Consider the following 60,948-nt stretch of genomic DNA (forward strand, 5'->3'; position numbering starts at 1 on the left):
TTATTAATTGTTTAACCTTATTAAATTTTTTACTCATTTGATCTCCTAACTTTTTTATTTGTTTGATGTTTTCTTCATTAAAATTATTAATTTATAATATTTTGTTTACTTTTTCTATATCATTTATAAATAAATTTGGGTTTCTTAATTTATTTAATAAATATAGTGAAATTCAATTTAATTGATTATTTTCCCGCATGTACAAATCATTGATCAAATTAGAGGATTAAAATCTTTCGTAAGAAAATCCTCTTTGTATATAGCTACAATGTGGTGTCGTTTGCTTTTTCTAAATCATTTATAAATAAACTTGAGTTTCCTAATTTATTTAATAAATATAGTGAAAATCAATTTAATTGATTATTTTCCCACATATCTGAATCATTGATCGGATCAAAGAATTAAAATCTTTTATAAGAAAATCCTCTTCGTATGCAGTTAGAATGTGGTAACTCAATAATTTATATATTTTGTAAAATTATTAGAGATTCTAATGATTTATTCATTGTAACATCTTTCTAGTAATTTATTAGAGTCATAACATATTTATGACATATAATATCTCTTATAATCGAAGATGCTAAATATAAATTTTATATACATACATACATATGATCTAGTTTATTCTTAGGAGAGATAAGAAATTATAAATGCAGATACAAATATATATTCAAAATTTGTAAATATTTATGAATATGATAATTATTTAGATCTTTATAAAAATATAGTAAAAACTTTAAAAAATTTTAAGAATAAATGTAGAAGAGATGGTTAACAAAGTCATTTAGTTATACAAAATTAATGAGGACTTACTTAAAAAAAAAAAAAAACAAATATGTGATTCAAAATAAAAATTTTTGTAAAAAGCTATTACAGCCATACCTCGTTTTAGGTTAAAGTTATTTTCATTCATTGGATTGAAAAATATTAGAATCCAACCACCCAAATGTACTGACTGTTTGTTACAGCAAATGTAACATAAGCTTTGCCCATTTAATTATCTGATGATGCCCAGTCTGTGTGGTACGGTATTCCCCATAAATCATAGAAAGGTTCCAACTTTAAAGAGTTAAAAACCAAATAATCGATAAATGTCTTGTTATCACAAGTTTACCTGCGACATATAAAAAAAAAAAACCTAAAACGAGATGGAATGGAGAAGAAGTTGAGGAAAATGACAGTGGCCAAATTCTAAAACAAATTGAGTGATAAACTTTTAAATATTATTTTGTCAGTTTTGTAAAATATAACAGTGGTAACTAGTTTCGTAAATACTGCATATTAATTTTGTGAACAAACATCAGCACTATATAATAAAAAATAAAAAAACTAAAAAATTTTGTCAAATTTTGCCTAGACTATATAGCCCAGCTCTGCCCCCTTAATAGCTTTACCCTTGTGTATGGGCTACGTATGAGAGTAGTAAGGGCTCCTCTAATATTTATGTCATCATAAACTTAATTTAAGTTGCGCGCTAAATATTTCATTTGCTAATATTTGCTGATTTCTGGTTGCAACGTACAGATATTGTGAAAGAAAAGTGTTAAAACTTAATAGTATCGACTCAGCCCGACCCATTCAAACCGAATGAATAACCAAATTCATAATATTTATTGGGCTTTGTAGCTAAAGACTGGGGCCTGCCCAAGTTGGTTTGGGCTTCCGTTGGGTCAGCTCTACTCAGTCTCGCGTGGTCCTCGTGTCAATACCGACGGAGATATGTTTTTTTTAATTGGATCCATTGGTACCTAGGGATAGCAAACAACGGGCTTGGGTCGGGTTTTTTCAAGCCCAGATTCAGGCCCACAGTCAGTTAAGCGTGTGGGCCTGGGTCGGGCTCTGCAGGACTTAGGCTTTATTTATTTTTTTAAAATTTTTTAAATTATTATAAATTTAAAATAAATTAATCATCAATAAATTATTACAATCATAGATAAATTAAAGAAAATAAATATTTTAAATTAAAATAATAAATAAAATAAATAACTTTAATTTTCTTGAATACTGAATTTTCTAATTCAAACACTCTCTTAATTAATTTATACAAAAGAGAGAATTTAGTATTATAATTTTAGTTTTTTTGAATCATAATTGATTTATAAGTTAAGAATTTAAGTTTTCTTTTTTATTTTTAAATTACTTTTCAATTTTGATTATATTATTCTAATTTATAAAATTATTTTTTTAAAAAGTAGTGGGCCTGGACTTTGTCCGGGCTTTTTTCTTGGGTCATTGTCCAGTCCCTCATGTGTGAGGACCGGGCCTTAACCCGCAGGCCCGAACTGGACCGGCCCATGCTTTTTTGCCACCCCTATTGGTACCCCTCTATTATCCTCGTAATTAAAACTCATTTTCCATACAAAGTAAAACATATATATATATATTAAACGCCCTCTTTTATTTCACAAATACCTTTATTACTCTTTCTCCTAACAAAGCCCATTTAAGTTCTCTTTCTTTAACTTCTTCAGGTAATTTTTTTTGCAGTATCCTCCTCCTTAAATCCATTTATCGAGGGATTTAAGAATATACAATACAAACAATATAATAACTACTTATCTTATTGATTATTTTTATCTATCATAGTTTGTCTATTTATTCAACTTTTCATAATTTTATACTATGAAAATGAATAATTTGAAGTTTGGTTGGCTGAATGCAGCTAATTCTGGAAGTTGAATCACGTGGGTATTAAAAGATTTACAAACAAACTATATGAGAGTGAGTGCTTTCATGTGTAAAATTATTTCTTTCTAAGGAAATCATTTTTTATAATGTTTACATTAATTGGCTTTACAATGTGTCTTCATGTACAATTTATGTGTGTGGACGTCGAGAAGAAATTTCAATTAGAGATAAAAAAGTGTGGGTGTCGAGAATAAATTTCAATTAGAGATAAAATTGTAAGTAAAATTAAGTGAGGTTGTAAGAGAATGTTGGGGATGCGCCAATAGCACCACTCATTTTTTTTTTTAACTTTTTTTTTTACCATTATCGCACAAAAAGACAATACAAAAAGTTCTAAGCACCGGATCCTACTATAATGCAGGCTTATTGGTTACCCTTTTTGTAAAAAATAGGGGGGAAAGAAAGAAAAAAACAAAAAGAAAGAAAGAATGCTTTTACCCTTTAATTTCTACATTATCTCCTCCCTTTATTCTCTTTATCAAAACTTTTGACTTCTATGATTTCCAGCTTTCGTAATACTACGTGCGTTTTACTCAATTGTTTAAAGGGACAAAAAAAAAAGTAATTAGTTAAAGATTTTAATCAGCCTCACATCGACCGTCGGGTCCAATTCCCACATTGCAAGCAATAGGAATTATTAATTGGCAAAAATGTTTGGTGTGTGTGATCACGTGACGGTGACCCCGCTTAAGTGTAAGACAAAATTCAAAAAGGAAAAGTAATTTAATAATAATAATAATAAAGAGAGGAAGATATTAAAAATGGTAATTTTTAAAAATTTCCCCTGAGGTTTGGACTTATTGTAAATAGATGGCGAGAATTTATTTATTTATAAAAAATTTTCTACCGTCAATTAAGTTTAATATTGACCGTTAGTTGACTGTACAAAGATAATATTACCCTTAACAACAGTTTGTAGACGGACATAACTAAATAAAATTAAAATTGTTAGTTATTTTACCCTCTTTAAATTATTGATATTTCCTTAAAGTTCATACAAGAAAGATAAAATTAAAAACTTAAAAAATTCTCTTTAAATTATTGATACTTTCTTAAAATTCCTACAAGAAAGATAAAATTAAAAACTTAAAAATGAAATAGTCATAATCTTTACCTATAATATTGTAAATCTTTGGAATTGATAAGGATAAAATTATCAAAAAATAAGATTTGTGATTTTCGCGCCAATAATTTTAATTTTTTTTAGTTATGTCATTCTACAAATTGTTATTAAGGGCAATATTATCTTTGCACAGTCAACTAACGGTCAATATTAAAATTAACTGACGGTAGAAAATTTTTTATAAATAAATAAATTCTCGCTATCTACTTGCAACAAGCTCAAACCTCAGGGATGTTTTTAAAAATTATCGTTATCAACTGTCGATGTCGGTCGTTTGCCCCAATGCCCAGCTTCGTTTTGGCGTATTCTCTTATTATTATTATTATTTTTTTGTTTTTTTTTTAAAGAACAACATGCACATGCTCTCTTTCTTACACACTTTTGTCATGTTTCCTTTGCGTGCGTTCATAACATGCCAAGTGATGATTAACTTGTGACAGATGCAAGGAATCTAAGAATCGGTTCTCACATTTGTGTCATTGGTTTTGTTATTACAAAAAAAAATATGAGGGTTTCAATTGAAAAAAAATGTCGTCCATTTTATGAAAATTTTAACTTATTGCATTCCCTTTCAAACATGCTTTAAATTTGGACACAATTGAATGTATTTTTGCTTATAAAAAGTATTGTTCTATTTTTGAAACCAAAAATAAGTTATTTATGTAAAATTGCAAGTGAAATAAATGTTTTCTTTCTTTCCTCTTTTTTTTTTTTCCCAAGCATTGTTCAAATTATGTGGATTTTTCCCCTTTTTTTTTTTATAAACGAATGATACACTTGAATGAAGATTACTCTTTCACACAATAAGCCTTGGTCTTCCCTTTAGTTCAAGAGAAAATAAAATAAAAATTGCATAAAATTAGAAGCAACCGTTTATGTCGTCTGGCGTGATCTGTTGCACACCTCAAAACAATTGTCGAGCTTGATTATCAAAAAAAAAAAAAAAAAAACAATAACAATGAAAATTGCATGTTTGTCAATCTAACACGTGCATTGCATGTGACCATTTTCTGAAATCGAATTAAAGACTTCTGAGGCATGATCTTCTCCTTCATTAAATTGATGCTTAAATGTAAAGTAGAATATCAATCAATAAGCTATAAGTTCGGTACGTGAACAAAACATCAATTACATATATCTCGAAATTTTATCATAAATTTTATTTCAAATGATGTGATATGTGATGTATCGAATTATTCATTTTTAGGATGTATAACAGTACTCTTATAAAGTTATCGTGATCTATCTACATGTAAATTAAGATAATAAAAATTTATTAATTTTTTTAATAATTTAACATGTTTAGGCGATGTATCAGTGAGCGTCTTTAAATACTGAGTGCCGTAGTATGACCCCAGTGAATAGAGACATAAAAAATGATGATATTCAAATTTCATAATATTTATTCAAATTTTATAAATTAAAAAAAAAATATCATAAAGTTTTTTCAAACAGTGAAACAAAAAATGCCAAATTGGCGATCAAATTTGCAATTGCGCAATTCATGCCGTAAAGTATATAATTCTAATCTTCAAATACATAATTCTGACCACACAAATAATAATTGAGTTGTGGAAAATTGGAGATCGTTTCCCTGCACTTGTATTTTGTACTTGACTTTAACGTTGGGTCGTTGACCACATATTTGATTTTTGTTTTTTTTTTTTGTTTTACTAAAAATTGTTTTAAATATTAGGGTACTCTTTAATTATACTCATCTTGTGAGATTAAACCTATTAAAGACAAACTTTAATATTTCTTAAAAACACATTTTGTTTATTAAATTATGAACACTCACTTGCTTGATGTTGACTTTCAAATCGTCCCAATGTGCCACGGTGTAGTCTCGTTTGACCGATTACTGTAATGGTAATTAGCAGCTAAATTGTTGATTTCAATAAACAAAATGTTTCTAATCAATAGAATCGGCAAGGGACAACATCAAGTCATCAATCCTTTTTTAAGTAAATTCGACGAAGCTTCATATTCTCAAGCATCAGGCCGACAATAAAATATGCAAGCTGGGGCATTCTTTCATGCACCCGATTCGATTGGAACAATGACGTGTCCAACAATTTTATTTATTTATTTTGGCAGTTTGTAGCCGATTTATTATTGGCTGATATCAATTATTATTATAATATAAGGTTTATTTCAATTGGATTTGAAAGGCAAAAAGCGATGCCTTATTTGATACTCCATGCAAAAACCGTAAGATATTAATTTTTTTCCTGTTGAGTTATTGAATAGCATATTTTTTCGACAATGATTACTTATATATAATCACAATCATCATGAATAAACAATACTTAACATCATTTTTATTTTTATTTTGGTGTAGCTCAATCGTGAATATGTTATGTACCAACAATCAACTGAGCACTTAATTTAAATGATAAAAAAGGCAAGTGTTGAAATAGTTGGCTAGATTAATTTCTACCCAAATCTTTTTCAAAAAAAAAATTGTTTAAAACAAGTAATTTAATGTTGCTATCAAAATTTTAATAAAATAAAATAAGTCATGTCATAATCACTCTTTGAGGACAAGGTTTTGGAGACTCCTAAGAAACTTAATATCTTCCTTTTATAAATAAGTGAGTATATAAAATTAAAATAATACCAAGAATCTCAATAATTGAGTTATAATTTGAGTCACAACTAATGTGATATTCATTTAATGAATGGTAGAATCATAATTTCACCAGTTAAGAGATTTTCTATCTAATAAATTAATGTCAAATAACAATTAAGACTCAAATATAGATATTCTAACAATTATTATATAAATTTATGTTTGTGGTATTTCATAATTGTAATATGCCAGTTGATTGTATAATATTTTAAAGGGTTAATACCATATGGGTGATACATGTTTCAACAAATATTGAAAGGCAATATGATTTAAAAAATAGACAGATAAGTGACAATTCAGAAACTTTTACCGTTAATTGTAACGACGCAAGGGTAAAATGGGAATAATAGATACAATAATAGAAAACAAAAGGGGTAATGTCACTTGGGTGACACATGTTTTAGCATATATCACATAGGTGACAATTGTTTAGAAAATACTCTTACAGATAACAAATCGTTAAGTTTTACCGTTAACTCTAACGATACAAAGGTGTTGTAATTGATAGAGACATGAGAAAAAGATATTGATTGAGCTTTGTTGAAAAAATATATTAGATACCTTTGTTACTACTGGACTTGTAGATAGATTGATTGCTATGAAAGAACAAATGTTTACTAACCCATTATATTGGATTCTTGAATATTTGAGTCATTTGCTTCTTCTTTTATGTTAAAAAATTAGTTTGATTCAACGAGAATTTTGTTTGAAATATTAGTTTGATTTAACCTTAAAAAAACTCAGATTTAGATTTAACTTATATTTTTCATAAAAGAAAAATTAAAAATCAATGAGTAAGGGTAGAAATATCGTTTTCGAATTGGTGGTGCCTTTAGTGCTAAACAAAGTCACGTGGCAAAAATGTCATTTCTCTAAAAGGTAACCAATTTCATTAAAGTTAACAGAAAAGTTAATAATTTGTCGCTTGTCTGCCTATTTTTAAAAATTATATCACTTTTTTTTAAAAAAATTCTTTGAAACATGTATCACCAAAATAATATTAATCCTATAGTAAAAAGAAGAAAAAAAATCACAATATTGCTTAAATAATGTCATTTTATACAAATAATATAAATGCTTGAGATCACAAAATTCACTTCTTCTTTTTTCCTCTGCAGACTTTTTGGTTAATATTGTCCTTTCAAATTTTACTTACTTTTCAGCAGATTATTCAGAATAATTTACTTATAACTCATATTTAGTTGGATGAAATAGTAAGAGAGCAAAGGAATAGAAAAAAAAAATAAGTGAAAAAAAAATTAATCTCATTTTCATTATTTAGTTAAATATATAATTTATCTTTCTGCCTTCATTTCTTTCTACTTTCCCCCTTTCCTCACCTATTTTCTTTTGTTTCTTGACACCAAACATGCAAGCAGTGCTATTTTCTTTCTAGTTGACAAAATGTTTGGAATTTACACTAAAAACAAGAGCAGGGGTAGCAAAGTAATTTTGCGTCCATTAACCTAATTTCGAATAAAAATGGGTTACTAACGTACGAGACCTTGTATTTTATGTTTTCTCAAACAAATACATTAGCATTTTCTTTTATAATAGATAGGTCCCATATGCTTACTAAATGTCGAAATTATCCTTAAACCATTGATGGGGCATCATGGATTGAAATTGAATTGACTTGAGGCAAACCAAACACGAAATTCACTCTGAATTTTAGATCGGTTTGAGTTGGAACTTTGAAACCAATTAGGTTCAAAACTCAAAATTGATTGAGTTATATTTCAATTTAGATTTAACTAAAACTAAGTAGTCAACTTGACTAAATTAACAAAGAAGATTAAAATAAAAAATTTGAAAAATTTTTAAACACACACTATCCACTGTAATCTTGAAAAAAAAAAGTTATCTTTAAAACACCCACTGCCTCCTCCTCATCTTTTCTTCTTTCCATCATTGTCAATTCCTTCTTTTTCTAGTTATTGTCGTTGCCAATTTCTTATTCTTTCTGCTACTAGTACCAATTCCTTCTTCTTCTTCTTCTTCACTAGCCACAATTTTCATTTTTAGTCAATTTTTTTGTCAATTGCTATCTCTTTTTGTATTAATTATTAAATACAAAATTATTTACATATTAACTAGTTAATTTTTGGATGGATTGTGAGAAAGAATAATTTTTTTTTTGTTAATTAGTTAATTTATAGATGAGATTTGAGGAAAAAAAATTGTAATGCTAAGTTTTTTATTCTAAATTAAGCCCGAATTTATATTTGGAACCGAATCCAATAATGAGGGTTAGATATATAATCGGTGTTTAGTAATTTCGGTAGAAATTGTGGACCAATTTGATATAAGTGGAGAAATTTGTCCTACGTAAAGAATGCATTACAAATTAGGGATTTCGTAGATATTATTACCTTGTTAAAATATGAAAAAAAAAAATCAAAAAGGGAAGACGTCTAATTTGGGTTTGTTGTTGCTTCTGGTTGCGAGGGAGGACTCTCCATCTATAACTCTTATCTTGCAGAGAAAATTAAAAACTAAAAAAGAAGAAGAAAGCTTTCCATTAGGAGATCTTCTTCTCGCAAGCTGAGTAATCACTTTTCTTCTGTCTTTCTTAGATCTGCGAAATTTTTGCTCCCTAATTCAAATAATTTTTGGTTCAAATTCCAGCAATTAATTAATCAATTCATATTTGACAGCTTTTATAAAACAGAAATAAAAATAGTAAAATTTTTTGATTCTTTTAAGGATAAACACAGAGAAAGAGAGAGAGAGAGAGAGAGTATGAGTTTTGTGTGATGGGGTCTGGTAAAGGAGCGACGTCGTCTTCCCAAGATATGGCCATGTCGATCTCAGGCAAGCTTCTTCTCCTTTTTTTTTTTTTTTTGAATTTCAATTATTTTCATTCATTCTGAGTTATTTGAAATTTTTAATTTCTTAGAAATTTTTTAATTCAATGTAATCTAGAAGAATCTAAGGGAGTTCGATACACAACATTAATTTGTAAATATTTTTTAATTGAAAAATATAGTATTAATTTTTAAATATTCATAAAAATGAAAACTTGTATATAGTCGCTTGTGTATATAGATTTTTTTAGAGCTAGTATAATGTTGATTCTGGATTGGACTAATCGCTTTAATTTTATTTATCAATTTATTTACTTAAGTCCGATTTGAATGAAATAATTAGTAGTCTGTTTTGTGTTGGTTCTAAGGTTGCAATTTTTGAAACGCACCCTAATGTTGGCTGATAAGATGGTTTTTATGGCAGACCTCCGTGAGAAGCATCAACAGGAATTAGAAAACCTTACACTAACCACACAACCTTTTAAGACAATAAAGCTTTTCATTTTGGGAGTTATTCAATATCTTAAGCGATCGGTGCTGTATCTTTTGGCCAAAGGAGGATGGCTTATGCTTTCTTGTACTGTGGTGGCGGCACTTGGAATTTTGCTTGTAACTATTGATGGCCCTCATGAAAAGGTAGTCTTGTTTGTTTATTAGACTTCTGCAATGAGATGTCATGTTTCTGTATCATTGTTGTCGACGTACCATAACCGCTATCTTATAGAGGAATTTGTAGATTGAAGCGAATTAAGATGACCCATATTTGTTGTTAAGGTTATGCTGGTTAATGTAAACTCTTCACTAACTTTCGTAAGTTCTTTTCACTGTATATTATGCAGATGGTGATTTTTTTAACAAACTTTTGTTAGAATTGGTTGTTTCATTTCCTGTTCTTAGTGGTCTGTTGATTTGATTCTGACCAGTTAATTCTTTCAATGGCTTGTTTTTGCAGCATTTAGAGGAACTTTCAGAATATTTCCGGTTTGGGTTGTGGTGGGTAGCCCTTGGTGTTGCCTCTTCAATTGGTCTTGGTGAGAACTTTAATGCTGCTGCAATCTATGTCTCTGGGAGAGTATTGCTTATGTTTAGTTGGAGGCCTTTTTTTCTGAATGTCGTAACATTTTACAAAATAAAAACAGAAAAGTTGTCCAGAAGTTGCCTGTTGACTAACTATTAAATTGTGTTGTCCGAAAAATATAAGATATGCTGTATTAGAGGATGGATACAGACAACCTGTTATATTTTTAAGTAGTCAAATTTGGAAGAGGCAGATTTCTAAGTTGGCACTCTTCATTTCTGTCTATTTTGAATAAACTGTGAATCTACGAGTGTGTGCGTCGGCGTTTATGTCTTAGGAGCAGTGGATCTTGTGTTCCTATTATTTTTGGGGAGAGAATTGATTAAACATTCTTACTTCAGCTATTCTTTTGTTGATAAATTCTGGCTAGTCACAGAGAGAGGAGAATAGCACTGAAGTTGTGATTTATATATTTTTTCTTTAATAATTTCAGGTTCTGGTTTGCACACTTTTGTCCTTTATCTGGGCCCTCACATTGCGCTGTTCACAATAAAGGCCATGCAATGTGGCCGAGTTGATTTGAAAAGTGCTCCATATGATACAATACAGCTGAAAAGAGGTCCATCATGGCTTGATAAGGATTGTGATGAATTTGGACCTCCATTATTCTCATCATCGGAAGGGTCACGGGTTCCCCTTAGCAGCATATTGCCGCAGGTTCAGCTTGAAGCTATTCTGTGGGGTGTTGGTACTGCACTAGGGGAGCTTCCTCCATATTTCATCTCAAGGGCAGGTATTTTCCCAAGTTATATGCTGTACCTATTAGTAGAAGAAACTTATTGAAAGCAAGCCATTGACGACTTTCAAGAGAAGAGTAATATCTTCTTATAATAGATATCTTCCAACCTCATCAGCATCAAGTTATTCTGATAGATGCTTTTCTACCACGTGATACTCTGGCTTCTAACTCTGCTTTGTGTCACAGACTTTGCCTAGGATAATTCACTCCCATTAGTTCTGGTATCTTGTAAAGCTGAGCCTAAGTGAAACTAAATCCCATAACTATTATGCTTAATATTTTGTATAGTTGAAGTTTGATAATGTCCTTTAGCATAGTCCTGGAATGGACCTTTTTACATGGTTACTTATGATAATTGAACCATAAACATAGCACTCGGATTGCTGGTATACATTCACACCCAGTGTATACGACAGGCATGTCCTGTGGGATAAAAGAAAGGGATAAGAAGGAAAAATGAAAATTTACCATTTTAGATGAATTTACTTGGATGGTTAAGTTTTTCTTTGTTTACTAGACTAATGAACAGCTTCATCATTCAATAAACAATTATATCATAAGCTAAATACTTCTCATAATGTCACATCTTAAAAAGTAATTGACAGTGGATTGAACAAATTGATTTATCCTGCGCTTTTCTTCTGTGCTAACATTCAGAGGTTCAGTAAATCTGGGGTCTGGGCTTCTGTACACCCCAGGTGTTGTCTGTTCATGTATCCTTAAACATAAAATGATCTATCTAATTAGAAGGCTATGTAATTACCTAATCTATCTAATCATGTAATCATGTCTGTAAAGCTATTGTCAGTTTGCCATAATCTTACATGATTTCTTGAACTATATGTCGAACTTGAAAAATTTACACGAATAAACACAGGGAAGTTATAGATCATGTCAATGTTCTATTCCCTGTGTCAGTAAGAAACAAGGCATAGTGAAGTCGGGATGTTATTTTTGAAGGATGATAACTTTGTTCTATGGTTATTCACATTTTAATGTTTGCTTGAAAAATCTGTAAGGCATCAAGGAATCTGGAGAGAGATCTTCATTTTTGATTTGATGATAATAGGACTTTATTAGAGCTTCCTTACCATGTTGCTTTCCAGAAAATTTCCTACATAATATCGGGCTAATTTTGTAAGGCTTTTGTAAATACATGAGAGGCGAGAATGTGGTAACTAGGATGTGCACATTGTCTGCATTGTGCATGCATCATTGTTTATGTCTCAATTTCAATGTATTTGGTATTTAGTAAATAAGAATCTTTGTTATTGTTCAAGTATATTTGTTTCTACTTGTATATTTGTTTCTACTTTCTATTGCATGAGGGTGATGTGTTATTAGTTTTGCTTTTCAAGTTCAGATTGCCGTCATAACACAAATTTATTATTTTCTCAAAATATGCAGCAAGTATATCAGGTAGCAGATTAGATGCAATGGATGAATTTGATGATTCGTCAACAGAGAGTGATGGGGTCGTAGCTGCCCGACTGAAAAAAATCAAACGCTGGTTCTTTACACACTCCCAACACTTGAACTTCCTGACGATTTTAGTGCTTGCTTCGGTTAGTCTGGATTTCCAACTATGAAATTTTCTGTCACTAACTTATGTGAAGATTGCTCTAATGAGGTTTCTTCAATAAATGATATTTCTCTTATCATTTTTTCTAATTTCTCCTCTGTGTGTGTATGTGTGTGTATCCCAACAACTTCCCAGTTTTTGGTAAAAATTTCCATTAAGAAAGAAAAGTGGTATAAGAAAAAGATTCAGAAGTTTTGCAATGTTTTATATGTTGCCTTGAAAGTATCATATGCTTTAGATTGAACTCTTGTTTTCACTAAATTACAAATTTGAAGGGATATCGGCTAATGAAGGTCATTTGAAATATTTAGATCTTCCAAGTTTACATTAGATTACAATTGCTTTTCTTTTTCAAACTTATGTTTCATTTGATATTTTATCTTTATGCTTGTTGAAGTGTGATTCAGCGTGCACCATAAATTCGATTTCAAGTCCATTTCAAATATTCAAATTTTTCATTAGTTTTCAATAATATGCAATTCTCAACTTGACTAATTGTCTTTTTCTTTTTTCTTTCTTTCACCTATAGGTGCCAAATCCTCTCTTTGATCTTGCTGGCATTATGTGTGGACAGTTTGGGGTTCCATTTTGGAAGTTTTTTCTTGCTACATTGATTGGAAAGGCAATTATTAAAACTCACATACAGGTTGGTGATGCCTCTTTCTCATAGTCTCCATGTTTTGGACTGGTTGGGAGTCAATATTAACTTTTGGTTCTCTTGCTCCATGGATCCTTTATTTTGTATTTGCTGTTTGGTTCGCTTTTGCAAATTTTTTGCACCCGGTTATGTCAGAAACTGGTCATGAGTTTTAATCTTCTAGCCCTAACATTTTTTCCCCCTTTCCTTCTCTGCAGACAGTTTTTATCATCTCTGTATGCAACAATCAGCTGCTTGACTGGATAGAGAATGAGTTGATTTGGGTGCTCAGCCTTGTACCCGGTTTTGCTCCTGTCTTGCCCAGCCTCGTAGCTAAGCTTCATACAATGAGAGCAAAGTATCTGAAACCCCAGCAGCCTTCCTCGCATATCAAGGTACACCCTTAAGCTGCAGAAGGAATTCATCTAGTTTGTGCATGGTCAGTTTTCTTCTTTCGCACTGATTTGTTTCTTCTAAATCCTTCTCAGGTGAAGAAGTGGGATTTCTCGTTTGCTTCAGTCTGGAACACCATCGTGTGGCTTATGCTCATGAACTTCTTCGTAAAGATCGTGACTGATACTGCTCAAAGATATCTGAAGAAACAGCAGGATAAGGAGATAGCGGCATTGACTAACAATTCGTCTGCTTCAAGACAATCAAGTTAGGCATTTCACCGAGTGCCTTGATATACATTCGACATTATATCGTCTTTTTCTACTTTTCCTTTTAGTTGTTATAAAGTAGGTATTGAGGTTCAAAGTGATGGCTTCACGTCATTCAGCCACCACCGGTCACCCGAAAATCGCATCCTTCAGCAAGTCCTTATTCAGAAGCTTGTATAGAAATAGGAGGATCACGGTGCTAACAAAAGGATACGGGTTTATTTATCCCGTGTTATGTTGGGGTAAAGCATATGATTTAGACTAGATTTTTCCCCATTGTTAAGTGCTTCTGAAATCGGGAAATTGCGTTATTATTAACTACTGTTGAAAAAATTAAAACCTTATTATTCTTTTGCAATGAAAGACACGTTGTTGCTCCTCCTAGGGCGGCGTATTTATCCCTTCCTCTGATCATAATATTGGGTCAGTCTACAGTGCAACGGGTGGTACCGTGCCACAGTTTCACCAGCCGTTGGATCTACTCAAATGTGTGGGGCCCACTTAAATAAATGGGAATTCAACGGTTGGATGCAACTGTGGCACGGTACCACAGTTGCACCACAGTTTAATCCCATAATATTATATTGCACTGTTGTATCACGACTGTAACATCTGAGACGTTTCCTTTCTAATAATAACGTGTTTCCGTAAAGGATGACGTGAGGATGCTATTAGGGTTTATCATACTCTAAATTTCTATACAATAGAATTTCAATAAATTAATATTTGGATTTATCATTAGATAATAACTTAATTTATTGAGGGTAATATGTTAAATTAATAATTTTGATGATAAATTTATAAAAGAATAAAATTTAATACATTTATTTCTCTGTACAAGATAGGATAAACCGGTTGGAGCTTGTGTCCACGTGGTCTAGTACAATTAACAAATTACATTAATTATGGTAACCCGTCGTCATGCCATTATTAAAACACGAATCTTAAGCAAATGAAACTGAGAATATTTTCTGTATCAATCATTCAATCTAGAAAAATGCATTACGTATTTCGGTTTGTCTTTTAGCGATTCATTGGGTTTGAGAGATATTAAATTGATTTTGCTTCTGACCATCAAAACCGATGATGACTCAAATCTCTTACTTTAATAATCCGTAATTATTAACCTGTTAAGAAATGTTTTGGCCCCACGATTATAAAACAATGAACTTTATATTACAAATGAGTTGATGGGTTCTCCGCAGTTGCTATGTGAATGATACAAAGAGCATTGGGTGACTTACATTGTCACAAGGCACTAATAATATTTTAATTCGGGGCAGATCCGAGGTCCATGTCTATTCAGATAAATTAATTCTTAGTTCAAATTGTTAATTTTTTTTAAGCAAAAATCTTGCCATTAACTTCAACGAAATTTGAGCTCTAGGAAGATAAACACCCTACCATTAATAATATATTTTATTAATCTTGAGGTGAATACCTCACACGATTAAGGAAATTAAAGACTTTCATTGTGTTTGAAGACCATACAATCAAATAAATTGAGCTCCGTTTTATAATATTTATTCTATTTTAGAACTTGGGTGTGACCAAAATATTCAAGATAACTGAGGGCGGTGCGATTGCAGAAATATTCTAAATTTCAAACAAATGTGAGAGGAGAAATATGATTTGTTAAACTAAATGGAATATATAGAAAATATTTATTAATGACGTGGCTACTAGTTCTGATCTCTAGATCAGACCAAATATTGTATGGGTTTCTCAAGAATCTTTTAAATAGAATAATCAAAACTTTAATTTAATGTATCAAATGCTTAGGGGTGTGAAGAGCATGATAAGATTATGATATCAAACTTAGTTTATTCACACGCAATATGATAATTGAATTTTTTATTATTCCTCTTTTCATATCTTATTAAGTAATGTTATAATATTAGTGAATTTTTAAATTATTATCCAGATGCAAGATCTTGAATGGACCACATTCAATGGAAGTTTACTAGTAAATTCCTCTTCCCCTTTTGGTTTTTTTTTTTTTTATTATTTTATCCTTTTGGTGTTATTAGAATATTCGTTACACTTTGAAATGGACCCATAAGTGACATAAATTTACTTATTTAAAAACAAAAAGAAAGAAAAAAGATATATGCTAGTCTGGCACAAAAGCGTTTTGGTTCATATAAGAGCTTCTTCTCCTATAAAGTAATGTAATAAGAGCACGTATAAATAAAGCTTACATTTACCATTGACAAAGCAGAAACATTTGCTCTACACACATGCACGTTCACTATAAGAATATATTTTCATGTAACAATTTTTAATATTTACAATTACTATAAGGAATGTTATTACAGCATAACATAAATTTTACTATTAGCCTAAGTTACAATTTGTGTAAGTTACCACCCATGATTTTAACCAGTCTAACTTGTTACTTTTTTTAAAAAAAAAAAAATTCAACGTCATCTGTTGAATTGGGCAACTGTAAGTTACATGAAACGTAACTTAGCAATTGCCTTACTACTAATGTTATATATTAATAAGTTTTTACTGCATATGTTTGCATGGGAAAAAAAAAATTTAATCATGAAAACTAATATATAATGATGTAATTTAATGGTTATAATTCAATATGTATTTTGAAAATTTTTGGATATTCACAAGCACGTTTAAGAAAAATTCAATATAAAAAAAGTCTTGACAATTAATATATATATTTTTTATCATTTAATGCATTAATATGTATTTTTTAAATCTTTTTACTTATTCTTTAATTTATTGTATATGGAAAATATGATTGTAGGGCTTAACCAACATAACTGTGACATCCATTAAAGTCAACTCCATATACTTTTATAAAGTACTTTTTTTTTATTAATAAAAAATACCTTTTCAAAGTGGTCCTTAATTTAAAAAAAAAAAACAAAAAGCAAAAATAAAAGTGGTCCATTAGGTAATAATATATATCCGATACCGATGAGATGGCGTAACAAAATCCGATACTCTTACGAGAATACCCTCTTAAACCTACTCTAGGTCAAGGACAAGTATGTTGCCGGAGCCAATCGCATCCAATCAAATAATGAAAAAAAAAAAAAAAAAAGTGTAATGAAATGAGAAGGCGCATAATCCCCCGTTTGATTTTTCTGCCTCTCAATCTTTCAACTTTGAATTGAACGCTTCGGATCAGAGTTCAGACACAGACAAAATAACTGTTACGGCCCCTGCCCGCTGCTATCATTTTGTGGGGAGTGTAAATTCGCTCTGCCTACGTGGCTACTCAGTCAGAGGCCGTCACGTGAACCGGGGAGACCTAGATTCATTCCGCTGGGGCCCATCGCGCTGAGATTGAGGACCCACCGCACTTTCTGTATGGTCCCTCTCTGTTCCATTCTCAACACAGCTTCCGGAGTTGATGTACAAATTGTAAAGTATTTCCTTAAATTTTTTTTTAAGTATAATCCAACAAAAAATTAATCTTTTTTTATCCATGTAAATGAAAATCAAATATTAAATATCTCTATATTTGTCATAAATTTATTTCTGAAATTGTAGATTTATTTTGTTGAGAAAATCAAACTTACATAGATTACGTTATATGTGCCTGGTGGAAAAATCAAATGTGACATTATTATTATTATTATTTTTTCAAAAAAAAAAAGAGCCCCGAGCCCCAATGCAGTACAGCAGTAGTATTGTGTGAGAGGATAATACTAGGGCTAGTGGGAGTGGGTCCACGTGGGCAGACTTAAGGTTTTAATCTGACAGGCTGTGTCGGAGCGTGTGCCACCGGCAGCGGCAGGTTCAGCGAGACCGCCGGGTTTTGGGAAAACTGTCATTTTGATATTCACATTTGATTCGATGTCCACATTTTTTTGCGTGGAGAGTACTAGGGCATGGCCCGATCTGTCCACGTGGGACCCGCTAAAGTTAAAGTTCCAACTGCCGACTAAGGATTCAAACTAAAGATTTTGATCGGTAAAATTTTTTATTTAACGATGGTGCATGTAGAGTATGAATTGAAATCTAAAATTTTATTTTAAATATTATGACATGTGATGTACCATTTATTTATTGAATTATTGATTTTTTCTGGTTTTAAATAAATAAATTATATTATTTTATCACCTAATAAATGGATACTAATAAAATTTATGGGTATATAATACTACTTTATACTGTCTTTTTTTTATTAATATATGTATTTTTTTTTATAAATCTTATAATAATATATTTTAAAAATAAAACGACCAAGCTTGATGGTTTTATAAATGTACCATTGCAAAAAAAAAAAAAAAAAGTATGATCTCTTGGGCTTTCAAGCGTGTGTTGAAGTAGACAAACAACAAATTACAATGGAAAAAAATATTAGAGAACTTAAATCAAATTTTTTACTAGTGCAGATTAAGAATCCTTATCATACTTGAATTAGTTTTCATATTATCTAAAGTTTAATACTTTATTTTTCTTTCTACCTTAGAACTTTGTTTTCCTCTTACTTCTTAGTTTAGGATAATTAATATTAATATAAATAGCTCTCTCTTCTAACTCTTAAAAGCACATTTGAGCTCAATAATATTTTCAATAATCAAGCTGTGTGTGATTTCTTGAGTTTAGTTAATGCTCGATATTTTATGAAATCAACGAGTCTTAACACATACATTCATGGTATTATCTCGAATTAACATGAATTTAAATAGTTATTTTATTTCGTTATTCTCTAGAATTAATAAGATATTAGAACTTTAAATTTATGGTGAATCACTTATCATGATACTTGTTGAAAATAAGTTATAATGAGCTAGGGCTACAAGAGAAGAGTATGGATTAAACGTCTTATCACAATTATGATTTGCCAAGTGAAATGAAAACTAAATGATCACCTTAAACTAAATGTATGCTAAGCTCATAGCACTTCATACGTGATACGACCACCCGAGCTAGCACTTAGCAGTTTCAATGTTTCAAAAGCTAGCAGTGTAAAGTCCCTGGCTTTCGAGATTTTGTACGCCCAAATTAGGTAGATTGGGGTCCCCACATATCTTCTTCTAATGTGGTGGGTTTCAGTTGAAAATTTCAGTCCAGTCTACTCAATTTGATTAATTTAACTGGAGTGGCTGTTCTTTTCATTTCCCTTTCAATTTTTCCTTTTAAAATACAAGTCAATGTTGAATGAGTTCTTATAATTATCTGTGTATCTCCCTTCTTCTTTTGGTCAATCATCACCTTATTTGAAAAAAATCCGTATTCAAGTCTTATTTGTATTATATTTTCAAGAGTCATCTTATAGCATCTGTAAGGTAGTATTCTCCTTTGAAGAGATGTTACAATTAAACAAACTATTATTTTCGACTATTTAAGTTAAAAAAATAAAAAGAAAAAAAAAATACCCCAATGAAACCACATATATATCGAGTGAGTTGTGTTAATTACTTACAAGTCCTTTTATCTTTCTCCACGTAATTTTATAATTCAAACATAAAACATTCATTTTTAATATATATATTCAACAAACTAATGTAACGTTTCATGTTATAACATTCTACAAATATGAAATTTCTGTTGATTTATCTCTTTTTAAAAAAGTTAATAATTAAATATACACGCACGCTATAAGAGACTCGAAATCTAAGACTTCTTGTGAACACTATTCACTAAATAGTAGCACTCGATCTCAAATTCTTGTCGGCATTAATTATCTCCAATATTGGGACACATCAATTCTATAATTTGAAAAAGTCTTGAGATTTATTTTTTATAAATAAAAAGTATTGTCATTATCAACATACCTATTCCCTAAACTACACGTTTAGTAGGTATTTTTCCACGTGAAGGGCAAAAATAATCCATCAAATTCCAAAGAATTTGCCTACAAAATCTTTTGAAATCTCAAACTCAAATAAAAATAATTAAAACAAGAAGTTTAAAAAGAAAAAGAAAAAAGAAAAAAAGAAAGCTGTACGTCAATCAACATTGACACATTTCCACTCATAAGCCTGCCTTTGCTTTGGCTGGATAAGCAATCACTTTCAATTTTAAAACACTCTTTGTCGATCATTGATGAATCTGCACTGTTGTCACAGGTGAAAGAATGGTTCTGCTAAAGTTGACGTGGGCTTAAATTAATTAATTTATATAAATATCAAAAGAGGGTTAACTGAATGGGCAAAGCCGAAAAGGGACCTTCCAATTAGGTCACCAACTATAATTGTTGTTGGTGTTGGCCACATCGATCCTGGCAATTCATAGCATGCATGCTCTTTCCCTTTCCCATTCTGTGTGAAAATTTTTTTGGCATTTGCGTAACAGAGGAATGATTTGATGCCCAGTTGATGACAACAAACTAACACTACTATATATTTACTTACATGAAAGTATTTGATATTTTCTTCATCCATTTTTTTTAACACCCAAAACAAATGGATATTTCTTCGGGTTGAAGCTATGTACCCTTATAATTTTTTTTTTATAAAACTATATTTCACATCAAATGAGAAAAGGGAAATGTGACCTTTTAGCACATTAATTTAATTTGTACATTTCATATTTTGATTGCGAAACCAAATAAAAATAAACATAATCCCAAACATTTAAGTCTCAGTTTGAGTTGCAATTAACGTGGCATTCATCTATTAAATGAGATTTAAATAATTTTATAAATTATAAAATCTATAATCGAATAAATGAGCGACACATGGTATAGAGAATTAAGTTGGGACTTAAATGTTGGGTTCTACAACATTATTGAAGAAAATTTAATGGAAGACAAGGTGCCATTCGCCCTATTCTAAGTGGGAATAGATAATTATTCAAAGAGGTAATTATGAGGTACGATGTATCAGTAAAGAATTCCATAAACCTGAACTTTGCATGATTAACAGGCTAATATTAGTGCCGTTTATCCACAAGAAGAAATTCGAAGTGGAAACGGAAGAACTACAAATTTCAGCCAATCAAAGATTGACAATTAGGCAGTGATTGTTTATGGGGTCAGTAAAGGGCGTGACAACCCAATCTTGTGTTTGTTGATAACGTAATCTCGCAATATTCTAAAATATTACCAGCGACGCATAGGCTATAGAGAGCAGGAGCGTGGGCCCTCTCTCTCTCTCTCTCTCTCTCACTCTTTTTTAATTGATTCCTTTTGTAGGTCCCTTCTTTTGCCAAAATGAAAAATGGAAGGAAGGAACAATACGTTGTCTTTCCTTAGGTTGTCAAAAGAAAAAAAGGGAGAAAGAGAACGATCGAGTGAAACGTCTGTGCCTCACAACCGTCCAAAATATTCTGATTTACGATCCATAATCCCATCACGTTTTTGCATGGTTTAGATGTTGTTTCCACTTTTCTCTTCCCCCGCAGTACCCTGTTTAATTCATATCACAGCTTCATTTTTCTTTCTTCCTTTTACCCACATTATGTAAATTACAGCACATAATAGCCAATTAAAAAAAAAAAAAAAAAAGCTGTCTACTTAACCATTTTTTATGTATTTCATTAACTAAAAGTTAGCATTTTGAATCCGAGTTCTGATTGCTTGGGAGTTCCATAGATTTTTCTCACACACACACACACACACACACAAAAAAGGACAATTCTTTCAAAAAAAGGGAAAATAGGAGAAACACGTGTGTTGTGTAAACTTCGCTTTTAGAGTTCTGAAAGAGAATCGGGGACCACAGCAAGGGGTAAATTTGGCAACTGAAAAAGCGACAACAGTAATATGATTTTAAATTATAATCAAAAGAATAGAGGGGTAAATTTGGCAACTGAAAAAGCCACAACAGCGATGTAATATATTATTATAATCAAAAGAATAGATAAAGTTATCATATCTTTAAAAAACAGACAGAGGACACGTGTAAGATGCAGACAACAAAAAAGGGACGCGCTCTTTTCAACAACCCTACTTTCGTGATTTGTCAATAAGAGAGATTATTATTAAATACATAAAAAAATAATATAATATAATATAATAATATAGACAGGACAACAACACTCGTACACTACTAAAGTGGGGAGATAAGGGCCCCACGCAGCCCCATCACTCACCACACGGAGACAAACATGAGTCCCCAATAACAAGTGCCTGTACGATTCGAACTTCTCTAGGCTCGAGTTTAACCAACTCACCTTTTCTCTGCACACAATATCTGGTCTTATCTCGTCCCTCTCTCCACCCAAAAACAGTAAACCCGCGGGGTCACCACTCTCACTCGCCCTGCCTTCACAGCACCTTCTTCTCGGTGAAAGAAAATTTTGATTCATTGAACGGTGACATTGGCTGATGAAATAGTGTTCCAAAGGCCAAATAATTAAAGACAGTGACTTCATCAGATTCACCACCAAACAAGGCAATAAAATTGATAGGGACATCGAAATTTAACTAATCTAAAACATTTTTGAGAGTGAGAAATCTTTTATTATGTGCCAGACATTGAGACAGCGTGACTTCACACACATATATTTATAAATGTCGAAAAAATAAAAGATGCTACTATTTTACTACTACTATTTCTGAAAAATATAAAAATTCTAAAACAACAGAGGAGAAGAAAATTTGATGAACATAAAAATTTAACCCAAATAAAAAAATGAGGAACCTCCATCACAACCGCCAAAAGAAGGAAAGGGTATATCTTTCTTCTTTCATTTTTGCCCCTCTTTCCTCCTTTGCCCTACAAAAAAAATTTATCGAGACCACCTTCTCTTTCATTGCTTATCCTTTCCCACCACCGAAACCAATAAAATATTAATTAGACTTCAAGATCAACTTTGTCAGATTATAAACACAAGTGTACAAAGCTGAATACACATTTCAAGAACATTTCACAAAGAATCATTTTCCCCCACTGTTTCAAACTTCCTTTCCAAAATTGTGGGTCCGCAACCCAAATGCTGAGTCTTCGGATTGTGCTTTCATCAATGGATCCTCATTTATCCTTTCCATGCGGCCAGAGAGCATGCAGATTCTGTAATTTACTTGGGCAATAAAATCTATTCTCCCTTCAAAATTTATACATCCGCAATCTAATTCATCTCACTAGGCACTATGTATTTTTTTGTTCCCTATATGAGTGTTGCAGCTTAAGGCACCAGGGCACAATTCTTACTCACCAGCGGGTTGTTTCTGCTCCGCTGGTTTCACCTGGACCGCAGTGGGAACTGCATGAACATATGGGAAGCCAGGAGGAACAAGCTGATGTTGCTTCCCAGAAGACTGTGTAGTAGCAAATTGACCAGCATGGACAAGACCCTGTGAAGGCAAGCCACCACCTTTCATATTGCTAACTGCAGCTACAGCCTTGGCCGGATCAGAAGTGCCCGAATTAGAATGAGTAACTGGCGTACATAATGACAGCATCCCAGAAGAGGAAGTTGCCGAGGAGCCAGGCTGCTGCTGCAGCTGTTGATCACGATGCCTTTGGATGAAAAACCCACCTCCAGCTGAGGCTGATGAAGATGTACTCGTGCCATGTTGACCTTGAGGTTGCAAGTAAGCAGCAGCATTGGAGAATAACAGTTGTGCTTGTTGAAATGCATGTTTTGACATTTGTTGCTGCTGCTGCTGCTGCTTAGCTCCAGTACTACTTGAAGACGAGATATTGGGGTTCCCAAGCATTGATGGAACTGGAGATGACTTCCGGCCAGGCATTGATGGTGAATTCTTGGCTTGCTGAGATGTTAATGAGGCTTGGCCACCTTTGTTGCTGGTGGAAGTGGTGACTGTTGTCCTCGGGCTTCCACCTGCACTAGTCTTGGACATTGAAGTTGTGGGTGAACCTACCATCATTGGAGGAGAAGCACATTGGTTATTGTTTGGTGGTTGCCCCTGTGCGGATGATGATTTGGGGTTAGCTGCAAATGATATTTGTGTGTGGCTTTGCTGTGCTCTGCCTTGGTGTTGGGGAAGATTTTTAAGAGATGATGTGGAAGATGGGCCAAGAGATTGTGAAGCAACTTGAGAAGTGCTTGTCCTCCCAGAATTCTTCCACTGCGGAGATTGAGATGGGGGGCTGCTACTTTGGACAAGGTTTTGTGGAAATACAGACAAGGCATTAGGGAACTTTGCAGCCATAGATGATGCAGGTAGATGGTCAGAGTAAACAGTTCCATTACTTGTTGCTGGGGTTTTGCTTCGTTGGGGGGCAGCAGCAAACTGCTGGTGCTTCTGAAGATGCATCATTTGTTGCTGACTCCGCTGCAGTTGCTGCTGCGCAGCAGAAGCATTGGCATTGCTCATAGAAGCAGGCATAACTGAAACATTACTCCGGGCAGGCACAGAAACAAGGTTAAGGGTTCGTGTTGAACTATCAAGTACAGTGTTGCTTGTCATTGCAGAAACCTGTGCATCAGTTAAATCCTGCCTTGAGAAAGCAATGGACTGCCCAACAGTTGCAGGTGGTTTTCCAGTCATCGACTTTCTTTCTTCTTCCGCATTAGAAGCATCATTACCTCCATTTTTGCTTTCTTCAGAAACACGGTAATTCTTTTTCTGCTGTGCTGCCTGGGCAGCAGCCACAATCTGGTAGTTATGCCTAAAAGCCTCTGGAAGGCTCTGAAGAAGAGCAGGATTATGTGCAATGGAAGAAATGTCAAACCCAGGAGCTGTAGCAGCACCATTAATAGGAGCAAATGTCATTGCAAAAGTTTGAGGTGACACAGAATCAACTCCAGCCTTGGAGCTCTGCTGTTGCTGCGGCTTCTTTTCAGATGTACTAGTGGCACCACTCATTGATGCAGTAGTCATAAAAGCAAAGTTTGGTGGGGGTAAAGTCATTGCAAAATTTTGGCCATAAATGTTCATATTTGCACGAGATACACGACTATCCGCAGTTGATGGGCTCTCTTCGCCACCCATTTCACTCTCAGGCTGGCGAGCTTGATGAGGAGCTTGTTGGTTCTGTTGTTGTTGCCGCTGCTGCATCTGTAGTTGAGGTTGGTTCTTTGGGGTTGGAAAACCTTGCAAAGTACTACTGGTACCATTGATGCCACTGCCATGTGGCCTCTGCTGCTGATTCTGTAAATGTTTATGGGACGAAGAGGAGCCACTGGAAATGCTTGCGTTTTGATGACCTTGTTGACTTTGCTGTGACTGAGTTGGTAAAGGTTGCTGTAGTTGCTGCTGCTGCTGAAGCTGTGAAGGATGAAGCATTTGAGAAGAATAGAAAGTAGACCCATTAAAGAATGGCATAGGTTGAGTATGAGTTCCTCTATAAGGAGGCGGTGCTCCTACATGTGCAGAAATTGGGAATGGGTACCCACTGTTCTGCAAAATTGCCAGGTACTGGGTCTCATTGGCCGGCATATTTGGGTAGTTGAAGCTCATTGCTGTGGCTGGAGCTCCAGCTGTTGCAGTAGCACTAACTGTGGCAGAATTTAATGCACTGGATGACACAGCACTACTAGCGGCCGGAGGAGACTTAACAGATCCAGGTCGAACAGCAGCAGCAGCTGCTGCCTGTTGCTGGCTCAAAGGAAAGATAAAAGCTGGCGCGTGCTGAAATTGACAGAACCAAAGAATGCATTGTTTAAAGAAAATCCAAGAACAAAAACCAAGAATTATAAATTGCAGAAAAGACCTATTACCAATATGTTACTAGGAGCTCCTGGTGGTAGAGCTTGCTGAAGTAAAACCTGCTTTCTTTGTGCAGCATCCATAATGGTGGCAGGCTGAGAACTTTTGCCATCTTTCCCAGAATGACTAGGAAAGATTGCCAGACCCTGCCCCTTATCTGGCACAGTATTCACACCTCTTCCTGAAAAGCTTCCTTGCAATTCTGTGGGAGGCACAACATTGAGATTGCACGCTGCCTTGGCGCCATAAAGTGAAGCAGAACCAGCTGCCGCTGGCCAGAAAGGATTCATTTTTGTAAATTGCTGGTGGTAGTGTATATTCCGAGCAATGTAGCAATGCGTTGCACACCTTTTTGGTCTAGGTTGAGAAAACAACACATGTGGAGGCTGCACACAAGAAGTTTTAACTTCTATGAGGAGAAATGAATCTAAAAACATTTGTAGTTAAACACCCAGTTTTTAGTAGTTAAACAACACCGCCCCCCCCAAAAACAAAAAAAAAGAAAAGAACCAAAAAAGAAAGAAAGAAACCACATGTCGTACAGCAGCAGAAGAGACAGCAGTTCCATCCATGGATACAACTCCTTGTAAAGGTGCCATGTATCTGCACATAAAACTAAGAGTCATCTCCCCAATAAAGAGCAAGCAGAACATGAACACAGATTCCCAATCATCAAGAGCATTTAATAGAATCTCAATAATCCGTACCCCATCGGAGGAAGGGCACCAGGCCAACTAGCCATTGAGAGTGGAAGAGGCAAAGAATTTGATTGAGCTGAAATACAAAATGAGTATATTAACAAACCAACCAAGACAAATTTCAAGAGAACAAAATGTTCACAAAGATCATTGTTATTATTTTTTAAAAAGAAGACCCATTTACTTTACCAGTTTTCTCAGGGACTGGAGGTTGCTGCTGCTGCTGCTTTTGGTTTTGGACATGCTGCTGCAGCTTGTTGCCAGCTACGCTACCACTACCGCTACCACTATCCCTATCACTCTTTTCCAAATCAAAGTGAAGATCCACATTCTTCTCTTTACCCACAGCTGGCTTCTGCGGTTCACTTTCTTCAGCTACAGTCTTTGCCTTCTTTTGTTCTGCTTCAACACTCGCATCATCTTTGACAATTTTCACTTCCTTCTCATCAACCTTTCCCACAGGCTTCTGTTCCTGAAAGCGTCCAAATCAACATATTAATTTTTCCGAAACTTGAGATGGGGAAGAGAGAACAAATTGTTGACCTCTCACCGGTTTCATATCTGCAGCCACAAAGTCAACCTCACCGTCCCTTTCTGGTGACGATCTCAATGGAGGAGCCTATGACCCCGGGGGGGTAAAAAACTCATCAATCCCTTTAAAATTTCAGACAAGGAAAAATTAACCATGTTCTTTAAAGAAAAGATCCTCACCATCAGATCTATGTGGAACTTTTCCTCACGCTGGATTTCAACCTCAGATGGCGCTGAATTCCTAAACAACGAAGCATAAAAAATCAAGAAAGAGATCAGAAAAAGCAATTTCTAAACCAAACAAAAGGTTCGGGGGAAAAAAAGACAACTCACGCTTTGTTCACAGCCATATTGTCTCGACGATCATCATCTGATCTGAGACCACCGTTGGATTCCTTCTTGGGGGACTTAGGCTCCTCCTTTGCGACACACAAACCTCCTCCACTCTCCAATTCTTCAGTCAAACCCTTTGAATCAGCTAACAAAGCCTTACTCTCTGGCTTCGCAGACTCCAGCTGTGGCTCAGAGGCTTGTGAGCTCCCCAAATCGTAAGAAATTGAACCATTCTCCGCAGCTGCAGTGGCCGAATTCTTCTCCAAATTCGGTGAAGCTTCGGCCTTGGCAGATTGATCCGTCTCAACCTTTGTGCTAGGCGAAATGGGACTGCTACGCACCGAAAACATCGAAGTATTCTCGTCATCATACTTGACAGGCCGCGGCCTCTTCCTCTTTGGAGCTGCAAATCCAATAAAAACAGAAAAACTCCATCACTTCTTCAAAACAAACCATGAAAAAAATCGAAACCCAAGCTTTATGAGCTGAAAAAATAAGCGCACCAATAACAGACATGGGAGCAGTGGAAGAGCTAGAATTTGTGGGCAAAATTGAAGAAGAGTGAGGAAGTGTAGATGGAGAGTTGGAGATCGGAGAAGAAACTCTGGATTTTGCATCACCGCTGGGCTTGTTGTTGTTGTTGTTATTACTAATTTCCCTTGAAGCCGAATCGGCACCCCCAATTTCTTGCTTCGACGGACCCTGTGGCTGCCTCATCATCCCGTATAAAACTTCAGCGATCTCGATCTCAATCTCATCCTGAGCTGATGACGATGACTTGTTGGTCGTTGATTTTGGTGGCCTTTGCTTCGGTCCGTTGGGCTTCTAAAAACACAAACAAAAAAAAAATCAATACTCAATTCAAGTAATCTCAAAATAGATATTGAAGTAAATAGTAGCCAGCAACTGAAACTGAACTGACCATCTTTTTCCTAACTGAAACATTAGAAGACGAGGGCGAAGCCGGAGCTGGAGTGGCCATCACTGTCGGAACACTAGGCCTCACCGGTGACGTAGACGGTTGCCGGTGAATATGTTCTCCACTAACTCCACCGGCACCGCCACTTGAAGCCCATTCATGCGACCTCTTAGTAGATGCTGAAATTAAAAAAAAAATTAGAACACCAAACAAAACAAAAATCGAAAAAACGCACATGATATATTTAAGAATAAATCTCTTCCACCTCTGTACCTGACCGGGCTTTTCTAGGTACCGACACGCCAATCATCTCATCCGGGGCCTTCCAGGTACCGATGGTGGTTGCAGTGGTGGATGAAACCGTCGGCGGCGTCGCTCTAACAACTTTCGCCGGCGGCGGAAAACTCTTACGACTATGATTATTATTATTACTATTACTATTGTGATTATTACTACTATGATGGTGGTGATGGTGGTGATGATTGTTATGATGATTCAACATCGACGATGATGACGTGGATGGATTCGGTGGGAGCATCCGCATAGAAGAAGAATTTCCTCCACCTCCGTCGTCTTCATCGTCATCTTCATCATCGTTCACACTCTCCTCTGAAGTTTCATCACCTCCATCTTCTCTCATACTCCCGTGCATAAACTTATCGCTTCTCCGCCTCTTACTACTCCTGCTCAGCCGATCTCTCTCTCTTTCCCTGTCACGCTCACGCTCTCTGTCACGGTCACGTTCACGCTCACGCTCACGCTCGCGGTCTTTCTTCCGATCTCTTAGCCTCGCCGTTTCTTGTAACTCCAATATTCCGTCTTCTTCTGCCAAAAAAAAAAAAAATTAACACAAATCAGAATCGATGAAACGACATGGGTTAGTTTGAATAGAAAATAACGAGATTAGATCTGGTGAGAATTGAGACCTGGAGAGTCCCTAAGACTATTACTACGGTGTCGTCTTCTCGACAAGCCATTTGACGCGGCCAAAGTAACTCCTCTTCGTGCTTCTCTGTTTCTGTCCATCTCTGTTTCGTAGTGGAAAATCAGGTTGGCTTTTGATTCTAATCTCGTCTCTCATCAATGGAAAAGTGACATGACTGCGCCGGAAACAGAGTTACTAGTCATCGGAATTTGGAGTTTTCACGGTGGTTTCGGTTTAAAAAACAAAACCGAATAAATTATTCAAAGATCTTCTTCTATACAAGGCGATTCACTAGCCTTGAAAGATCTCAGCTTTCGCTTATCTCTCTCTCTCTCTCTATACTCGTTTCCGCCTCTCTCTCCCTTGTCCTCTTTTTCTGTTGTGCTCGCATCTCATCGACTCATCCTCTTTTCAGCTATTTCACTCTACTCACAAGCCCTTTGAACGGCCACGATTCGTGGCTTTATCACAAGATATAATCTTAACCGTTGATATCTCGACAGATCTAACGATGCATATTGAACGAAACCAACATGGCAAATTCTGGACCGTAGATTAGTATGTTGTCAGTAGGTTTATTAAATTTTTTCCCGGACATTATCACCACGTGTCAAGCCCTTTTCTTCTCCCTCAAGCTTCCGAGTTTACACTTACTATCGATTTGGTATATTACTATATTATTCTAACAAACAAATAATTTTTTTTTAAAAAAAAAACTATGATTTGTACTGTAGTCTCTCTCTACCCCCTGAGAAGGAGTGAGAAATTTGTTGCCCACGAATCACGATCAAATTGAGCCCTTGAATTTCCCAAAGTGATGTCGTTACTGGCTATATCCGGTTCTCCGGTTGCCATACACCTTGGTAAAAGCAAACATGACGATCAAAACTTCAAAAGGAATCTAGGTGACCGCAGAAAATATCGTTCCAACCGGTCAAATTCATTATTTCAGTTCCCACGTTTTCATTTTCCTTTTTAAATATTACAGTGAGAGATTAAATTACAATTTATTTCCAAAATGGCCGCTATCTGGCCCCACAAGAAACAGCTAAATTGGTAAATCCACGGATAAGATCTACCATAACTAGCAAAAGAGAAGATCTACGCCGTTGAACATTGTCTGATGTGGCGATAACGACCTTTAAACAATCCCCAAAGCCAGATTCCAAGACACAAACAAGTCCAAGCTGGCACCGAACCAAGAGGCCCGTGGATGTCGATCAGCGTGCTGGATCAAGACCGTTGGATGTACACAATCGACGGCCACGATTCACTTCGCAGCGGGTGAAAGGACCTCTGAGTCACGGTCACGGAACTTCCGAGAACTGTGGACCCCACATTAGCTGCCGGTGTAGAAATTATTTCCTCGCGTTGGCCTATTGTCACGTTCTGTGGGATGCGGCAGCTTCTGGTGACGTGTACTGGGCCCCACTCGTAAAATTATAAAAAAGCGACCAACGAATCGAAGTATCAAACCTTGAAACCAATTCGCTCGGTCAAATTTCACCGCGCAGTAAGAAAGAAATAAATAAAAAAAGGATTCAAAAGATGAAAAAGTGATAACCGAAAAAATAAACACCAAAACAGAAACCCCACTGCGTTCCCCCGCTTTACTCCACGCGCTTTTGGCGGCGTTCAAATTACGTACGTACTGAAAGCAGAAAGTTGTCCAGCGTGGAAATGTCGTTTTCGTTGCGTGGCAGCAAAAAACACGACACGTGTCAAGGGGCTGGTTCAGCCTTGGATCTTTGTTGCAGAGTTCCCATCGCGGATAAATATCTGTTGTCAATATAGGAAATGATAACTTCACAAGGCGGTGTTGACAATAACTGACGTGGCAGTTGGATAACATTATAATTCTCCATAAATAAAGATATTTATTGTCCGCACTGACAAGTTGGGTTGTGTGAACTTTTATAAAACAATGCTGTCATTTTATTTTACCCAACAAATTTAAAAAAAAAAAAAAACAATTTTTTTTGTGGGGTGACTAAAATGTGGCCACGTCAGAATCGGGGCATACCGAAAATGGTTGACCCACCATTATGGATCCCTTTCTCCTCCGCACTTTTGTCGCTTTATGAATTTTTCATTCCCTCGCAATCGTGAAATCCCCAAGAACTGCCACGTGTACAGTCATGTGCTCTCTCATTAGGCCTCCGTGGCTTCCTTCGTGACCGTACACATAACCCTAGCCGTCAGCCCGTCGCCAGCTCCACTTTGCTTAGTGCTGCGCTCAACACCCATCAGTTGCCGACTCACTGATTATTATTAAATATTATTTAAATCAAAACATATCCTATCTAGTCGTTAGCAAATAACGAATTATATAATAAAAATATGTTTAATAATTATAATCCGCCTTAGTTTAACCAGGCTTGCCCATATCGCCCACTAATTACTTTTTTTTTTTTTCAATTTTAAATTATAGTACAATATATCGATTTATCACAAGAAGATAATTCGCCGTTTATGGGATTTAAAATAGGATGCACGGTGCATATATTGCGTATCTTGGTATAATATTTTTTTTTTCGCTAAAAATATGAAATAAAATATATAATTAATTTATTGGAAAACAAATTTGACCGTGCTGTTTCCAATAACATGTTTTTGATCAACTAATGTAAAATCTGAAATTTCAAATTCTATCGCACTTGGAGAAAATAATATCCTCATTGGCCATCCAGCCAAAGCTTCCTTGATTATTTTCTTATAATTAATTATATAAATACTTGATTATATCTAATGGTATTGGAAAATAATTAGCATGCTCAAGTTAGATCGTAAATCTGACCTCAAATATAAAATATGAAATTAAAATTTATCGATTTGGTCACTAGTGCCGTTTATAGTGGGCATTAAATTAATTTTGCCAGAGATTAAGACAAACAAATGAAACAGAATTCAACATATAATGAATTTTTATTTATTTATTTGGAAAAGTATGAATGTTTAATGTTTAGGCCGTGTTTAATTTAATGTAAATGGAAGAACATGTCATCGTGGCATCTTTTACTTCTTTCTTGTTAGACTCACCACTAGGGATGGCAATGGGCACCGCCCGCAGCGGGTTTGCCATTACCAAACCCAAACCCGCACAAAATTTAAATTACCAAACCCACCCGCAACCCGCAGCGGGTTTTAATTTTTTTACAAAAACCCACCCGCAGCGGGTTTTAACAATTACCAAACCCGCAATGGTATCCGGCGGATTTTTTGCGGGTTTCCGTATTTAAAATCACAAATGTTTAATATATAAATTTATAATAATAACCTCAAATTCCATATAACATACTCAATTTTATATTTAAATAATGTAAATGAAAAATTAAAATTTCCACATCAATTCAACACAAATTCTCAAATTTAAGTATAAATTACACAAATCTATTTAAAAAACACAAACTAGTATCTAAAAATAATAATTACATTTCATATTATTATTTAAAACAAGCTCCAAGAGAAGATATTCATTTCATTCACCACCATAAGCACCCATCCAACACAATGCCTATAATAATAATTAAGATTAATATTTTTAAATACTAATTCGAAGAAAAATGCCTTTAGTTTTCTTTAGATTATGACTTTAGAATAGGATATAGGCCATATACACACATACACAACTTTGAGCCTTTAGCTATTTGGTAATTTAATTAATGACATTATTTTCTTTATACATTTTTATATTAAAATTAAATTAAAAATATTTGAAAAAAATATTGCGGGTTTGGTGGATATCCATGCGGGTATCCACCAGATATGAGGTTAATACCAAACCCACCCGCATCCATGTGCGGGTTTTAATTTATAATACTAAACCCGCCCGCAACGGATAAAATTACCCGCAACGGGCGGGTTTTGGCGGGTGGGTTTGGGCGGGTTTGCGGGTTTGCGGGTTTGCGGGTACAATTGCCATCCCTACTCACCACCCATCAATTAAATAATGAATTAGAAAGTACAACTGTTTTATTATATCTATATGTGCATACACAATCAACAAGTCCTATTATACACACATCACTATTAAAAAATATATATATTCTTGATTTGAATTTGTCTGCAAATTTTAAACGACAAGGCAATCGATTATTATAATAACTATGAAATCTTAAGGTATGATCTCGTATCAGCCATGTAATATACAAAATAGTAAAATGTACCATACATTTAAAAAATCATGTCAAAAAGAAAAAAAAAAAAAGAGCATACATTTAAAACATGAATACGGTTGGTTTCAAAGGTTACCGTCTAATAAAAACATTACATATTATGTCTTATTTTATTATTGTAATATTTGTTGAAGAAACCACTAAATTGAAAAAGTTTAAACTGTTAGCATTAAAAAATATGTTTTAGTAAGACTCCTTATTTGAAATGTGGATAAAGTCGAGAACATGAAAGTGCTAAAAGAAATTGAACAAGCTCCCTCACATGAAATGTGAGTAAAGACCATAGTTTAAAAATAATTCAAGAAATTAAAATAAAATTTATACGTGAGAGAAATCGAACACGAGACTTTAGTCTTAATACGATATTAAAAAAAAAATCATCATTTTGAACAAAAAAAAAAGGAAGAAAAAGAAGAAGGCCATTAAACAAGAAAATTAAGAAAAGATTATGGTATTAAAGATGAGTTTGGACTCTGTTATTAAGCTTTTAGTCGAGATAATGCATCATCTATACAGCATAATTTAGCATTAGCGAAGCTAATTTTCGTAGGCCCCCTAAGCTCTTTCTGGCGGTGAGGGGTCCACGAAGATGAAATATTGAAAATATTTTGTAGACCCAAAAATTATATTAGTCATTCACTTTAAAATAATTTGACGGGAGGAACAAAATGTTCATGTGAAAAAGTCCACAGAGTGGGACAAAGCGTGTGGGTATAACATACAGTGACTTTTACACCACTATGAGCTCTAGAGTATCACTTTTCTTTTACACTTTTTTTCTTTTATTTTCTGTTTATCCACAAGAATCTTTTTATCATTTTATATATATTTATCAAAGCGAATTAACTCAAAATATGCAGAACATTTATGAATTAGATAGAAACTATTTAAATATATGATAAGATGTTATATTCTTTCTTTATCATTGGATCCCTATTTGGAATTTTTTTTTTTTAATTTGTAACTAACAATACAAAACAAATTCTTCGAGAGAGTCTCGAATTTTTAATTTATGTAATATAATATAATATAATATGAAATATAATAATGTTGAGGGTTTATTTTATTTTTTATGTTGGAATTTGGATCATTTTGACCTAACCTCGCCGTGATTAATATTTTTTATTCGGAAAAAATAAATTAATGACAGTAGTGGCTTACGACAAGCTCCCTTGTGCTCTATATTACTAAAGGGCCAAAAAAAAAAAAAAAAGGCAGAGAGACAGAATTATCCTTTTTATTTAAATCACAAGATCCGAGCTCATGTTATGGACAAAAAGGATTGAAGGACCCAATCGAGTTGCCAAGGGGGATGCACGTGTGATCGCCACGTGGATGATACCCCACGTGCGACACCAGGGAAAGTGCCGGAAGGGCGGTGCGAAATGTGTGAATGGTGGTGATTTTTTGTGAATGGTTATCTTGTCACCTTTTGGTGTTGGTGACGTAGTGGGGAGATTGTTGGTGTGCTTTGGCTTTTACAGGTGTCGATCAATCAATGGTCTGTGATTTTGCTTTGTTATTAACATTCGACCTTTTTGGTGGGAGAAACTAGGGAACGGCGTTTTGTTTGGCTTAGAGCCCAAGCCATTTCCCGTAACCGTATGGGTTACCATCAATAAGTAACACAATCAAATGGGTCATTGAGTCAAATATTTCATGGTTTCAAAAGTAATATGAGAACGACGCCCCCCCTAATCCTTTACATATCAGTAAAATCCTCCTAATAGGAACAAAAAAATTTGACTTGTTACCGTCACTGTCGTAGAGTCGTAAGTTGAATTCTTAATCAAAACAAGTTGCAAAGACATTTAACACCGTTTTATCGATTTGGAATCACTCTTAATACAAATCAATGCATTTCTCATACGTTAAACCAAAAACCTCTTAACGTTGAAGTATAAATCTAAGTTGTGCTCATCATCGATGCAAAGTTGGTGAGCTGATATTTTTTTATTAAAACAATTTCCATCTCATGTTTAATAGCACTATATTGAGTTCGAATATCTCACAATTGGAATTGACACTTCCCTTGACATCAAAGCAAATTTCTCTTACTTAATATAAAGCGTAAATTTGAGTTGTGTTTATCACCTAGACAAATTTGGCAAGTTGATATTTTTAGTCAAAAGAAGTTTTGACATATGTTTAATAGCATATCAACATTCAAAATCAACTATTATTTGGATATTGTTAATTGAATTATGTGCACGACGTAACATTATCATTAAGTTGTCATTTATTACGTGTTGTAGTTGTTTTTATCATCTCTCTATTACATTTTTGTCACATCAATTTGAATGTAAAATTTGTATCTTTGTGTAAATCTAGCACAACGCCTCACATTTCCTAACCCAAAACATTAGATAAAGTCAGTAGATGAGAGAAGTGACAAGAAGAAGATACAATTTCCTTTTTCCCCCTTTAAAGGAGAAGAAGATACACGGCAATATAGCAATTCCAATGCTAGGTTATGAATTGCCATGCGTGAGAATAAATTTTTACCTTTAATTTGTCAATGGGCTTTTGGAAAAAGAATATGGACCGATGGCCCTTTCATAATTTCCCATCTTTGGGGCCTCTAGGCTACTGCTACTCAGTTTATTCATTAATATTTTACTCATTTTCCTTAATTAATTTATTTTTTTGAGAGATTCCTTAATTGTATTGTGATTACAGATATTACACTGCTGATTTGAAAAAAAAAAAGTGGTAATCTTATGATATAAGATATGTCTAATATTTTATGAAACTCGTGAAGATCTTTGACAATATTTAAGATGTTTTTTTGTTAATTTACAGGTGCGCTTTCTGTAACTTTTCACGTGGATTTCGTCTAATAAATGTTTTGTAAATAGAGATTTAACAAGAATATTTTGGTTATTTGATCATCAATCTTCTTTTTGAGAAAATTATAAAATTACATTAATTTACAAGTTTTTTTTAATGATTATGCTATTTCAAAATTAAAAATTATGAATAAATATATATATTAATTTAGATAAACGAACACCGTAAAAGACTCCACCACATAGGTCTGTTTCAATTCTATAAAAAAATCTTTATCCATTAATTTGGGATAAATAAAGTACTTTGGTTTTAGTTGAGAAATATAGATTTCATAGAATAAGAACAGATCAAATTTGGTATTAGAAAAGCTCTTTTAATGGGGGGAATCATATCAAATTACTTTATTTATCTTTTTTTTTTTTGGGTAAATATCATATCTTGATAATATATAATATCTCAATTAAGAGCTATTCCGAATTGGAAAGTTAGAGATAAGGTCATCTGATTATAAATTCTTCAATCTATGCAAGGTATCAATAGTCGATTCTAAAAAATATTTTAGGCAAGATTCTGTTACGTAAAAATAAAAAGGTAGCTGATTAAGTGAAACAATTTGGTCCAAGTTTCTTTTAGATTTTGCAATTATTATTATATGGTACAATAAGATAAGAACATAGAACAAAAACGTGTCTAACTTAGGGGGTGTTTGATATATATATACTTTTAATCAAAATGAGATCAAGTTTCATATAGCAGTAATAATTTCGAAAAATCCTCTCATATTTTATTAAGTTTAGGAAATTAAAACAAAATAAAAAAATTAAATAATATATGTAGAATTAATTAGCATAGAACAAAATAAAATTTTGTACTACAATTATATTTATTATAGGCATTTAAGTAATTCATTTGTACTAATTATATTTTACAACCCAAAATATAAAGAACAAAAAAAAAAAGTACTTTTATCCTATTACAAAGAGAGATAGGGTTGTTGAGTAGTTACATTAATGGTGCGTTTACTTCATGGGAATGAGAATGTGGTGGAATGGGAATGTGGTGGAATGAGAATGGAATGGGAATGAGAATGAGCTGGAATGTAAATGAGAAATGGGAATGAGAATCAATTTACCAAAATACCCATAGTATTAATAATTAAAAAAATTAATTTATCAATATTAACAGTATTATCATTATTAACATTTATTATTATTATTATTATTAAATTTTATTAACTTTATTATTTTAGTTATTATTAATTATTGTTATTATTATTTTTATTAATATTATCATTATTAACAATAAAAATAATGATAATAATAAATGATATTAATAAAAATAATATTAATAAAAAATGTTAATAATGATAATATTAATAAAAATAATAATAACAATAATTAATAGTAACTAAAATAATAAAACTTAATAATAATAATAATAAATGTTAATATTAAAAAAATATTAACAGTAAGTAATAATAACTAAAATAATAAAGTTAATAATAATAATAATAATAATAATAATAATAATAATAAATGTTAATAATGATAATATTAATAAAAATAAAAATTATTAATAATAACTAAAATAATAAAGTTAATAAAATTTAATAATAATTATTATTATTAATGACATTTAAAATAATAAAATTATATGTGATTTGAATAAGGGTAATTTAGGAAATATGAAAAAATTATAAGGATAGAAAAGTAAATTTATATTTCATTCTCAACCCCCCATGGGAATGAGATTCTCATTCTTTATTCACAAATTGTATGGGACCCACATAATTTATTCTCATTCTCAAATTCAATTTTGTCAAGTAAACATAACTTTGATTCTCATTCTTCCATTCTCATTCCTTATTCCAAGAAGTAAACACACTATAAAAGAAAAAAAAAAGATAAGGTATAGAAGAAATAAAACTGAAGGGATAAGGTGAAATAATAGTGGAAATAATAATAATGGTGGGTCAGTACCAACTTTTTGCCTTGCCCTTTGTCAATCGAACTCTGAAGAGAGCGCGCGACGTTTTTAAGTTTTCTTTATAAAAGTTTGTAAATAAAAATATTTTGTTCTCTAATTTTGTATATTAATTATTTAAAAAATGGCTTAACCAAACGTACCCAACCAAAAATGTTACCAAAGGCACTCTTAATTTTGCTTCAAATATAACTACCAAGCTATTGTAAAATTAAAAGTGAAATGCTTTAAAAACATTTGTGTGCGGCATTTTCAGTATTAATATATATATATATATATATATATAAATATTTTTTTTTGGGGTGGGAAGGTGGTGGGGTTAAAGAAGTCGATGAAGAAGCTATTCATAGTAGACAAAGTCAATGAAGTCGTGCACGTAAAGTAAGTGACAAATGAAAAAAACTCATCAAATTAGAAATGATAATGGAGTGGTCACAGTCAAAGGTGTATATAATGAGACAGGGACACAGCTACTGCTATAAATGTGGACCAAGCAAAATTGCCGTTTTATTCTTAACTGAAACCCAACTGTCAATTGTGTTTATTATTGTTCAAATTGCGGATAGAAACTTGGAAAGGAAGAAGGCAAGCGAGAGATTGTCGAGGCAACAATCCCTCTGTGGTCCTCTCCTGTTCCTTTCTTAGCAAAATCGGCGTTCGAACATTTTCCCTTCTCAGTTTTCAATTTCTGCTTGGCTTCTAATTTCAAGTTCCCACCGAGGGATTTGTTCTTTGCGTCCCTTTTTAGTCAATTTGACACGCGTCTTGGCTCTCTTGATCACTTCATGTTGCGGACCGTTCACTTTCCTTTTTCAATTATTATCCCATTTACCAATTACGAAACACGTGCATGGTTAATGACTTAATTCAGTCAGGTGAATTGACACCCTTCCCATTGTAGAGAGCAATGGCTCCAGTTTTTTCATTGAGTGGATGCATATTACTTAAATATTTATAATGCTCATTACACAATGTAAAATATTATTTTCTATATTTCTGAGGGCAGTAGTTTAAGTTTCCTTGAAGGTTCATTTCTTTCCTATAACTATTTTATAGAAATGGGTAAATTTTCTATATGTAAATTTCCGAACTAAGTTCAATGAATATGATGGACCCCTAATGCTATATTGACAACAAAAAAAAAAAATGAGGATAATTGAGTTATCCTCATATTTTGATGAAAACATAAAAAGACTAAATATACAAGAGAAATTATCAATAAACTTATTGTTTGTTAATACATTTTAGCCTTTTTATCAAAAAATTTAACTTAATTTTTCATCAAAATGGCATTTCCCATTTACAACTAACTTAAAAAAAAAAATCACTAACGCCACCAATTTGAAAGAATCAAGATTAAGGCTCTCCCTCTGATATAGCTTTTTAAATAAAACTTTTTAAATAGAGCTTTTGTTAGTGAAGATTTTATAAGTAGAGATTTTACTAAAAAAAAATTAGTTGTTTAGTTGTTAATGAGAGCTTTTATAAAAAATTATAAAATTACTTTAATAGGCAATCTATTTAAATTTATTTTATAAAAGGAATGAAATAAGAATATGAAATAAATAAAGGACATTTTAGACATTTTAAAACAACTTTTGCTGGTAAAGGAAAAATAACTTATTTAATTTTCAAAAACTCTACTAAAAAAAAAACCAAACAACAAAAGAAAAAAAATTATGGAACTAAATAATCACCTATAGCCATTAAATAAGTCTCACTAAACAGGTGTTAAGCATATTAACGTATAATTAACAATTATGGATGAGATAATGCACCAGCTTCACTGGTGATGGGCCTCGGTTGGGCTTCCTTGATTTTCTATATGGCCTTTTCATGGGCCTATTCTATCAGTGAATATTCTTAATCTTCACTGAAAGAATATGCGAATGGCAAAAATCTTTTACTACAACTCCAATGCCACTTAAAACAACAATACCCTCAAAAAGGGCGAAAATTAAAATTTTATTTTCCAGATATCGAGTATCGAACCTTCTTGCAAAGTGGTGGCAGCAACACTTTTTTTCTTTTCTTTTCTTTTTTTCATTTTCTTTTTCAAAGATCTGATAATTATTCTTCACTGTGTAATACTTATCACGATAAAGACAAAACCAGATCACACGAGAAATGAACCCAAATTTCAAAAAGAAACAACTTGAATCATCATGGCGGTGTTTGATGGAGTCAATCCACCACGATATTTTTTTATTTTTTGCTTGAGGTTAATGTTTTAATGACTCAGATGATTGTCGTCTTTTCTGATAATTATTTGATCCAGTTAGTTTACTGATTATATAAAAAAGGAGTTTTTAATTGGTAAAAGAATGTAACGGGTTAATACTTTAGGATTAGTGGGTTTGCACGCTTTCTAGGTCAACCCCATTTTCCTTCTCTTTTCTTTTCTTTTCTTTTCTTTTTTAATGATCATTTTAATCTCGTGTATGAATTAATCAGCTAGTTTAATACAAACAATCCCATCTAATCGAATTCTTAATAAGTCCACTTTTGCATATTGCAAATTGATCATCATCTTATAGTACATAGTTTCATTCATGAAAGAAAAAAAAAAATTCTACGTTGATGAAAATCATCATAATTAAAAGATAAATAACGATTATATGCTTTAGTTTTTAGATTGAAGAAAAGTTATATATCATCTTCCTTCAATAGAGAATTTCTTTTCAATCAACAAAAAATTATCTCTTCAATCTCTTGGACAAGTTTAAATATTATTTTCTATTATTCCTTTTGTGTCAACTCTAAATTTCTCACTATAGTATCATAGTAAGTTTGACCCAAAAGTTTTTTTTTTTTTTTGGGTTGAAATTCTAAGGTTGAATATGAAAATAAATTCAACCTTAGAATTTATTATGACGTGTACTATAGTATCATAGTACACGTCGTCACATTGGAGTTTGGAGGTTGGTCAATTCATATACAACCAGTATTCATACTCTGAATAAATTCATTTTTTATCATCTCTTTTTTTTTTGTTGTTGGGTTCAAATTAACTATAGTATAAATAATCTCTATCCAAAAATCTCAATCTTTTAAAAAATTCTCATGAACAGTGCTTGAAATGGCGGCCTCTTAAAAATGAAGTCCACAAATCGCACATGAATTTGATTTAAACTTTCGGCTGCTCCCTTGATCACCCAATCCATTCACAAATCATCTCGAATCTCCTCCTCTCCTTTGATCATTTTGCATTCACTAAAAACCTAAAAGCACATACTTGTGTGCTTTTGCTTGTGAATGCCAGAAAAAAAGTTATTGCTTTTTACACCATGCATCTCTATCCTTTTAACCTTATCCAAAAAAAAAGAAAAAGACGCAACCAAATTCCAAATTCCAAATTCCACACTCCAAAACAAAACCTTTAGAATCGCTTCTATCGTTCTCTCTCGGACCACCCGTTCTGTGTGGTCAAATTTGGTGCCTCCGTCGCCAATTTACATATCAATTAAAGCCATCACACGCATGCGTATGATATGACGTCATTTCCTTAAAATATTTGAAATAAGACCAAATTGAGGTGATTACCATACGCAATCGTTTATAAAATTTTATTCACTTTTTATAATTAAACCCCATGCAAATGAGTCATGCCAAGATAATAATTTTCATAGACCAATTGACGAGTACGAAATTTAGGTGATGAATCATTCGTGAAAACAATCACAATAAATTTTTGGGTATCCAGCATACTGTTGAACTTTCCATTAAAATATTCATTATCTCCCTATAATTAATTTTATGATTAATAATTCTAGTTGACATTGGCCTAAACTTTTTCTTTAATTTTTTTAAAAGAGTGCACATTATTTTTTTATTTTTTATTTATTAAACAAGCGCACATGAGTGATATGGTGTGTCCATTTCATTTAGTGCTTGTATCATTATTAAAAATAAAACTATTTACTTTATTCATTTTTTAGTTTTACATATATGATCGTTTTAATGATTAGATTAAACAAATGGATTAAATGATAAGGTCGTTGGAGAGTTATCATCAGGAAAATTATTTATCATTAATAAATCGCTTTTTTTTTCTTTCTAGTTACAATTTAGTGGGAAAGAAGGAAACGGTCGTTGGTTTGATCATTAAATGTCTGCAATTTCAAGTTGTGTTTGGGAAGCCATTGATGGTAGGGATGGTAAAAATTTCCAAGGGATGGGTATCTTCGGGGATTTTTCCCATTCGGAGAGGGTATGAGGATAATTTCATACCCAATTTCTTATTCGGGGAAGAGACGGAGAAAATATTTTATCCAATTTCTTATTCGGGGAGGGGACGGGGATGAGGTGGAATCCCCATCCCCTACCAATTTCCTCATTTTAATTTTATTTTTTAAAATTATTAGTAAATAAATTATAAAATTTGAATTATAAAATTATAAATATTGGTAAAAATAACAATATCAAAATATTTATATTATTAAATTTTTAGACCTAATTAACTAATTAAAGTCCTAAATTTTTATTTAGGACATTAAAAAAACCGGGTAAATTCTATTAGCCCAAAAATTTTGTTTTAATTTTAATATTCAGCAAATATTTTAAATTTAAATATATTTTTTATTTATTTTTAGATATTATAATTGCCCACAGCGAATCACAATTTTAATATCTAATATAATCTAATATTTGTTCTTTATTTGCTTCGACTTAGCTATTGTGCTGTAAAGGAAATAATCCACATTTATAAAGTGTCCACGCCACAATTGAAAAAGTTAATTTTGAATCTAAATTCAATTTTATTTGTAATAATTTTGTATTAGACTATTAATTTATTCATGATAATTTGTATCCCTTGCATATTGCGTTACTTACTAATTTAATGTATGTAACTTTTGTCATGGATATTAATGTAAGATAATATGATTAACTCAAAATTGAAAATAAAAAATATATATTAATTATTCGGGGATGGGGGATCTTCGAGAATCTCCTGTTATTATTCGGGGAGAGGATGAAAATTCTCTCAAATAATTATGACGGGGATAAAGAGGAGACGAGAACATACGTAAAATATCAGAGATGGATACGGAGAGATTGGTCCCCTCCCCTCCCCTCCCCGTTGCCATCCCTAATTGATGGGTTCATTGACATTATTGTAATTGTGGAAAAGTTACTTGTTTTCTTCTCCCCAATAATTATCTCTCACTGTCATTAGATCAGATTTAAGCGGACTCGGATCCTAGGAATTCGGATAAATCTCGTTCTTCACAGAGCCAAATTTGGCTTGAAATCAGGCTTCATTTTGAGCTTGTAATAGAGATGTGATCTTCACCCAACACATTATAGTAAATTCCAATTACGTCTAAAAAATCATGGGTACTCGAATCACGTAACTTCTGGTTTAGAATGAAAGCACAAGCATTCTCCTCTAATGTGACCAGTACTTCCTACTTGGAACTTCGATATTTGAATTCAACACGTTAAACTCTCTCTGTTTTGTCTCATTACAAAAATTAGAAAACATATGATCTTAAAAGAAAGATAATATTATAAAATTTTCCTATAGGGTTAGATTCATTTTGAGGAGGAAAAAACGGTTAAAGAGTGGTAAAATTTTTGCCGCCACACGTGGATGAATTAAATGGTAGTTTTTTTTTTCCGCTTAAAAGAAGAAACATTGATCACCTACAAAAGTAATAACATGAATATTTTTAGTTGCTTTTGAAAATATGAGAAACAATTGAAAATTATTGATTCCTAGCTAAGAACTAAGGTTTTGTTTAGAATTAAGGTGATGTAACTACTGTGAAAAAATATTGTAACTATAAAAAAAAAATATTATATAGTAAACATAAATTTTAAATAATAATTTTAACAAAATTATTAAAGATATAATATATTTTTCATCATACAAATAAAAAACTTATATCATTATAACTTTTAAACTATAATAACTAACATTTATCAAATATTTTAATATTATAATTTTTAAGTTACAATCATCGTGTTATGTTGCCATAATATGATTATGGTTTGATATAGTCTAAATACAAAATTAGATGTAGTAAAAACCAAGGAAAGAAAAGAAGTAAATATAGATCAAGACAAAAAGCAGAATTTTGTTGTCACTCAACCACTGATTATAATAACGTAACACAACGACAAGCAATCACGTAACCCGAAACTGATACCGCCAGTCCAGTAACTCCATTTTTAAGCATTCAAAAACAATTAATAAAAAATGAGCGCCCATAGAGTCGGCACAACTATTGTGTAACAACTCAAACTAAAGAAAAAAAAAATATATTTTTTTTTTCAAACCCGGTGGATGATTAAATGATATTAATGACAATAAAACATACATTTTCAAATCCAATGGATCAAACAGAATCAAATCAATATGAGTAGGGGCCACCATCAACACCTTTGATTTTTCTTGCTACCCGCACATTTTTTTATCGGATCAAATGTGCAAGTTTTCTCCCCCAACTGGCCTTTATCAAGCAGACCACAAATTACACATTGTTTGCCCATCGACATTCAACTTGTTTGCTTGACCAAAAGCTATAACCCACAGGCGAGTGTACAACGCACCACTGCTAGCCCAGCATTTTCAAATTCTACTCATTTCACCTGCTGAACATTTTTTCAACACACAGAATTAAATATTAAATTAAGAGAAAAAAAAATAAAAAAGAGATTTGTGATTTCACACCTAGCTGGAAATAATAGGAGCCGTTGGTTGACTAGCCAGCCAGCCAGCCAGCCAGCCGACGTTGAAAATTCTCACTTAAATATATGACTGTTTATGTTACGTACAAACAATATCCATTAGAATACAAAACAATTTTTTTAAAAAACTCCGCCACGTGTAAATATCCTGATGGTGGGGCCCCACTGTAAACTGCATCATCCCATTTTCGTACCTCCTGCATTGCTGAAGTCTCTATATATAACACACACACACACACACCACTCTCTCATTATCACATACTTCATCTCACAATAATCTCTTCATCTTCTTCTTGTTCTTCTTCTACTTCTTCTTCTACTTCTTCTTGTTCTTCTTCGTAATTACGCTTAACGAGAGAATTAGAATTGGAATATCGTTTCGGTTTTTGATAATTAAGGATGCCAGGTGGTGGATTCTCGGCGTCCGTGCCGCCGGCCGGAGTCGAGTTTGAGGCCAAGATCACGCCGATTGTTATCGTTTCATGCATAATGGCCGCCACTGGAGGCCTCATGTTTGGCTACGATGTTGGCGTTTCTGGTAATTTTTTTATTATCTTTTTTTTTCAAATTTTTTTTTATATTTAGATTTCTTTTTAATAAAAAATTTATGTTATTGTAGAGAAAATGATCATCAAGTTATGATGCATAATCTGGTTGTAGTTTTTGAAAGTACTTTTTTTTTTCTTTTCCTTTAAAAAAAAGGCCTTTTATATAAGGTTTCTGGTGACTCAAACACTCTAAAAATTTTTTATGAAGAATTTTTGAAAATTGATTGAATATAAAAAAAAAATCAATAAGTTCATCCTTTGGTTGAGCGTAAATCTGGAAAATAAAAAAAAAATAATGCAAAGGCAAGTTTCTCCCGCCAAAGTGGAGATCCTAGCAAGCTGGATATCTTTCAACTTTTCAGCTGTGAAATTACTAAAATATTGGGAGTAGTAAGTCATAGCAACAGGGTATTTGTGGAATTTCGTGTTTTTGTTGCGGTTGTTTGTTGCTTTATCGTTGCGGTTGTTGGTTGCTTTGTCGGTGAAGCTTGGTCGATCGTTATGCCGTTACTGCGACGGCCAATAAACTCTCCATACCGTCTCAATGATCTTGCTAACTTGCGCCACGAAAAAGTAAAAAAAAAAAAAACCAGATAGAAAGAATTTATAGTTTAAATCTCAGGAACTAATTTAAAATTAATTTTGAATTTGATGCAGGGGGAGTGACGGCGATGCCACACTTCTTGAAGAAGTTCTTTCCAGTAGTGTATAGGAGGACACAGCAAGGGGATGATAGCAATTACTGCAAGTACGATAATCAAGGGCTACAATTGTTCACATCATCCTTGTACTTGGCCGGCTTAACTGCCACCTTCTTTGCATCATACACAACTAGGAGGCTTGGCAGGAGGCTGACCATGCTGATTGCTGGTATCTTCTTCATTGCTGGTGTTGCCTTTAATGTTGCTGCCCAGAACCTTGCCATGCTCATCGTTGGAAGGATCCTGCTTGGTTGTGGGGTTGGTTTCGCTAATCAGGTCAGTTTCTCTTAATTTACTTGTTCTTGGTAGCCATTAAATATTTGGCAATCGTTGTTTATCAACTTGGTCTATTCCTTTAATACTTAATACCCAGTGATTAATTTAAAAGCCGCAACTCATAAATCTCAACAATATCCCAGATCCCCATAGTCTGTGATATACGTGCTAATTATTAATTAATATTCCATTATTTGGTTGGTATGGGTGTTTCACTCTATAGGCTTCGGGTTTTGGATATGTATAATGTGTAGCTATACATAATTGTCGGCAAGTAAGGAGTTAATTAAAGGCAAAAGATAGACCAAAAGCAAGGGTGTAATACGTTGTCTCCAGTTAAGGTGGCCTTATCAACATCATATTAATGAGGAATCAGATAAAGTCTACTACATTGTGTATGAACATCTCATATTTTTATGAATCACTACAGGCCTAAGTTGTGTTAAAATGATGCTAATACATATGGCATGTTTTTAGTCAAATCTTGGTTTAATTTATTTCTCTTATGAGAAGAAACCAATTTCTTTTTGGCACCTATCAATACCTGACTCACAGCGATTTTTTCCTGCATGAATATGTGAGGCCGGTGGGCGGTGGGGACAAGTGTCGCCCAAATTAGACTGCTAGTTGAGTCCGTCCATTGGACGCAAGAGGAGAGCTCATGAACCAAATTAGAGATTACGAAAATTACATAGCCTTTTTGTACCCAAAAGTCTTAGTCAACCCCCAATCATCCACAAAATTTTTTTCCATATCTTTTTGCATAAAATACCATTAAACTTTGGTGTCTCTTGGGTGATCGAGACTTTTGTTTTTATTATTGGCTTGATAAGATAAAGCATCTTATGATAATGATTTTTCAGCTTGGAGTTTAATAAAGAAAGTTCAATGAAAGAACTCCTTTTTTTATATCTTCCTTGCACTTGCAGAATCACTTTCCCTGTAAAAAGTCCTCCGTTTTTATTTTTTTTTGTTGAAAAACGTGATTATTGATGTAGACCTTGATTCAACTTTTTAGTCTTTACACCTTGTACATTTATCTTATCCTCTAGTAGTTACTTGGACCTGAAAATTCAACGGCCCATGTAAGAAATTGGGCATTTATGTTTATACAATTGCTTAATTTCAACAACCACATGAATAATAGTAATTAATTTAAGGCCAGAATGCTACCTTCTCGCTTAATATTATGCACTTGTAGGTAGTTCGTAGATTGACAGCAAAGACAAGGAAACATCTTATTATTTCTATTTTATATCAGATTGTGCTCTGATTTGCCAAGCTGTAGGCAATTACTAGTTAGGAAATTGTACATTTATTATCTGTTCCCATTTTGGTGACCTTTGCAATTTGAATATAAAACAGGCTGTGCCATTGTTCCTATCGGAAATTGCTCCAACAAGGATACGTGGAGGGCTTAACATACTCTTTCAGCTTAACGTCACCATCGGCATTCTTTTCGCCAACTTGGTCAATTATGGGACCTCGCAGTAAGTTCTCCACTTATTCATCTTTCTCTGCCCACAATTCTATATTTGTTTATTCTATATGATGAGAGAAAACGAAAAGGAATCTGTTAACATCTCCCTTGAATTTGACATTTCGTTAGTACATGGGTTTAATTTATTAGTTTTTATTATTCGTACGCGTGCCCTGTGGTGGAGCTTACTAAAGAGAAGAAGGGGCAATTGTTGGAAAACAACAGATTTTAATATTCAAATTACTAGTTCATCATTGAGGACTTTGCTTCCGTGGCTTATTCCGTTCCATAAACCATGCTTGACTGTGGAAATTAAGCAATTAGCTTGCACCATGCTTAAAGAGTCAATAATCAACTACAATAAGACAAATAAAATAATTGGTCGATGATGCTTGATTCCTGGATGGGTCTTTTTAATAATAGTACTTTCAGTTTAGTTTTGCTCACTCACAAGGCAGAGGCTGAGTCTGGGGTGGGTATCGCTTATTTAACAATTACTACTAACTATGTTTCTGTGCCTCTGATTATTATGCCACTGGTACTCGGTTTGAATTTTTATTTATTTATCTTTTTAAGTTGCTCCATTCAAATGGTTTTAATCTACAAGATTATCATAGTTCTTTGTGCCACTTCAGCTGGGTAGTTTAGGAATTTAATGAGCCACATCTACTCCAGTCCTAATAAGTTTAACCTTAAGTGACTATTAACTGTACAAGTAGGTAATGCTATATTAGCAGAATCTAAACCGGAAAAGTCTAATACTAGAGTTGAAACTTACAATGACAAACCTAGAATCTTAGCAGATAGTTAAGAAGATGTTGAGCCTGTGAATCAATTAATGTTGGCTTGATTCTAAAATTGATGAACTTGTATATGCTAAAATGTGACTGACAAATGTGTAACGTCATTATTTTTGCAACAACAGCATAAAAAGCCAATGGGGTTGGAGAATATCACTGGGCTTGGCTGGCATTCCTGCCGCTCTCCTGACCGTGGGATCCCTCCTGGTGACAGACACTCCTAATAGTCTTATTGAACGCGGTCGTTTCGAAGAAGGGAAGGCCGTGCTCAGAAAGATTAGGGGCACTGACAAGATTGAACCTGAGTTCTTGGAGCTTGTTGAGGCTAGTCGTATAGCCAAAGAAGTAAAGCACCCTTTCAGAAATCTGCTCAAGCGTAGGAACCGGCCCCAGCTTGTCATTGCTGTTGCCTTGCAGGTTAGTATTGTTCCAAACTAAATCCATTTGTTCACTACAAACACATCAGCATTTCACTGACATTTTATGCTTGTTGTTTGTATGTGTAACAGATCTTCCAGCAGTGTACAGGAATCAATGCGATCATGTTTTATGCCCCAGTCCTGTTTAAAACGTTGGGATTTGGCGGCAGTGCTTCTCTTTACTCAACTGTGATTACAGGGGCAGTTAACGTCCTCTCAACACTAGTATCAATCTACTCGGTGGACAAAGTGGGACGTCGGATGCTATTACTCGAAGCTGGAATTCAAATGTTCTTGTCTCAGACTGTGATAGCAATCATACTTGGAATTAAGGTTAAGGATCACTCGGAAGATTTACACACTGGCTTTGCCGTCCTAGTGGTTATTATGATTTGCACTTTCATCTCTGCCTTTGCTTGGTCTTGGGGACCTCTCGGATGGCTGATTCCCAGCGAAACATTCCCGTTAGAGACGCGATCAGCTGGACAGAGTGTTACTGTTTGTGTGAACTTGCTGTTCACTTTTGTGATAGCTCAGGCATTCCTTTCAATGCTCTGCCATTTCAAGTTCGGCATCTTCTTGTTCTTCTCCGGTTGGGTTTTGATCATGTCATGCTTTGTGTTTTTCTTGCTCCCCGAGACAAAGAATGTGCCGATTGAAGAGATGACTGAGAGAGTGTGGAAGCAGCATTGGTTGTGGAAGAATTTTATGGTTGACGATGGTTTTGATGATGATGAACCGAAGAAAAATGGGCATCGCAATGGGTTTGACCCCGTTTCCCAGTTGTAAATTTAAGAAGGCTTTAAATAATGATGTTGCTATAATAGAATTAATACGTATACGTTAGGTAAGAAATATATTGGTGGCGGTCTCTGTGTCATGAAGAAATTAGCGTACAATCCTTTGAGAGAGTGTTCGATCTGGAGCGCTGGCCTGCTATGTGCAACAAGGGATGTTTCAAAAGAGAAATCATTCGGTTTGATAATGATATCTGTAAGTGCAAACTTTTCGGAGCAATATAACTTTTTTGGTACAGAACCTTTGGAGCATGTTGGATTCCAATAACTTATTGCTAATTTGATCCAATAACTTAATAGATATTTCAGTACTCCCAATACGCTGATGATAAATCATTTTACTTTTTTACTCATATGAATTTATCGTATATTATTAGAATCAAGAGAAAACACTATTAAATTGGTGTTTGAGAAATTAACACTTTGTTTAGTATTAAATTACTGTAACTTTTAAATAAGAATTGTGGAGGAAAAAATATTATAATTATAAAATAAAAATTAATAATGTATAGTAAATATGATTTTTTAATTAAGAATAATTTTTGAAAAATAGTAAATATATTGTAAGCTTTTTATCATATAAATATGAAATCAAATTAACTTAGTTTTCAAGTCATATAAATTAATATTTACAAACATTTTAATATTATAGCTTACAGTTGTTTTAGTACTGTAGTTTTCTGTTGCCTTGCTTTAATACTAAAGGCACCATAAACATACATAGACATATACCTTTTAATGTATCGCTAAGGTTATCGATTGTGCTTATGAAGCTATATGTGAACAGACTTGAGCATAGAGCTTCTTCTAAGTCTCGGTTATCCCTCTACGCTCAAACCCGCCGATGTACCTTTTTCACCAACCCAACGTGACACTATATCCACGAATCTGACAACTCGTCTTTGATATGTCAAAGGAAAGATTGTACAAGAAGTGTTGGCTAACTAAATTAAAGATTTCATTAGAAAATAAATAAATAAACAAGACTACAGTTTTTTTAATTTGATAGAATGTATACATACACCTTGCTGTAGGAAAAGTGTAGAAAGCAAGGCAGATAACACCTTCCATGTATAAAGCAATATGGCTCCAATAATAAGAATGACATGATAATGGCTGCCGATATCACCATCATGGCACTCACCAATATTTTTAAAAAAGAAATCAATAAAATTATCTCCACCGGCAACACTAGCCAAAATATTTACATTCTTTCCTTTCCTTTCAAGGGTTCCAACCAATATATTAATATCGGATCATCATGCGGCCAACAGCTAGTAGCAGTAGTATTTGTAACTAACATATTGAAAATATTTTAATGTGTCTAGATTAGAAAATCACAATCATTTTCACTTCGATCTCAATCTTGCAATCTATTGAGATCACACAGTTCAGTCAAGAATTATACATCGTTTCTAATTAATATTTCAGGCAAATGGTATGAAATTCTTGAATCAACGGAGACTTTCTCAATTTATAAAAATCTCCAACGTAGAACGGTATGGCTCTAAATCTAAATCAAAACTTTTACACCAGACTGCAGTTGGGATAATTATTTCATGTTTTGATAAAAAGGAGTATTCATTATTATGATGTGTCATAAAGTATAGGAGGAACCAAAAATTCAGAGTCCATAACTCTTTATTTAAATAAAAGAACAGGGGGACCAAAGTCACAGTCAATTTATGATGTCCCAACGACCAAACCCACGTACCATTTCAGCTCCGAAAAAAATATTTATAAGCAATCCACAGACAAATCTCCTGCAACTCTCAGAAGCTTCATCAGCCACCCACATTTCAGTCTCTTCCTAGCTACCTAGCTCTCTGCAGCCATGGCCTTGTTAAAAATAGCCGTGGCTCTGCTTGTAATGGCCACTCTCTTCGCGGTGCCGGTTTCCTATGCTGCCGTGTACAAAGTTGGGGACTCCGCTGGTTGGACCACGATTGGGAATATTGATTACAAGCAGTGGGCTGCTACCAAAACCTTCCAAGTTGGTGATATTATCCGTAAGCTCATTTTGCTTGCCATCTTTTAATTGTTCATTATCAGACCAGTTCTTACCAGCTCTAGTTTCTTGGCTGCTTGATTTTTAGTAAAAATGTGTTAAGAGCCATTACGGCCTTACTTTCCAGCTTTAAGTTTTTTTAGTCCAGCAGTTTCTCGGTCATAGTAGATTAAGCAAATTCAGTGGTGAAAAATAACAATTCCCAGATTCAAGCAGATCACATAATTAATGCAATCCAAAAGATAAGATGAACAGCTGCAGCCCTGTGTTGGTTTTTTTGTTTGTTTGCTATGGCTTTACGGAACTCCCCCAAGTCCCATCCTAGGTGCTTGCACATGCTGTAGCTTTATTCATCATCATAACGGTAATAACCCACTTTGCAACTGAGTCCGGCATGAATGACTCGTGGAACTCTTTTGTGTACACGTGGCAAACATCAAGCGCTTTAACTGCCATCAGTGACAGCTACCTATGTCTGTTTGTTGGTGGTCTCATAATTCCGTGTGACATAAACATGTAAACGCGAGCCCACGTAAACATGTCTCCCACCCAATTTAATTTATCACGCTTCAATGATGATCATATTTGATAGGAATAGCTTTCACTAGGTACAGAAAAGCCATCACCTACTGTTGTTAGTCCATTGCCATGTTTCATTCACAATCTTGTTTTATTCCGTGGTGGGGCTTCACTTTCATGTCCATTATTAACACAAGGCATGATGTGCAAGAACCTATAATTTTTCCAAGAAAACGGATCTTTGTTTTGGTGTTTTCATGCTTGAGTTTGCATACGTCTTAATCGCATTCGATTGTATGATGAATGGTCTTGCATGCTTTCAATTTGGGCATGTCTGTCAATTCATAGTTTGGGTCACCCGCCACCCCATGAATAATTGCTTAGGGCACTAGTTAATTTTTGTCATCATTGCAAAACGAAAGCCAATTTTTTTGGGTTGTGGTATGTACATGGGAGTGCAGTTTCAAAATTCGTCATCATGTATATCAAAGAAATTTTTCATGGAATCAGAGTCAGAGACAAGTTAGTACCTTTGATTTATCTTTTGGCTCTTTCCATTCATCTACAAAGTGTATGCGTGTTGGGCAACCTTGCAATCATTTAATCCATTATGCCCTTTGTGACCATCCACTCATTGACCATAATGGTCACAGCCATTGTGGTAATTAATTCAGATCCGACATTACTTGATTAGAGAGGACTATGGGGTACCTACTAGTTTAGCCTGGAAGGTCTTGTAATTATAATGTTATGTATACTTTAGCCAAAAGTCATTTATCTTAATTCTCCTGTTACAAATCTAATTACGAATTAAATGGTGCTCCTGTTGATGTTGTGCCAGATTTTGAGTACAATCCTCAATTTCACAATGTGATGCGTGTGACACACGCTATGTACAGAGCATGCAATACCTCAGCTCCTTTGGCAACCTTCACGACGGGCAATGACTCCATCACCATCACAGCAAAAGGGCATCACTTCTTTTTCTGTGGCGTCCCGGGACACTGCCAATCTGGACAGAAGGTTGACATTAACGTGCTTCGCACTCCCACTACTACGGATGAAACGGCTCCAACTCCCTCTGCAACAGTATTGGCCCCTCCTCCTTCGGTTCCTGCAACCAAAGCTGCTGGACCTTCTTCCAGCGAGGCTGGGTCATTGAGACCCTTCGAGTGTCTCCTCGGTAAGGTCGTCTTAGGTATGTTAGCTGTCGCATTTTTCGTCTCCAATGCTGCTTAAGAGATTAAGGTGCTTAGTTGGAGGTGTCTTTGGGATGTATGTTGAAGACGAACCACGATAAGAGCCTATATATATATATATATGTATATCTGTTTTCAAGCTTCCCTTTTTTTTTTTTTTTCTGTAAACAATTTGGAGAATTATAGTCTTGGAAACTTTGATGTCTAAATTCTAGCAATAGAGAAATCTGTAATACTGCTTGAAAACTCAACAATAAGAATCATGATGAAAACAAAAGGCCAAAGCCCAAATATTTTTGTTTTTCTTTCAAACCAGAGTACGGGTCATAATAACAGGTTTATTTTTAGAATTATCTTCTAAACCTGCAAATCCTCCGAATCAATAGACAGAGAAAGATCAAAGAAAGCAGCATCCTAAGGAGAAAACAAATTGGTAATAAAACAAGAATATGAAATTATATTTATCTCCAAATAGACTAAACGGTTGGCCTTGACCTGTCATTCCCATCATCAATCATCCATGAATCTTTTCCAGACAGGGTGTTTCTTCCACACTCTTTCCACCATTACATCAATCGGCACACCCTTTGTCTCCGGCAACAGAAAAAGTGCAAACAACCCCATGACTAAAATCCAACCGGCGAAGAAGAAGAATATGTAGCCACGCATATGGCACATCATTGACAAGAAAGCTTGAGCTATAAGGAAAGTGAAGAACATGTTAGAGCTAACGGCGAATGCAAAGCCTGCAGTTCTTGTTTCCAGAGGGAATGTTTCGCTAGGAATTAACCAGCCGAGAGGACCCCACGACCACGCGAAAGCCATGACAAACAAGCACACAAGAAACACCACGAAACCTGCTTGTGTTGTTGTAAGTGTATTTGATGTAGCCTTCAAGTGAACCAGCAACATACCTCCAATTGTACTCTGCATTACCCATTGAAGGGGAAAATGAAATGAGTATCTTAAATGCATGAGCACATTAATGATTAAACTGAGAATTGAATCATACTTGGCTAATGAACATTTGGACACAGGCTTGGAGAAGCAGTTTCCTTCTACCGACTTTATCAACAGCATAGATTGAGACCAAAGTGCTAAGAACATTAACGGTTCCGGTGATAACAGAAGACAGCAACGAAGCATCATTCTTGAATCCAACAGTTTGAAACAGGACGGGGGCATAAAACATTATGGCATTAATTCCTGTAAACTGCTGAAATACTTGCAGCAGGACGCCAATTATTAGTGGTGGCATGCTTGATCGCTTCATGAGTTCTTTGAAAGGATGCTTCACTTGCCGTGCAATATCGCTTGCCAATTTAATTTGTTCATATTCGGCATTAACATCTTCAACGCCCCTGATTTTTTTGAGAGCTTTATGCCCAGCTACTTCATTCCCACGCTCAATTAGGCTAGTTGGTGTCTCAGTGATGACTATAGAACCTATAAATAAGAAAATGGCCGGCACCCCTGCTAGTGCTAATGATACTCTCCATCCATGTGGATGCAACTTTGCGGTTCCATAATTCACCAAATTTGCCAAAAATATTCCTATTGTTACAAAGAGTTGAAAGAGAATGTTCACAGCTCCACGGTGCTGCACCGGGGCTATCTCTGACAAGAATAGAGGAACAGCCTGCAAAGATTATTCAAGAAACAATTTTCACTTGGAAATGCATCCCTTCTGATATCTCATGTTAATTACCGGAGCATCTCGGTTCTGTTGGTGTATATTCTCTCATTCATTGGAATTTATTTTGCAATTATTTATTTATCATTTTTGGCTCCGAGGATCACGCGGCAAGAATCAAACAGATAAAAGTGTATACACTTAAAACACCTAAGATTTTCTCTAATTAGTAGAGAATTACTATTGTCTAATATCGGGCTACCCATCCCAGTCTGTTGGAAAATCTCAGGTTATTGCTGATTCCTGAGGTTCCCTTCATAATCAACTACTGGTACAACATATTATAGAACTTTGGTTGTCGAGTGTCAACAACGAAGATGTTGTGGGTGTATACAGAAAAATAAAGGTTTTCAATAGAGAGTGAAAGGTGTTGTACCACCCAATGGAACATTGTAAATGCATCCGATTTTGAAAGCTCGATAGCAGTTAGAGTGATTCAATTTCACTACGTTGGAAGAAAGGCCACAACTCTTCTAACTCAAATAGACCATAAATCTTATATATACAAACATAACAAACAAGAAAAAATAGTTTACTTTCTAGACAAGTAACAAATAATTGTGATAATGTAGGCTTACCTCATTGCCAAATCCAACTCCAATGCCAAGAAGAATCCTTCCAATAATCAGCATCCAGATGTTTAGAGCACCAGAGCTTATGCCTGCTCCAGCTAGAAAGAAGGAAGACGCTACAAGAATTGTGGGTTTTCTGCCAAATTTGGTGCAGACCTTGGATGCAACAAAGCTTGCAAATAAAGCAGCTAAGTACAGTGAAGATGTGAATAGCTGAAGAATTTGATTGTCATATTTACAATAATTGTCTTCCCTAGCGTGCAGCTTTCTCTTATACACCTCGGGAAAGAATTTGATCAAGAAATCGTCCATGGCCGTCACTCCACCTATACATTCAACATCCATTTTCATTATCTACTAACAGACTGTTGTCAAAAGGATAAACGGAAAAGGCAGTTAGCTAAGAGACATATTTGCGAAATTTAGCTTTATAATCTTTTGCACGGAAAGTTACTAAGTCAGAAAATAAAAAGTTGATTACACGAGGAGAATGACTCCACAAGTAGTATATTTTGGATTCTGATGAAATTGGATATCAATTCTCAATTTTAGACTAATACACACACACACATACATACATACATACATGTGTAATATTAATTCAAATCTTGTAACAAGCTTCAATTTTAAAATTCAGTGGAACATATTAATTGCGATTTACATCCAAAAAGGTTTATAATGTTTAGTTAACTATTTACATTTTTCTGAAAATAGCCAACATTCATCTTCCGATTATTATGGACTAAAAAATAAATAAATAATACTGACGATCGTCCATTTTAGTTATTGTATTTAGTTATTGTAGCATAAGTCCTAACTAATTCAGATTCGAATCTTAATTAAGTTAGAATAGTCTCATGCCAACTGATCTACACGTTTATTGGTATAAAAAGTTGATTACATGAGGAGAAAGACTCTACCACTGGTATCTTTTAGATTTGCATGCAATTATCAATTTTACACTAAGATTCAAATATATATTCGTTTCATATATAATATTAATTCAAATCTTGTAACGAGCTTCAATCCAAAATTCAGTGGTACAAATTAATTGCGATTTACATCCAAAAAGGTCTATAATGTTCAATTAACTATTTCCATTTTTCTGAAAATTGCCAATATTCATCCTCCGATTATTATGGACCAAAAAATAAATAAGTAACAGTGACGACCGTCCATTTTAATTCTGTTATTTGCTGTCTAAGATCCAATTGCTATCATAGCAATCTTGTTATATTAGTACATATATAACCATGATCTTCAAGGAAAATTAAAATTGTTATAAAAATGAAAATATTTTAAGTGATACGTGTGGTTTAAAAAAAAAAGAAAAAGAAAAGTACCTGAAATTCCAATGTCATAACCAAACATAAGGCCGCCAAAGGCTGCAAGAATCCAACACACCACCACATAAACAGTGATTTTCGATTTGAAATCCTCAGATTCAACCATCTTTGCGAGTCTTCTTAATTTGTGAATATTTATCTATAAACCCAAGTGATCAAATTCTATATGATAATATGACAAATTCTCTTTCCAAGAGCAAAAAGAGAAAAAAAAGTAGATATTGAACAAGAGAAAGTGTAATAAGTTCACTTCCTTAGCGTAAAATTCGTCATTGAATTTATTGCTACTTTATTCTGGAAATTAAACTTAACGATTCTCATAAATATGGGATATTATGGGATTTTAATTTCTTACTTGGGATGACACGTTGGCTGGATCAGAAGATAAGAATCACATTTAACATTGGTACCTTGGAATTCATCTCTCTCTCTCTCTCTCTCTCTCTCTCTCTCTCTGTATATATGTATGATTTTTAAAGGAATTTAAACGGCTACATTTGGAAATTGCCAGAATCGTTGCCATTTAAGGACAGAATTTTCCCTTTTAGTAGGAAAAAAAAAAAAAGAGAGGAGTAAATAACAAAGAGGATGTCCTTTACACCAAAGTTGGTTGGTGTGAGTGGTTCGGTACTCTCACTCCTTAAGAGAGGTCAGGGGTTCAACCTTCGCTCTCGTATGGAGTCACCATTTTGGCCAGCACTTTACCCCTTACGGGCAGACCTGGTGCAAGCGGGGATTAGTCTGGGTTGTGGTACGGGCTTAAATGTGCCTTTCACAGTTGGGGCTCACTCAGGACCACCTCGTGGTTCAGACAAAAAAAAAAAAAAGAAGAAGAAGAAGATGCCCTGCCCTTGCACTTACCAATATAATTAAGCATGGTCTAATTGTTTGGAGATTACGGCAAGAAAAATTTTTGATAGGAAGTCGACACATGCTCTGAGGGAAATGAGCTGTGGAGATGTGACCAAAGCAATAGAACAGTCGTGTTGTAGAACTGAAGAAGTTATGAACAACGACACAACACTGTCGCATCAATTTGTTTGTAAGGTTAGAAGTTGTACAAGATTTTATAGTATCCAAAGTTTGTTAAATGAATTCATAATAATTATGTAAAATGTTCTTCAAATTCGATAATTTGATTTCCTTAGTTAATATTAGATTATGAATCATATGTATACATAGAGACTAATCAATTTTCTCTCAGCACGCTTGGGAGTGTAAAGAATATGTAATGATCAATGTGTTCACAGTATATACCAATCCAATAGTGTTAAAAAAGTCCCACTTTTTCGTCTATTCATTTCGAACATGCATGGTGATGAAGAAACGAAACAAGAAAAGTACAAAAAACAATGAAAAAGTGGGTAAATAGAAAGTTGAGAACCATTGAAAGAAATTTGATATCATGTCAAGTGCGGGTGGATGCCACTGGGTGCCTTGGCTGCAGGCTTAACATCTTCTTCATCCATGAATCTCTTCCAGAACCAATGCTGCTTCCACACTCTCTCCGTCACGGCGTCCACCGGCACCCCCTTGGTCTCCGGCAGAAGGAACATGGCAAACAACCCCATGACCACAATCCACGCCGCGAAGAAGAAGAATATCCCGGCCTTCATATTGCACAGCATCGACAAGAACGCCTGCGCCACCAAAAACGTGAACAGCATGTTCGTGCTGACGGCAAACGCAAAACCGGCCGTCCTAGTCTCCAAAGGAAATGTCTCGCTGGGAATGAGCCATCCGAGCGGCCCCCACGACCACGCAAAGCCCATCACGAACACGCACACCAGTACCACCACAATTATTGCCTCCACTTTGTTCAAAGAACCGGTTGGCTTCAACCATATTGCTAGAATGATGCCAATTATGCTCTGTGTGATGAACATCTGCACCACGGCTTCGAGAAGCAGTGCTCTCCTTCCGGCTTTATCCACCGCGTAAACCGAGACCAACGTACTGAACACGTTGACGAGTCCTGTGATGACGGCAGAGAGCAGAGACGCCTCGCTTCCGAATCCAACGGTCTGGAAGAGGACGGGTGCGTAGAACATAATGGCGTTGATTCCAGTGAACTGCTGGAACACCTGCAGCAGTATTGCTATAACCAGCGGGGGGCGACTCGATCGTTTCATGAGCTTGCTGAACGGCTTTGTGACTTGATTGGCCATCTCGCACGCGTGCACGATTGAATCGAACTCGTTGTCCACATTTGCGACGCCGCGGATCCTCTGGAGGACCACCCTTCCTTCCTCGAGCCTGCCGCGCTCGATGAGGCTAGTGGGAGTTTCACAAATAGACATAGAACCGACGCATAAGAACAGAGCCGGCACTCCCGCGATTGCCAGCGATAATCTCCATCCGTACGGGTGAACATTTGACATTGCGTAGTTAACCATGTTCGCTATGAATATTCCGATGGTGATAAATAGTTGGAAGCTAATGTTGAGTGCACCACGAATCTTTGCTGGAGCTAACTCGGAGAGGAAAAGAGGGACTGCCTGATGAAAAAAAATTAAAATTAAAATTACTGATATCGTTATACTACTTTATGTTACATTGACTTTCTAATTCTATAATAAATTCTCGAATGGAGATATTTACCCTCATAGTACTAAACTACTAATTCTATAGAAAGTGTAGTTGATAAATATCTGCGCTAAAAGGGACTTTTGTAATCGTATATTAATATTCTTACTTGATTGGCAAATCCGACACCGATTCCGAGGGCGAGTCTACCCAAAATCAACATAGAAATGTGGAAGGCCGCGGAGGTTAAAACGACGCCGACCAAGAAGAAAAACGAAGCTATCTGCATGGTGGGCCTGCGGCCTTGCTTAGAGCAGACTCGGGAGGCTACGAAGCTAGCGATGAGAGCCGCTAGGTACAAGCAAGAAGTGAACAGTTGCAGAAACTGGTTATCATACTTGCAATAATTATCTTCGTGTGCGTGCTTTTTCTTTTCATATACTCGCGGAAAAAATCTTTCCAAGAAATCGTCCATGGCTGTGACCCCACCTGCGCAATACAAATTAACACACAATTCAAATCACTTCCTCGGAATTTTGTCCGTGACTGCAACATTCATTTTTGCTTTACAGAATTTTCCTTTAGACTCTACATTTTTGTACTTTGACCCCTGTTAGTTATCAGTTTACTACATACAAGAAGATCCACACCTTCTTCAGAAACTTAACTATCTAAGTACGTAGCATTTTGCTTTTTTTTAAATTGAAAAGCATGGATTGAAGAAGTTGAAACCTGAAATGCCGATGTCATAACCGAACATTAATCCTCCAAAAGCCGCAATAATGACGCAGGCAACCACATAGACTGTGATTCTGCCTTCAAACACAGGCATATCTCCACCTCCAACTGCGATAGCCGGCGCCATTTTGACTCCCCAAAGGTAAATATATATTTATTAGTACCAAATGAATCCTAATGATAATGAAGAAACTATATGCGTTATATATTTACATGCAATGGGGAGATCAGCAGGCGGACGGAAAATATGAACCCAAAGTAAGGGGATCGAGGAAAGGCTGTAAATTTTAACCTCTGGATTTTGTTGATTATTTATAAAGAGCAGACGCAGAGACAATAAGTTGTGCCTCGTGAACTGTAAATCCGTAATGCCCTTAAAATATGGAATGATAACTGGGTTGTCCGCAACCGTAGGCCACTGCCTAAATTTTGACCCCATCTTCCTTGTGTAAACTTAGTCAATTTCATGTGCGTGTTATTTCGTGGATAAACACATACAGCGTCTCGTCGTGTCGATCTCAAATATTTTCAGCTTCTTAATCTGTAGGAAGGACTTCTTAAATACGTAGCCACACTCAAAACTTTTTACCATCTTACTAAGACCAAATTTAAAAATATGAACGTCGATACCAACTGAAATATTCCTCTCTCGGTATCAATATTTCTTATATTATTAATTACGTATGAATTGGTTACAAAAGAATTTAACAATAGTAACTTAGTAAGATGTGGAACTCTTATTTCTTGAATCATATGCATTGGATTCCCAGGAAGAGACGAAAGATACTCGCG

At 34.3% G+C, this 60,948-nt stretch overlaps 6 protein-coding genes across 10 annotated transcripts; 3 read left to right on the forward strand and 3 right to left on the reverse strand.

Moving 5' to 3' along the window:
- The first annotated feature begins 8,843 nt into the window (after positions 1-8,843).
- LOC102621616 (vacuole membrane protein KMS1) lies at positions 8,844-14,349 on the forward strand. 2 transcript variants are annotated; one of them, XM_052440132.1, is made up of 8 exons: positions 8,844-9,257; positions 9,619-9,886; positions 10,203-10,281; positions 10,762-11,061; positions 12,475-12,632; positions 13,179-13,295; positions 13,505-13,681; positions 13,775-14,349. In XM_052440132.1, the coding sequence occupies exons 2-8, from the start codon at positions 9,644-9,646 to the stop codon at positions 13,949-13,951; spliced, it is 1,251 nt and encodes a 416-aa protein (XP_052296092.1). In that variant the 5' UTR covers positions 8,844-9,257; positions 9,619-9,643; the 3' UTR covers positions 13,952-14,349. The 2 variants fall into 2 exon arrangements, with proteins under 2 accessions (XP_052296092.1, XP_006489364.2); XM_006489301.4 differs by having other exon boundaries at positions 8,845-9,257; positions 9,675-9,886.
- An 8,036-nt stretch (positions 14,350-22,385) lies between these two features.
- On the reverse strand, positions 22,386-29,304 carry LOC102620959 (protein TIME FOR COFFEE). 4 transcript variants are annotated; one of them, XM_006489298.4, is made up of 12 exons: positions 28,895-29,304; positions 28,242-28,793; positions 27,972-28,147; positions 27,553-27,874; positions 27,050-27,452; positions 26,897-26,957; positions 26,736-26,804; positions 26,375-26,657; positions 26,195-26,261; positions 26,018-26,090; positions 25,499-25,873; positions 22,386-25,409 (listed from the first exon to the last, which is right to left on the reverse strand). In XM_006489298.4, the coding sequence occupies exons 1-12, from the start codon at positions 28,992-28,994 to the stop codon at positions 23,019-23,021; spliced, it is 4,872 nt and encodes a 1,623-aa protein (XP_006489361.2). In that variant the 5' UTR covers positions 28,995-29,304; the 3' UTR covers positions 22,386-23,018. The 4 variants fall into 4 exon arrangements, with proteins under 4 accessions (XP_006489361.2, XP_006489363.2, XP_024958447.2 ...); XM_006489300.4 differs by having other exon boundaries at positions 26,030-26,090; positions 28,895-29,303; XM_025102679.2 differs by lacking the exon at positions 26,736-26,804.
- Positions 29,305-44,780: 15,476 nt separating this feature from the next.
- Positions 44,781-49,796, forward strand: LOC102620675 (sugar transport protein 13). The gene is made up of 5 exons (XM_006489297.4): positions 44,781-45,072; positions 45,740-46,059; positions 47,425-47,549; positions 48,465-48,756; positions 48,849-49,796. The coding sequence occupies exons 1-5, from the start codon at positions 44,934-44,936 to the stop codon at positions 49,545-49,547; spliced, it is 1,575 nt and encodes a 524-aa protein (XP_006489360.1). The 5' UTR covers positions 44,781-44,933; the 3' UTR covers positions 49,548-49,796.
- Positions 49,797-51,268: 1,472 nt separating this feature from the next.
- LOC107178434 (mavicyanin) lies at positions 51,269-53,490 on the forward strand. The gene is made up of 2 exons (XM_015533634.3): positions 51,269-51,564; positions 52,924-53,490. The coding sequence occupies exons 1-2, from the start codon at positions 51,390-51,392 to the stop codon at positions 53,319-53,321; spliced, it is 573 nt and encodes a 190-aa protein (XP_015389120.1). The 5' UTR covers positions 51,269-51,389; the 3' UTR covers positions 53,322-53,490.
- On the reverse strand, positions 53,400-57,170 carry LOC102611138 (sugar transport protein 8). The gene is made up of 4 exons (XM_015533597.3): positions 56,890-57,170; positions 55,553-55,872; positions 54,294-54,920; positions 53,400-54,208 (listed from the first exon to the last, which is right to left on the reverse strand). Exons 1-4 carry the CDS (start codon positions 56,996-56,998, stop codon positions 53,792-53,794), a joined length of 1,473 nt encoding a protein of 490 aa, XP_015389083.3. The 5' UTR covers positions 56,999-57,170; the 3' UTR covers positions 53,400-53,791.
- Positions 57,171-58,136: 966 nt separating this feature from the next.
- Positions 58,137-60,676, reverse strand: LOC102610830 (sugar transport protein 8). Its single transcript, XM_006489521.3, has 3 exons — positions 60,151-60,676; positions 59,588-59,907; positions 58,137-59,390 (listed from the first exon to the last, which is right to left on the reverse strand). Exons 1-3 carry the CDS (start codon positions 60,281-60,283, stop codon positions 58,296-58,298), a joined length of 1,548 nt encoding a protein of 515 aa, XP_006489584.1. The 5' UTR covers positions 60,284-60,676; the 3' UTR covers positions 58,137-58,295.
- Positions 60,677-60,948: the final 272 nt, after the last annotated feature.

The sequence above is a fragment of the Citrus sinensis genome, chromosome 1 (genome assembly GCF_022201045.2).
Source record: "Citrus sinensis cultivar Valencia sweet orange chromosome 1, DVS_A1.0, whole genome shotgun sequence".
Lineage (NCBI taxonomy): Eukaryota > Viridiplantae > Streptophyta > Magnoliopsida > Sapindales > Rutaceae > Citrus > Citrus sinensis.

What these genes read in the sequence shown, in the direction of transcription:
- LOC107178434 (XM_015533634.3), top strand. Translation starts at nt 51,390, where the DNA reads ATGGCCTTGTTAAAAATAGCCGTGGCTCTGCTTGTAATGGCCACTCTC. An exon ending in CCAAGTTGGTGATATTATCC is followed by an intron (nt 51,565 to 52,923) that starts GTAAGCTCATTT and finishes ATGTTGTGCCAG; the next exon opens with ATTTTGAGTACAATCCTCAA.
- LOC102611138 (XM_015533597.3), bottom strand. Translation starts at nt 56,998, where the DNA reads ATGGTTGAATCTGAGGATTTCAAATCGAAAATCACTGTTTATGTGGTG. An exon ending in TTATGACATTGGAATTTCAG is followed by an intron (nt 55,873 to 56,889) that starts GTACTTTTCTTT and finishes TTGAATGTATAG; the next exon opens with GTGGAGTGACGGCCATGGAC. An exon ending in TCCAAATGTTCATTAGCCAA is followed by an intron (nt 54,209 to 54,293) that starts GTATGATTCAAT and finishes TGGGTAATGCAG; the next exon opens with AGTACAATTGGAGGTATGTT.
- LOC102610830 (XM_006489521.3), bottom strand. Translation starts at nt 60,283, where the DNA reads ATGGCGCCGGCTATCGCAGTTGGAGGTGGAGATATGCCTGTGTTTGAA. An exon ending in TTATGACATCGGCATTTCAG is followed by an intron (nt 59,908 to 60,150) that starts GTTTCAACTTCT and finishes TGTATTGCGCAG; the next exon opens with GTGGGGTCACAGCCATGGAC. An exon ending in GTGTCGGATTTGCCAATCAA is followed by an intron (nt 59,391 to 59,587) that starts GTAAGAATATTA and finishes TTTTTTCATCAG; the next exon opens with GCAGTCCCTCTTTTCCTCTC.
- LOC102620959 (XM_006489298.4), bottom strand. Translation starts at nt 28,994, where the DNA reads ATGGACAGAAACAGAGAAGCACGAAGAGGAGTTACTTTGGCCGCGTCA. An exon ending in TGGCTGCAGATATGAAACCG is followed by an intron (nt 26,658 to 26,735) that starts GTGAGAGGTCAA and finishes GGACGCTTTCAG; the next exon opens with GAACAGAAGCCTGTGGGAAA. An exon ending in TCCAGTCCCTGAGAAAACTG is followed by an intron (nt 26,262 to 26,374) that starts GTAAAGTAAATG and finishes TTTGTATTTCAG; the next exon opens with CTCAATCAAATTCTTTGCCT.
- LOC102621616 (XM_006489301.4), top strand. Translation starts at nt 9,200, where the DNA reads ATGGGGTCTGGTAAAGGAGCGACGTCGTCTTCCCAAGATATGGCCATG. An exon ending in ATATTTCATCTCAAGGGCAG is followed by an intron (nt 11,062 to 12,474) that starts GTATTTTCCCAA and finishes CAAAATATGCAG; the next exon opens with CAAGTATATCAGGTAGCAGA. An exon ending in TTATTAAAACTCACATACAG is followed by an intron (nt 13,296 to 13,504) that starts GTTGGTGATGCC and finishes CCTTCTCTGCAG; the next exon opens with ACAGTTTTTATCATCTCTGT.
- LOC102620675 (XM_006489297.4), top strand. Translation starts at nt 44,934, where the DNA reads ATGCCAGGTGGTGGATTCTCGGCGTCCGTGCCGCCGGCCGGAGTCGAG. An exon ending in GGGTTGGTTTCGCTAATCAG is followed by an intron (nt 46,060 to 47,424) that starts GTCAGTTTCTCT and finishes AATATAAAACAG; the next exon opens with GCTGTGCCATTGTTCCTATC. An exon ending in TCATTGCTGTTGCCTTGCAG is followed by an intron (nt 48,757 to 48,848) that starts GTTAGTATTGTT and finishes TATGTGTAACAG; the next exon opens with ATCTTCCAGCAGTGTACAGG.